Here is a 69,121-nt window from a genome sequence, read left to right on the forward strand (position 1 = left end):
TCTGACAAAGAACTTGAGGTACCCGTGGCTGGGAGGTAAGGAGGGGCAGAAAGTTGCAAGGTGGAGCCAGTTCATCACCCACCTTACTGCTTTGAGGTGAGTGATGTCTTGGGGGCAATAGCCAGCGCAGGTCCGTTAGATGATGCTCTGGCTCACTGCCCTTTATGAATGGGATTTGAGCTCAGATTCACTGCAATGTCTTTATGCTTTCTGAGACCACAGACTCTCAATGCAACCTGGGGCTGCTCCTGCAGAAAGGCCATGCTTTGAGCAGCAGAATTTGACAGCAGGTCTGCAGTGGTGGAATGGGGTGGGAGGGCACCGGGATAGCAAAGGCACCAGTAGGGCAGGACTGAGGGGCTTCCACAGAGGACAGGGTTGGAAGGGTGAAGAAGGATGGGGTCCTTCTTCCTTCTGTCCCTACAAGCCTGTCACTAATTATCTGGCCAACTAGCAGTCGGTAGCACAGGCTAAGCTGCTTGTTCTTCTCTCAGCTGGCAGTGCTGGCAAGTTCCTAGTGCCAAAAACCCTAAAGCGAGTTAGCAGTAAGGCAAGCGTAGAACCCACTACTCCTGAGTGCCCTAGGGGAACTGCTAACCTGTAGAAAAATATATTCTCCATATAAATGATTCAGGAAGTTATACAGAGTATGGCAGTGCTTCAGGAGGGCTTGTGGTGTCCCAGAGAGAGACACAGAAGCCGGTGGAGCCAGAAGAGCCTGTTCATGCCTGCCTTAGCATAGGGCACATGCAGGCATCTGGCCAGCCTTGCAAGAGCTCCTGTCCGCAGGACCTGCATCGCCGCCTGGAGCAGGCCCGCTACACACCGCAGCTGGAAGGGGCTGCCTTCCGCTACGGCTTCAACTCCATCTACCTGCAGAAGGTGGTGGCCTTCTGGAGGAACCAGTTTGACTGGCGCAAGCAAGTGGAAATCCTGAACAAATATCCCCATTTCCGAACCACCACTGAAGGTGAAGGAGTCTCTGTGGCTTGAGCAGGTCTCACTCTGAAATGCACAGCGAGAATGGGGGGCTTTAAGAGGTTACTATATTAAGACAACAGTACGCATAACAGCTTAATGAAGGATCAGTAGTGGAGGCTATGTTATTAATAACCCTCTATAGATTAAGGTCATTGCACAGTGGTGATAAGATTAGATCTGCTTGAAGATGGGCTTCATCTGGCTCTGAACCTGCACTAAATAACAATGAGGTTTTCTTCTGCTATTGCCTTGAAGCCACCTTTGAAAACTGTAAAATTTACCCAGGCCCTGAGGTTGGAATATCCACCACCACCACCCAGTTTAGCCAGACTTTAGATAAGTGATCTGCAGGTTAAACTTACATCCTGCGCTTACTTTTTCCATGTTTCTCTTTTTATCACCCACACATTTTGTAATTTAGTCATGTTTTTGCACGTGTCTTAGCTGCATTATGCTATTCATTGAAGTGCAGCTGTACTTATATACTGTAAGACCAATTTCTCAGGAGGTGGATGCTCAGTCTCCTGTGACCCCAGTAACTGGGACTGGGATCAATACCTCTGTCTGTAAGTAAAAGATGAGACACAGGTAAAATACCAGGCATGTCCTTTCAGCTAGGCATCTTCTTGCCATGGGTGGATTGTGTACCTTCTGCTGTGAATGCTAATCACAGTTTTGCCACCCTCCTTCTTCAGAGTTCGGAACAGAAACTGTGATGGAACTAAGGCTTTAATTTATCTGTCTGGATGTGTGGCAGGGATTGATATCCATTTTATCCACGTGAAGCCCTCCTATGTCCCTCACGGTCGAGCTGTTCAACCTCTGCTGATGGTCCACGGCTGGCCTGGCTCCTTCTACGAGTTCTACAAGACTATCGCTCTACTCACAGAGCCAGCTGAGCATGGCCTGAATGAGGGTGACATGGTGTTTGAGGTCATCTGCCCATCCATCCCAGGATATGGCTTCTCTGAGGCACCACACCAGAAAGGTGAGCGATGAAAAGGCGCTGTTGGAATTGCCAGGTTCTTGGAGCCTCAGTCATCCCTGGCCCTCACCAGGGAATGCAGTTTGTGAATGCAGATGCTTGGCTCTGCACTAACACCCATGTGGCTGAGGCTCTGGGGCTGCCTGTGGAGATCTGGAAGGTAATGGTAGCTGGAAACCAGGTCTGCTTTCCACTCTATCCACTTTCCACTGAATTTCCATCTTGTGTTCACTGTATTGCCAAGGAGCAAGGCAGAGCAGCATAGCACACTGTGCCTTTACACAGCAGCATACTCATGTGCCTCTGTCAGACCATGATCTTTGGCCAGGGGATGATACACCAAGACAAACAGGTTTCCTCTCTTTCTGTTTACCTACAGGCTTTGACAGCAAAGCAACTGCTCGGAAATTTCATAAGCTGATGAATAGATTGGGCTCCAAAGAATACTACCTACAGGGAGAAGACTGGGGATCTCTTATTACCACAAACATGGCCCAGATGCTGCCACAGTGAGTAGCAAAGGGAATCAGTGCAGAGAAGGTTTCTCCAGTTCTTACCCTACCTTCTGGCTCCACGGTCCGGGTCCTGCCTTCTGTTTGCCCTGCCTCTCATCGCCTTCTGCTTTGTTTTCTCCAGGGGTATCCCCACCCCTGTGCATTCAGTCATATTCATGCGCTTTGCATTGATAGTGGTATTTGCATTCTCACGCTTTCTAAATTTCATAGAATCATAGAAGCATTTAGGTTGGAAAAGACCTTTAAGATCATTGAGTCCAACCATAAACCTAACACTGCCAAGTCCACTGCTAAACCAGGTCCCTAAGTGCCACATCTACACACCTTTTAAATACCTCAACCACTTCCCTGGGCAGCCTGTTCCAATGCTTGACAACCCTTTCAGTGAAGAAATTTTTCCTAATATCCCATCTGAACCTCCCCTGGCACAACTTGAGGCCGTTTCCTCTCGTCCTATCACTTGTTACCTGGGAAAAAGTGACCAACACCCACCCTGTTACAACCTCCTTTCCTGTAGTTTTAGAGAGCAAGAAGGTCTCCCCCAAGCCCCCTTTCCTCCAGACTAACAAGCCCAGTTGCCTCAGCTGTTTCTCATAGGACTTGTTCTCTAGACCCTTCACCAGCTCCGTTGCTCTTCTTTGGACACATCTTTCTTGTAGTGAGAGGCCCAAAACCGAACACAGTATTCGAGGTGCAGCCACACCAGTGCTGGGTACAGCATCACTGCCCTTGTCCTGCTGGCCACGCAATTTCTGACACAAGCCAGGATGCTGTTGGCCTCCCTTATCTAGGGAAGAGTTGTACAGAGAAAAATGGAGTGCTGTTTGGCTTCTCTTTCACTAGGCATGGAAGTAAGCTCTGCTGCATTTTGATTTGAGACCTCAAGGATCATCATTCTAAATCAGGAAGGAGATAAATTTAAAATTGGCAGGGAGAAAAGGAAGGAGCTCAGCCTTTCAGCAGCTGATCAGTACCATGAAGTATAGGACTTTCCTGGATGGAGATGGCACCAGCTGTACCATTTTTAACTCTCCCAATTTTTTTTTGAAATCACGATAAATGTGAAGGGCTTATGTATTTGGCTTAGTGAAATGCTTCTATTACAGCTCCCGTCAGACTTATTTTCTAGAAAATTTGGAAACAGAAAACTGCTTGATTTAACCTTCTATTCATTAACTTGATTTCAGATCTGTGAATCTTATCTTCGCTGGCAGAGAAGGTTTGAGAAGGATGATAACCGTGATGCTTGGGGCTTATATACCATGGCTCATAGGCTTTACTAGGGAAGATGTTCGACATATGTATCCTTTCATCCAGAAGAATATACATGAACTATTGCGAGAGTCTGGATACTTACACATCCAAGCCACCAAACCAGACACTGCAGGTAATGAACCTTCTCTATATCACTATGAACTTTGTATACTGACTGCTTAAGGCATATAAAAACATAGTTGAACAAAAGCCAACCATGTTTGAGAAGCAATGAATTCTGGTGACTGAATGCAAGACATGGGGACAAGAGCTGTGTAAAAGGAAGTGAAAAGGAACCACTTAAAAAAAGATGGAGACTACAAATATCACTTTTCAAGGTCTTTTAAATGGCATACCACTTCTCTATGGCAAAGAACCCCTTTGCAAAAAGCCTCTTAAAGTAAAGCACAGGACCCTGAAATTGAAGCTTCTAGAAATAAATGTGGGTGAAAACAAGAAAAATACGATAAGCAAGTGCAATGTGAAACTTGCAGAAAGGTAGACACAGCCATAATACCTGAAGCCAGAAGCAGGATGTAGTGGGACCAGTAGATAAGGAGTCTGAAGAAAGGTATGGCCATCTCAGAAAAGTTAAATGATTTATTTGTATAATATTATCAAAGATGATGGGGTATTCCTTTATTGAAATAAACCCTCATCAGGAAAGACAGCAGAGCTCTCTCAGACTGGCATCAGGTATGGAGACCATAGAAGGAATAGCACCCCATCCTGGCATTTAACTGGAAAAGAGGAAACTCAAAGTGAAACGTCAGCTAATGCCTAGTCTGTTGCTTGAACTGATTGCAGTATCAGAGAAATAAAAGGAGACAAACCAGATACCAGGTTGGGGTTTTTTGGGTTTTCTTTTCAAAAGCCAAACAATGAAGACAGCCCCCAGAAAAACAAAGACCAGTATGTCTAGTGTCTGACCAGAAAACTAGCAGAAATGTTTTTAAAAGGAGAATTGATTTACAGGTGATAATATCACAGGGAAATCATGCTTCAAATATCAGAGCTCTGGCAGGATCAAGAAGCTGTGGATCTAGTAATGGAACATATTTAATTTCCAAAAAAAGTTTTGTTGAGGTTTTTGGGTATAACATTCTCATACTCAAGGAGATTCAAATACAAGCAAAGCTTTTCAGCAGAGTACAAACCACAAAATGTGTCGCTGCGGTGAAGCTCTGCCAGCTGACTGTGGCAATTACTAGAGTCAGGAGGTTTTTATAGAATTTCCCCAGGACTTTTTTCAAAAAGGCACTTAATTAATGTCCTCTAGGTTTGCAGTGTATGTTCCCACAGGGACTGCAGCTTTTTCCTCAGGAGCTAGTACATACACCACGGGTCTGGGCAAAGGAGGTCTTCAAGAACAACATCACTTACTCTTACATGCCACGTGGAGGGCATTTTGCTGCCTTTGAGGAACCAAAGCTTCTGGCACAAGACATCATGCACTTTGTCAGAAAGGTGGAACAGCTGTGAACATGCACTTTAGATACATATATAGAACAGAAGCAAGTTGTTCTGCCACCAGCAGAACCTTTACTTTGAGGGATCAAATAAATCCAATGTAATCACATAGAGAAAACAACATTTCATTTTGATAATCATTACAGTACTAAAATAGTTAATGACGCTCTAAAGCTTTTCTAAAGAATAAAAGAAAAAACCCCAAATTAAGCAGCTTGCCTTCTTTCACTCCCGGCACCATATCATTGCTGCACTCATAGTTCAAGTGTCACAGAATACATAAACAGTTTACTGCAGTAACACTGCACTCATCTGGGGAAGAGAGTAGAAAGAAACCGGCCCCTTGATCCTTTAGAACTAAGGCTTCTGTTTAAAAGCTTCTTTAAACACTTGAGTGCTAGCGTCTGAAATATGCATTACAAGCAGCTTTGGTGGAAGTGTAAAGGGTTTTGTTCTCCTGAGCACAAACACTCCTACGTTCAAGTTATATTTCATTCAAGAGACCAGGAATTACATATTCAAGTGGGCAGCTGCACACAAGGCAGCTTTCTTCATTCTAACAGTTTTTCCCCCTATGGGTAGCTTTAGCAGCTGCTACGCTATGTAAACAGATGTTTAATGGATAATAAGGCAGGGACAGCATTCCTAGTGTGCTCCAAGCTCAAAAATACCAACTTAATTTTCTCTTAGCTCTTTATCATTCCATTCCAAATGGTAAAGTTAAAATATGCACCAAGCGTAGCAGGTTACTTCAACCTTTACCCTCATTTCAAATGATTCTTATCACACCATTGCTGCGGGCATTTCGGGCGAGCGGGAGTCAGATTCAAATACTCACAGAGTTCAAGATCTGATCCGTTTATTGTACAAACCAGGTAGACTTTTATAAGGCATTCTATAAGCGTGCAATAATGTGGTTGGCTATTTTACAAGCGTATAATAATATGATTGGTTAACAATTGTTTACTGGGAAGATTTCTGTTTCTGCTTGTTCTGGCATGTAGGCTCCTTTCTGCGGTTTCCCAGCTCCTCTTATCACGTCCCGTTGGCCTTGGTTTTGAGCAAACATCTGCAATTTGCTCCTTTTTCTTCATCCCACTGTTCTGGCCGTAACCTCGTCTTATTTCTTCAGTATTTTTCCACTTGCTTCAGAGTTCAGTATAATCATTCAATACAGCAAGAGCCCCAACACACCATCGTGCAATTTTTGCTAGCAAGAAGCTGCAAGCAACCTTGCTACCAGTAGGCTCGAGTTTCTCTTCAAACGGGATAGAGCTGTTTGGAGCTGTTAAGCTCACTACATTACAGACACGTCTAAGTAGCTGACTGAAGGTTAAGTCCAGCAGACACCTAGCTTTGACACACTGTGCAAAGCTCTCAAGTGTTTCTCACCCTCCCTCCTTCTCCCATTCTGCACTAGACACCAGGCCAGAAGAAAGGGCTCGAGTTCTGCTCCCAAGTAATACGTTCTGACTTTGAACAGGAATTTGACAAGTAAAGATAGCGCTGAACTTGATCACACTCGCCTCACCGCCTCTTCACATTTCATAAACATTTAAGAGTCTAAGACTTAGAAGTAAAAGCAAGCAAGAAACTAACTTTTATTGTTGTTGTCTTAAGTGAGAACAAGCTAGCATATTGGGACAGGAGTCCTATGCAGGAGCGGGCTGGAAACTAATGAGAGAAACAACTAGGTATTGTGAAGGAGAATAGGAAAGATAAACATGGTTATCTAGTGTTTAATAGGTGTCTGCACGCTTGTAGAGATATATAGCTATGTAACTGCATGAATGATTCCTGCCCTGAGTCTGGTGGCGCATACAGCTGCGGTTTGTGTCCTGGCTCAGAGATGTAAATAGGGGCTTCTCTGTTTTGGTGAAAGTGTTTCTCTTTGCATAAAAAAAGAGGGAATGAAGGGAGTGACCCCAGAGGTATGTTCAGAGAAGGCATGCTATGTTTCGAACTTTTTGACTGAACCAGTTCTTGTTTGGTGTGCCCTTCCACCTATGTATAATGTTAATCCAAAAGAAGATGATATTGTTTACACTTTGAATGTCGATCATTGTCTTTCTGTTGATGCTAATGTAGTAGGAGGCTATGATTGGGAACGTATTGCAGCGGTTCTTCTCTTACCCGGAGTAACAGCAGGGAAAGCATTAAAGAGTTAAATCACCTTGTTTGGTATGCGGTTAAGCATGTGAGTCAAAATTGCCGCTGCTTTTTGTTGTTGGTTCAAGGACATGGCTGTGAGGATTTTGATGGTATGCGCTGCGTGGATTTTAGGCACCCCATTGCAGCAACATGTTATCAAAACCTGAGAAAAGGTCAGCCTTTTTGGCATCCATTCACTTAATTGGCAGTATTGTTTGTTTGCTATTACCTTGGTTGCTGTCATGTTTGCAAGGGCCCTGCAGAACATGGCAAACCTGGTACTAGCTGTTCAAAAACAAAAAGGGGAAATTGTAAAATTGTACGGAACAGAGACAGTGGGTTATTTTGACATTGATAATGTGTCTTAGTTGCTTTTTTATTTGTTCTATTACTTATACCTTGTTTTTACTCGTTCGGTTTCAAAGGTTCTTTTTGTGCAACAGGAAGGGGGAGATGCAGGAGCGGAGCGGGCTGGAAACTAGGACCATGTGTGGCAATCCGTTAGCTCAGGGGAATGTGCTCGAGCTTGTCTAGACAACGATTAACATGATGAGGCATGTTTACAGAGCACAGGGGAGTGGGGGACAGATGGCGTCAAGGATGGTGCCAAGGAAAGGTAACACCTTGTTGTTAATTGACGGCAGTTAACCACCAATCGGGGATTGCCTAGTATGCAAGGCTTAGCTTCAAGAACCAATCTGTTTCAAACGCGCAGCTTCTGAAAGTGTATAAAAACGCGTGCTTCTGTACAATAACTTGACATTTGCTTGCATCAAGCTGCATCCCATCTCTTCATTCGCCGCAGGGGCGTGTGGGCTAACAGCAATTTCATGGGTGAAAAAGAAGGAAAGCACTGAGTCCATAACACAAATTAGTAATAAGCTATTTCTTCTTGCAGCTCCCATCACCTTTGGCTAATAACAGAATGACAGTCCAGCAAAGTCTCATGTGAGGTGGAAAACAGGCTTCTTCACTCGTGAGTCCAGCACGGTCCTGAATAATGTCGGGGTGGTAACTCCATCTGTTCCCTCCACGATAGTCTGTCTGGTCCTTGGTATTTTTCTTCACGAGGTAACGAAAATGAACAGAAACAAATAACAAGTCACATGGTAACTGCTGGAGATCAACAGTTTTCTTTTGTTTATGTAACAGTCTCTCGCACTCTGCTTTGGTATCCCATGGGTTCCACTACTCGGGGCGGATTGCGAGGAAGAGATCCCACTCTTCTGTACCGGCGTGACCAAAAACACTCACAAAAGCACATGCTGATGGTTACTGTAGTCACGATGAGACCAAGGCTGAACAGCAAAACCGTACAGAGCGTGTCGTCTCCTGCTCCCATCTTTTCCAAAATGATAAGGATTGTTTGTGGCGAGACAAACAAATTGGTCCGTGACCCTCCTGGTCAAGATTCAGGCTAATGCCCTGACCCAAACTGCACAATGAAAACGCATGCGCAGCCTAACCTTAAAGGGGCATGAAAATTTACCCCTTTAAATGCCCACCTCTTGGCTCTTGATTCTTAACCCCCACAAACAAACCTTATATATGCTAAGAAATGTTGTATTGTGTTTTGTTATGTAATCCTGTTATGATAATGTTTTGAAATTAGCTTATGACATGTTTGAGTTTTGAGTTGTTAGCTAACGTTTGTTAGGGATTTGTAGTTCTTGTTAGTCATTTGTAGTTATTGCCTGTTACTGTTTATTGATAATGGTAAATGGGTTTAATGCTTAGATAAAGATTGTTAACCTCCTTTGTATAGTTGGCAGAATCTTTTCTCTATCTCTATCTATGCCACCCACGGAGCAGCAATGTTGAGCCACAGGGCGGTGTGAAGGACGTTATTGGGACATCGCTATCTGTCTCACCATTGCTGGCTGACCGCAAAACAACACAGAGACGGAGATACCCGAATCAGCCAGAAGAGGAGATCTCCGGGGAATGCCCTGCTTAAAACACCCCACTTCCGGACATTCATGTTGGGTTGTTTGCCAATGTCTAAATTGTGATAGGGATTGGTCCTGTGTTTCATTTAAGAGACAACCTTACTGTATGAAATGTCACAATGATTCGATACGTACCAGGGGACCAGAGGATCAAGTGGAAATTTGTAAATTATTTTGTGGATGGGAACTGTCAGTACCTGAACTTTGGGAAGTACATGAAACAGACTGGTACAGAGTTTTAAGACAGTGTACTATAAGATTCGCCTGGAAACGGACACAGCAACCAAACAGGTGGAAATATATTTAAGAGATAACTAACTCTTTAGACCTTGGAAATTATTGACAGGATAACAGCAAAATTCCCCTGAAGACTACCTGCTGCTGCCAAGAAGATATTGATATCCCGTTGTTCTCTGCAAAAGAGTGGACGAGGAAGGCAGAGAGGTACTGAACAGTGGGGAAATGAAAGCTAGTATCCTATTAATGGTATTGGTTACCATGACTTTAAAAAAAAAAAAAAAAAGAGCATTACCCTTCAATTGGACCTTAGGTTGATGGGAAGATTCAATAGAAGTTCGGTATAACGATATATTTGATCCCCAAAATTCCAAGTTAAATTGGAAGATTTAGTCTTTTATGAACTAGACCTACCCGGTCGACGAGAAAGAACAATAAAACCTTTTTATCTCTGCCCCAGTTCGAATCCAGGGAAAAGCTATTGCAATTTCCCTAATCACTATTACTGTGCATATTGGGGATGTGAAACCATAGCTTCAAACTGGGACGTAGGCATTAAAAATAGATTCTTAAATATAACATGGGGACCCAGAGGATGCAATCCACCAGCTCCTAGCTGGGATAGACACACAGAGGACCCCCATCTTGGCAGCTGTAAGCACGTTATGTACTAGAAATCCTGCAGCCTAATGACCACGGATGGCTATTAGGACGAACCTGGGGAATAAGATATTGGGAACCTGGAGCTGATAGAGGGGTCTTAATATTTATTCAGAAACATGAACTAAAAACGCCACAAGCAGCGGGACCCAACAGAGTTATTAAAGAGCAAAAAGGTAAAAAGGAAAAGAGAGTCATTAAGAGAGTTCAGCCAGCACAGCCATTGCCCTCTATCCATTTTCATGACAGTTAAAGCCTGTACACCTCTTTGTTCAGGAATGCTATTTTCTTACAGATTCTTCCATTCATGTAAAGGGGCTCTCAGCTGGGCAGTAGGCAGTAGGTACTATCACAAAATAAGAGATTCATAGGAGCAACGGCCACAAATACCTGACTTTCTAGTATAAAAATCTTGGGTTGTTGAGGCAGCATGGTGATGTTACAACAAAAGGCATAGAGAGAAGCGTAAAGGAAAGCTCTTAAAATCAGTCCAGTTTTAATGAAAACAGAATCCCATCAGGTTGCTTTGTCTTTCTAGCTTTCCTGTTCACTGGAACACTTGAAGCACACATCTCTGTGTTGTCCTCGTCAGTATTATAAGCTGTCCTTGTAAATGAAATTGTGCTATTCTACTCAGGGATGAATCTGAATTTCTCAGTTCATTTGGGTCTGAAAAGAGCTTACTAAGCTTACTCTGCCATTCGTGTCTCCCTTCTGTTGCTCTGCACAAAACAGGGTATGTATTAATGATGCTGGCCCTGATCCTGAATGTCCTTTTTGCTGATGGTGGGACCAGGGGGGAGACCTCGTGTATGCTGAAATAATCACCGAACCCCTTTGATCCACTTCAAAACTCCCAGGTCTTTTTTATCTGCTTGTGTTTGAACTAGGAGACATGACAAGTATATACCCACAATTAACACAGTCCATGAGGATTTAGATGGGGAATGCAATTCGTTTGCCTTTTAACTGTCCAATTTTGGACATTTTCATAAGGGAAGTGAGAGAATTACTTTCAGAGGACTGATAACAAGCAATCTGTAGAGTGACAGATGTCAGAAACAGACAGCACCATCCTAAAATGGAGTGGATACAGAGCACCTGCATCTATGTACACCTGTTCCTATACACATATTTCAGGAATGGGATTGCATCAATAGATAAAATAGATATCGCTATGAGACTCTGCATCTCAAAACTCCTTGCAAGTCTGCAGGAGGACTGACCAAAAGTCTAAAGATCAGATTCAAGGCTAAAAAAAATTTGCATGACAGTCAAAGACCAGCACTGATTTAAAAGAACTGCATGTGAGGAGGCCAGTAACAGAGGGAACACAACCTAGAGACAGCACTCCAAGTTTTACAGCCTGTTTCATGGCCACATGTAGGTGTGGCAGTTACCTGGAGGACACGTGCTCTCCTATCACAAAGAGTAAATGCCTCACAAGTTTGTGATCCTGATGGAGGAAAGGCTGTGCTACTGCCCCTTAGCCCCAGCTACCCTTATGCCTTGTCCTGTTTAATGGCTGCTTTGACTGTGTTTTGGAATTGTTAAATAGGTGAAAACATTGTCTGTTTGTTATTTCTGTTATTGCTGTTGTCATTTCATAGAATGCTAAAGGCTACTCTCAAAAATAAAGATGAGGTTTACCTTCCTATTTGATCCTTACAGTGATAAACAATTTTAGGTTGCCATAATTTCAGACAACCAAGCTTAAGAAATCCTAAATCAGTCTGTGCAGTGGGAGAGAGGGCACTTACTCAACCTCTCATGACAATGAAGCAACATTTGAGGACTTACGAATTGGATATGCCAAAAATTTCAGCCTTGAAAACCATTAAGTGACCTGTGGAAATGCAGGCCTCCTTAGGACAACAGAAATACCTCTGTTTCATTTTGCTTTCCAGTTCTAGTGGAAGCAAATCAGCTGTTCTGTAACATGCTGCTACCACCACAATCAGTTCTGGTGCTTAAACTGGAGTCCCACCGTTATAAATGCTGGTGAGCTGCTGGTCAGGCACTCTGCACAACACATTTTTCTTTGGATCTCTCTTGGTGATCTCACCAGTTAACAGCCTAAAAATTGTATGGTTCAGAAGACAGTGGTAAGTTCATGTTTTACCCTAGTAGCTTTGTGAGGAGAAGAATTCTGAATCCTGTTGGTGCTGGGAAGATTAAATTTAACCTCCCATTTTCTGGATTTTGTTGGGTGTGAAGGAGGAAGAAGAGTTTGAGTTTAGTAAACATGAAGAGACTCTTGATGAATGTTCTAGAAGCCAAAGAGCTGTTCTACATTTTTTTTACTTTACCATCAAATGAAGAAACATGGGGTTCTGCTCCCCATAATAACAACTCAAGCATCATATAGCTGTAGAGATGGCATTTGAAGTATTTAAGTAGAGTCTAAAAACTGAGGCAACAGAACAGGAGATAAACTGCAAGCACAAAGAAATCATTGGGACCATGCCCACGCATTTCAGAAGCGTTATCAGCCAAAGGCCAGCCTTAGAAAAGCCTTTAGGTACCTTATACATCTGTTGATGTACACGTAGGAAACATAAATAGAAATAAATTCCCTTCATCTTAGTAAATAAGCAAAGGTATTCTTCAGAAATGCTAAACCCATGTGTTTGTACGCAATGTTGAGGGCTAAGCTGACAATGCCCCAATAGCACTCCGAAGGTTATTTCTATAGATAACCCCTTTTCCAGTCATGCACGGAAACAGCCCAGGAAATTCAGCGCCTCTGCAAACAGTGAGAGTAGATCCCAGGCAATATACAGTATACTCTCATTCCAGGTAGCTGAGGTGTCTTTTATTTCACTATACCTATCTGTTCTCTTGTTACATAAGAAAATTGTAATGATAAACCTAAATGTTCCTGTGACCTTAAAGATGTAATAGCAACAACTCTTTGTTTTGACGGAGAAATGACTTCGTGGTTGTAACAAAGAAAACAAAAGTCTGTTCAGCTCATGCGTTGGTATGATAAAGCCTGCTGTACTCAGAGCCAGCTTAATGAACCTTGGACACAATCAGTCCTCACTTAATAGCAGGTCTCCCTTTAGTGTGTTGACAAGAGATGCAAAGTCAACAAGTTTAAATCTTCCCTGAGCAGTGGGTTTTGGTTCATAATTACCTGGTGAATGGAGCCTGGTGGCTGTTACCGCTGATCTCTTAGGGGGTGAGACAACAGGCCTGTTAGCATCCTGATCTTTTTGTACTTCTTTCTCCACACCTTTAGGGAAAAAAAAAAAAAAAGGTAGAAATAAACCTGTTTTATAATTCTGTTTGCAACTGTGCAGAACTATGTCACTAAGATACATACCAGAATGGCGAAATACCAGTATTTCATCCATGCACACCCTGGGCTTTGCACAGAATGATACTACACAGTACTTCTGTGTTGGATGTCAACCTGCCCCTTCTGCAAGCATGACTGTGTGCATGTGGCTGAGCTGACACGCACAGCACTAAAGAAGGTCAGAAGGTGCCTTACACACTATCTGGGTTCTCCAGCCACCTGCACGGTGGCAAATGCCATTAAGGCACAAACAGCTACATAGGTAGCCCATCCTTTCTGTTCTGAGCTCTGTGTTCTCTCTCTTTACCTTGCTGTGCATCCTCACCCTGGGCTGGAGGAGAAGCTGAGTAGGACTATGCAAAGCTGACTGAAGTTACCTGCAGGGCCCTGCTCTATCAGCTTCTTCCCCAGGTTGGGAAACGGCCTTTTCTGGTGGCCAGCTTTCCCAAGAGGGTCTCACACAGGCAAGAGACGGGCTTCTGCAGAACCAGAAGCAGGCAGGCTGTGTCGGGGCTGTGCTGGATGTGGCGTGCCAGACAGGAGAGGGGGTCTCTGCCTGTGCACTAACTCAGCCAGGGCCAGAGAGGTGCAGCACAGGCAACGCACAAAACCGACAACACGCTGTGCCAATGCAGGATACAACAGGGCCACATCATTTCCTTGATGTCCACAAGGCCGAACCAAAACCTGGTTCATGCTCATCTATGACCCAGGCATGTTCCAGGCTGTCTGCCCTCCCTCCTCTCCGCTCTGTGTGTGTAGCTCTCCACATTACTCTTGACCTCTGCATTGATCCCTTTTTTCTGCAGCCACTAATTCTTCCCACTGACAGCAGGATGCCCCAGAGCTCTTGGATTATGACCTCCAGAAACTTTGCGCTAGCCTTTCCTCTTCCTTTAGTTTTCCAGAGGGAGGCAACTGGGTGTCTGTTATTATCCCTCCCATGGCTGGAGCTCTCTGGTTAGGGGGCTCAGGGTGGTCTGTCAGTTGTCCAGGCTCTGCAGCCGCCGACTGCCTCTTGTACCAGGGAGATCCAGCTTCATCTGGAAGCCAGAGCGGCCACCCAGGCTCAGCTCACCCCTCCCGCCCACCCACGATTCTCATCAAAATAGCTGTGGGGACCATGCTGAGTGCAGGAACGTGAAAGACTGGCCCTGCTTGTTTTTCCATGGTGTGACAGTCAAGCCACGGGATTTCATGTGGAAAACGCTGAGGAAGTAAGAAGAAAGAGCAAGGAAAAGCAAATCTCCGAGACGGTAAGGGATTTTTCTGTATACTTTCCTTTTTTATCGTTAGTGTTTGTTGGGGGTTGCATTTTGGTCTGCAGGACTGTGTCACAGCCCCCGGACACACAGGAGAAACAGACACTTAAGGCAAACAATGTTTGCCTCATTAACTTGCCCTTCTCTTGAGTAAGTTCACAGACAGCTTGTAAGAAAATGTCAACGTCCCACAGAATCTGTAGTATCTGAAGCAGGAAAACACACTCCTATTTTCTTGCTGGTGCTTAAAGACGGTGACAGTCCAAAAACTAATGCTCTCTTCCATTTGGCTTAATGCATATGTGGTACGTCTCTTTCAATAGTGGAGAAAAGTGATAATTTTATAGGGAGATCAAAGCTTCAGGCACACTTACTGCATGACTAGTTTTCTGCTCTTTCCAAAGCCACAGCTAGTCACAGCTGCAGTACCAGATGCATCATTCACCCTGCCACTTCCGTCTGCATTGGGACCTGCAAGCAGTGAGCTGCAGACACAGCATTTGCCGAGCACCGAGCTTCATGTTTTCTAGCACCACATCTCAGCATTCCCTTGCAGAGTTCTGCGAAGAACACGTGCACACCCACCAGCCCCGAGCCCAGCCATCTGCAGGAGGATAGCACAAGAGGAAGTCTAAGACCCTCTCTGACTCCCTTCCACCACTCAGAGGCAAATCACACCATCAGTCTTCAGGGGCTGGTAAAGACTGAACTTTTCTTCATACCTTTACTTTGGTCCATCTCCATTTTCTCTGCTGTTTATAAATTTGACATGTTGAGGCTACTGCTCTCATTTGTCATTAATACCTTTCACAGTGAAGTGACTAAGAATATAAATTTCTTGTGTCTGCCACCTACTGCACTGTGCTTTACTACAGAGCAGGGCATAAAACAAGTTTATGGTGCCGTTTTATCACTAAGGACCAAGTGAAAGCAACCTGAGATGGGAGCTGTGAGAGAAAAGCAGAGCTTGTTTTATAAGGTATGGTTTATATTCTTACAGATTTGAGCATTACTTTTTCATGGCAATGAGACTTTGGGTTTCTTGTGTTTCCAAATTAAAAATACGATGCACAAATGGGCCATACACCAAAGTCCTCTGTAAATTTTGCTATGGCAAATGTCAAACAGGGACAATGGTAGGGAAAGTGTGTTTTCCTTTTGCTTTCAGGAGTAACAAGGGGCATATAAATACTTAACTACTTTTGGGTTTGGGACATTTTCAATAAGGAACACCTGGGGAACTAGTTCAGCTTCTTAACCTTAAGCACAAAGCAAGGAACAATTCCCCAGTTAGAGCTCAGGCAGAAGAAAACAGAGCAAAGAGGCAAAGCCGCCCAGCAAGCCCCACTGTTCCGCAGGGGGCAAGGTGAGGTCTGCGGAGAGCAGCAGGAGCCACAGGCAGGTGCAGGCAGTGGTGCCTGGCAGGGGCGGCTGCATGGGCGACATCGGCCCTGGAAGGTGGGAGATCAGCAGGGCGAAGGTGGAAATAGTATCTCGACAAGGACAGAGGAGTAGGATTAATAGCAAGAGTGGGAAATGAGGATAGCCACCCTCCTTCAGTTTACAACATCAGGAGAGCTCCCAAGGTCTGGTAGGGGCAGCAATGCAGCAACTGGGGAAGCGAGGAGGGGCTGCGTAGCAAGGGAAGAGCCAGCGCACCTGCTGGGAAGGGTACGGAGAGAGGGGCACATGCAGCTAGCAATTACTCAACTTCTCCTTCACAACTAGAAGGGTCCTGGTGGCCTCTCTGTGGCCCTCATTAGCAGGGAGGGATTTGGGAAGCACGCAGCTAGCAAAAGAAAGGACAGTCCGCAGGAGCAAACCGTTCCCGTTCTGCTGAGCTCAGCAGCCACAGGGAAATCTTAGCTGCTTCCAAAGCTTTCAGTGAGCAGGAGCGTGCTGCGGCTGGACTAAGGCTTCCAAACAGAAATGACCTTACGTGTTTAAAACCTGTGTCTCAGCCTGAACTTTCTTGGCCTCAATATACAGCTGACGGGTCTTTTTGTAACTTTGCTGACTGGGATATCATCAGTTAGGCACAACATCTGCTGTCACTTAAGAAGAGAAGCTGTTCCAAGTGTCCTGAGGGGAGCAGACCATAAGAAATGGCTGCACCGTGTCTAACCCTGTGTCCTGTCGCCAGTCGTGGCCACCAGCAGGTGCCTGGGGATGCAAAGCCTCCAGTGACACCTCCTGGTATGCACTCTTCCAAGAATGTGCCGCTTATGGACCTCTCCAGAGGGATTCAGGAAAATCTTTGCATTTAATAGCTCAACAGGATTTCCTGTCCAGGCTTTTACACAGTGTCCTCTTGAGATCGTGTAAATGGCCATCATTCATAGCATCCTACAGCAAGGCTTTCCACCAGTTTAACTACATATTGTATAAAGATTCACCCGGTTTTGTTCAGTGTGAACTTGCCTCCTGCGAGCTTCATTGGCTGAACCCTAATTGTCCCACAGGGAAAGAAAATAAACAATAAACTTCTCTGGCTATTTATGGTTTTATATGCCTCTGTCACATATTGGAGCTTTTCTGGGCTGAAGAGTCCTGGTCTGCACAGTCTTCCTTCACGTGGAAGATACTCCATACCCGTGATCTTTGCTGTTCTTCTATGAGCTTTTTCCCACTCTGTCTTTATGAGATGAGGCAAATAAAGAAACACATTTAATAACTGGGTGCAAAATACATCTAAACAGTTACTCAGTTTTGTTAGCAGCTTCTTCAGTCCTTGACAGTTGCTGCATCCTGAATAACTTCATACTATTTGTAAAGACTGATACCTCATCTGTCGTTGATACCTACTCCTAAGTTGCTCGTGAAGGCGAAAAACAGCCTTCTGACCACTTATTGAACGTTTACCCTTCTCTTCTGTTCCCTGTCTTTTACCCAGTTATTTAACCATGCAGCTGCCTTCCTCCTTATAATGTCTGAATTTCCGTAAGAGCCTTTGGTGAAGGACCTTGCCAAAAGCCTTCTGGAAAACCAGCAGTCAAGCCCGTATCAATATGCTTGTCAACTCCTAGAACCTGCAGGTTGGTGAGACAGGACTGCTCATCACAAAAGCCACACGACTCTGGCTCAGTATCTGATATAATGGTCCAAATCTGCATTAGATACAAATTAAACTTCTAATACAAAACCAAAAAGTCCCAGACATTTGATGTGCGAAAGGAAGAAGACAGAAACAGTGCAGTCAGTAATACTATTGGAGAAGAGTGCTTCAGCAGAGATGGTGTAAAATTATGGAGGATTAAGAAATATTTCAGAGGGAGATAGAAGCAGCAGTGATGAAATTTAACTTGAAGTAAATAAACACACATTAGCCTGAAATAATCCCATACTTCAATTACTGAGCACAATTACTGTGCTCTGAGTAGGCAGAACCTCTTCATAGGAGCAAACATAAATAGCAATATCAATTTCTGCCCCCCCTCCACCAGAAGTTAACAATACAGATAATGTATTTTTTAAATGAGCAGCGGAAAATCAAACATATGACATCTTTATATTCTTCAATGCTACTGTTGTATTTGAAATTATTTGCTAAAACAAAGATTTTAAGACAAAGGGACTAGCTGAAATGGTAGCAGGCAGCAGGAAAAACAAGCTTTTACTGTAATATTTAGCAGTGTGAATGGAGAGAAAGAAAAGGAAAGAAGCGGTGTGTTTTACAATTATTGGGAAATATATTTAACATGTGTAAGTAAACTGTGGGATTCACTGCTGCAGGAGGCAAAATGTCTGTGATGACCTTGAATGATTAAATGATACATCCCAAAATATTGTGAAGGAAATCATACGGGCAAGGCCACAAACAGGAGTCAGAAAAAGATATTCCACATTAATCTGTAATATTAGAGAACTGACTAACAACAATAGGAATTATTAGTCTTTGAAGAACTTTTCACTGGATGGATCAGGACATGGTGGGGGGGTGATTTTCCTTTTGAAGATTGCAAAGTAATAAATATGAAATGTAAAAAAGTTTCTAGTTTCCAAATGCTAACTTAATCCCCCCTAAATTATAGAAGCAGCTAAGCCAAGCAATGTGTGATCAGCCAGCTAGCTGTCTGCAATATTTATGGGTGTCATGGGAATAACAGTAAATGTCAGAACTGAATGTATGCTGTCATGGCCACTAATGCAAAGCCACAGCAACTTAATTTTTCCGGTCTTCTTTTTAGTGATACAAGGCTTAAAATGGTTTTAAATGCATTTAGAGAGTTCTTTGTTAAAAACCATATAAATGTCCAAATGCTGGCATGTTTAAAAGATTTTGGAATAACGTATTATGCTAAACTGTTTGAGAATGGCTATGCATCGTTGTAAGTATCAGTCTGGCTTATTCATCTCCCAGACACTGTGAATTTGGACAATGAAGCCAAATCCAGAATTCTCATTTTGTTGTACCTGCCCTGACTTCAGTGGAGGACCTTCTTGAGCATGATCACAGGATTAACTGAATATAGGAACTTAAGAACACATTCTGCGTGATGGTGAATGCCTTTAACTTGGATTGATTTCAGAGGAAATTAACTTTAGGAAGAGCTAAGAATCCTCTAGGGATGACCTCTTTAAAAAAAACAACCACCAAACCAGCCACGACCCCCTACTCCCCCAAATACAAAATCAGACAAAATTCCTGACAATACGGGTATAGAAGTCCTGATTCGGTCATTCTACAACCTTGGCAAAGAGTGGGCTACCAACTCTTCCTTGAAGATGATCATACTCTGATCTCATAGCCATTGATACATGAGAGTTTCAAAGATGTGTAAAGAGAGCAATGAATTTCACTGCAACAATGATGTAGCCAGGAGATAGCTTTTAAGGACCAGATTATATGAGCATGTAACAAAGCCACTGACTTCCCTATTGTCATATTTTGTTTGCCATTTTACATGTAGTCATATTACAATAACGATAATTTTTCATTTCTGTGATTGATCTGTGAGGAACAAAACTTTGGGTTTATCTTGCCTGAGGTAGTTCAGATATTTACCCACCTGGATCTGAAATATCTATGCTCTTACGATCCAGCCACTTGTCCTACATCTTGGGAACACTTCAAAATTTTGCCAAAGTATGTCAAAAAAGATGATCTGTGTGAATGGATAATTACAAGAGACAGTCATGTAAGGCTTGTCCTACCCTTAAAACTTTTTGTATCAGAAGATGCTTATCTAGCCAAACTGCTTTGCAACTCAGGCTGACCAGAACACACCCGTTGCTGCTGTAGCTCAGCTGACAGATAGTACTTTATTAAGATGCATTAGCTGGGTGGATTAGGACCACCGACTAAATTCCTGCGCTCTGCACCCAAAAATCATGATAGTAGTGCATGAATTTTTGGGAGCATGAATTTATAGAGCACTCATCTTGATAAACATCAAAGTCATAAACCTCTTTCCTCCACAGACAATGGAGTAGAGCCCTATGCTGGGAGCCCTCACCAGCATCTTCTGTTCTGGTTCTCAAATGCTGACTTAGGGGGGCTGCCTGTCCTTGGAGCGAGTGTGCCCTGGGCTTGGGGGGTGTCACCTCGGTACCCTTCCTGCCCGCCCCCCCACAGACGGCTCACCCACCAGACCCCAATTCACAGCACAGAAGGGTGCTGTCTGCATCCTGCTGACCCCACACCAGGGAACAGCAGGGAGTGAAATGAAACCGGTTTTATAGAGGGTGCAATTAAAGGAAGCAAGGGGCAGAAGTTCATCATCCCCCTTTAACAGGTGCTGAGTTTAGGTAAGCTGCTCTGATGACAGGACTGCTGTGCAGTTGGATAGCCACAGACTTCTGAACTTTGTGGAAGATAGGTCTTTTCTTTACATTTTGGTCACAAAGGATTTTTCTTCCCACTGAAAAAACACCTCAGTTACTTGTAATATTATTTAAATGCAGTCATTTTAGTACTGGCGAACACTGCAACAGACTGACAGCATGATAGTCTTAACAGGTCTATCCTGTAGAAATCTTTCTAATGTCTCAGAACACATTTTACAGTATTTCTTAGTGTAAAAATATCATCTTAAACCTCAGCTTTTAAAAAGGGGTGTTTTTTTGAAAGAAAAAAATTAAAAGAAAAAAAAAATCCTGCCACAAAAATAGAGAATTCTAACATGTTTTATGGCAACGGTTTTAAATTAAACTGTTTCAGAATTAAAAATCCATTAATAGTGGAACAAAACCTCCCAGCATAAAGACATCTATCTAGGGATTCAATTACTGAAACTGCTTGCAATCAACTTACTTCAGTGGAATATCCTTTTTTCAAGCTTACAAGAAAAAAAAAAATTGAAATAAATCAGAGAAGTCAACACCAAAGTTTCTCTACGTCACAAAGCAATAAGGCAATTTAATGTGGTATTAACACATGAAACAGAAGTTAACTATGCTTTTCAAAGATCACTTAAAACAGAACTGAGAAAAATGGGCTGATGATATGTTCTTAGGCTCCCGTTCTAAAATTGTCATGTTCCATAGTTTCAGATGAGTCAGCTGAGTAGGAAAGTTGGTTGTCTTGTACTATGCTCGTGCTTCCAGACCTAATCCCATCCATAATTAAAAATAGAGATTATTTGTCAAAATTTGTCAAATCTGAAAACAGTTTTGAGTTTCGCCTTATCTGACTTATTAGCAAAGCATCTAGGTCCTTCTTTCCTTCCTAATTAAGATGACATGGATAGAAATATTCAATGTTTACTTATGTTGATTCAGAACAAATTAAAATGTAGTAGTATGAGACTCTGCCTTAGCTGTGTTACAAGAGGTCTGGAGCTCAAAGATTTGTACTGCTATACATCAATAAGAAAATAATATCCATCCTTCTGCACTAGCTAATTATTTCTTTAACTAGAAAAAAAAATGTAAGAAAAATCACTTTTCTTCCAAAATGTTAATTCTCTAGGGAATGTTTTTCAACTGTTCTTTGTTACCTTCCTAACAAAACTGAAACTAATTACAGCAACACTTCTTACCACTCACAGATCTAACAAGCATATAATCATGGTAAGAACAGTTATTTTCCAGCTTTATAGTATATATGTACATTCCTCTTATGCATTTAGAGGTGGACTTTTTCAGCCCAGGAAGGGTGACTGTACGTAGCGTGTCTGGCCTTCTTCAAATTACAGGCTTGATAACGTAAACTGGTCACTTCCTCAACTAACTGGTAGCTGAACAAAAGCACACATTGATTTAAATTTTCCAGGTGATGAAAATTCCTCCACTTAACCTGGTAAGACCTTCCAGGGATTAAGTGCTGCCTTTACTAACAGTAGTATGTCCTTGGATGGTAGTCAGGGTCAGCACACCGCATGGAAATGCAGCTGTCCTTGCCCTGACATACAGTAGACAAGCTAACAATACCATTTTTGTTCAGCTCTGCAGAATCAGTTTGCAAAATGTGTAATTTACATCGTTCAGTTGGTAGGGGTTTTTACTATATATATATGTATAAGCAAGGGAAACACAGAAAAATAGGAGGTTATTACAAAAGGTTGGAATGGAGATTAAGCACTGGCAGGAGAAGAGGATTATGAATTTCTGGCAAAGGCCCACCTTCTCGTGTGTAAAATAGGGACATCTCTGGTGTCCTGCAGCAGGGAAGGAGGAAGAAAGCTAGCTGCAGAGAAAGGCACAGCTGTGAGAGAGGCAGACACCAGGGAGTAACTGCCATGGTACATGGCAAATAGGGGCGTGCGGGCTAACAGCAATTTGAGTTCACATGGGTGAAAAAGAAGGAAAGCACTGAGTCCATAACACAAATTAGTAATAAGCTATTTCTTCTTGCAGCTCCCATCACCTTTGGCTAATAACAATCTTTGACAGCAAAGTAACGATTAAAGTCCTCAGGACCAAATTTAACCCACTGACCATGAAGTGGCAAATGAATCCGCTCTTGTGGCTGAAGTCAAGAATGGCCAGTGGTACCAAAGGGACCGCTGTTTCTGTGTGTTAGTTCTAGGGAATCATGCTCTGCATTTCAGTTATGGACTACGTATTGCTGGCTCTGCCCTGAGTTACGGATGATACACTAAAAACCTCACCTGTCCCACCATCAGGTAGTCATGGTCTTCTGGCACTCTCGCTGCACAGGGGGAGAGAAACCCAGATTCATTTCACTGAAGTAATGCAAAAGACAACCTCAGGAATGCCGAGAAGAATTTTTTGTGAAGTGGACATTTTTCTGGATTTTTCAGATTTGCATTCAGTATGCTTTACTTAAGTTTTAGCTGTTTACACTGAGCAACATAATTCTTAATAAATTATTACCGAGGGGAAAAAAAATGCAAAGCCTCTTGGGAAGACGACAGCATGAGGTTACTAGAATCGCAGGCCGTTAATTCCTTGGGTAAAGCAACATCCTTCTGTGGTGCTGGATTTAGCTTTGATGACAACATTGACAAAATTTCTGCTTCTGGTTTAATTTGAAGTGTGAAACTCTGTTAGCCACCCCGCCCAAACACCATTTTCCTCACTTCAGCTATGCGGAAGAGCAGAGGGATATTACTTTCAGTTTAAAAATAGGAACGGTTTCCCATCAGTTTATTCAATTTTGCCCCCTTTCTGGAACTTACTGCGCTTTTACTTGCCTTGGTGGTTAGGGGCTGTGCTGTAAACCAAAGCAATAAGGACGACTTTAGGTAAAGAAGAGGTTTGGGTTTGTACCTTCTTGCTAAGAAATTTTACGACAACTCCAAGATAATGTACTTGAGGTCACGAAACACACAGGTGCTCAGTCTTCTCGCTACTGTCTTGCTTTGAGGGCAGCCAAGAGAGAGGAATGTCATTTTCTTCCGCCACTGCTGGTGACCTGTGGGCAAGATGCAAGCAGAGAGAGAGATCACCGCACTCTTCCTTCCCCGGCTCCCTGCTCTTCTTTGCCTGTTGGTTCGTAGCAGATTCCTGTTCTGCAGCGGTAAGGATGGTTCTGCTGGTTCCTGCAGTCTGCCTGCAGTCACAGCTGGCAGCACAAGGCTGAGGAGAGGGCAGATCTGCACCAGTGCAGCTCAGGCACCGCCTCAGAGCTGTGCCAGCGCACAGTGCAAGCACTCGCAGTGACAAAGGTGCCGCTTAAGAGTTCTGGCCTTTGTGAATATAGCTAATCTTGTTCTTTTTCTTTTTTCCTCTCTTTTTTCTTCACACACACGCACACCCCCACACCCTCCCTTAGCCAAGTAACATTGTGGTACCCAAAACATCCTGTGGCAATTCGTTCCCCGGTTTCCCTGTGATTAAGTACCTGATTTGATTTCTCCTATTTGAAAACCTCCATTAGTCGTGCTTGCCTCCTTTACACTAACTACAACTTTACTACCTATGTTTTTATACAATAACCGCCCCTCTGAAGATTCCTTCTTCAGTATTTCCTTCCGCTGAAGCTAGTTCTTACCCTCGCTGCTGATTTTCTCTGCCCCATTTTAACCCCACCTGATCTGTTCTGGTGTGGGGATCAGAACTGCACGGGTCTGGGGGGGTTTAGGGCAAACGTGACACAATTCCCGATTTGTTCCGCGCTCCTCATAAATTTGCTTTTCCTTTTGTGAACTGCCAGTGGTTTTTAAGCCGACACTTTGCAACACCTGCTCTGCCGGCAGCATTCCTCCCGGCGGGGTAAGCACCAGCCCGGTGCACCCCCGGCACATGGAGCAGCTCCCCAGCCCCCCGCTGCCCGCGTCCCCCTCTGTCCCCCCCGTCCGTCCCCTCCGTCCCCGCCGCCCGCACCCCGCGACAGCGCAGCGGCCCGGGCAGGTCCGGCTGCTCAGCAGAACCCGCCCCCGCCCCGCCCCTCCCTGGGATGCGAGGTGTCACGTGGCCCTGCGGCCCCGCCCCCTTTCCCGCGCGCGGTCCCGGTGCGGCGGGCAGCCATGGCGGGGCGCGGGGCTGCGGAACGCGTGCTCCCCGCTCTGCCCCGCCTGCAGCCGCTTTCCACGGCCCGGCGCCCGCCCGCGCCGTGGTTTGAGGACCTCCAGGCTGCCGCCGGGACGGCTCCGGGCTGGCGGCGGGGCCGCCCCGAGCGGCAACTTTCGGCCCCGGGCCTCAGCCGCCCGGTCGCTCACGGAAGCTAGGGGAGATGCTGGTGGCAGCGGAGCTGAGGGGCCGGCGGGGTGAGGGGACCGGCGGGGCGGAGGGGGTGGCCGAGGGGACCGGCGGGGCGGAGGGGGATGGCTGAGGGACGTGGCCCGGCTGAGGGGACTTGGGGAGCTGAATGGACGGCGGGAGCTGAGGGGGATGGCGGGGCTGAGGGGGGCGGCGGGGCTGAGGGCACCGGCGAGCTGAGGGGCGGCCGGGCTGCGGCCGTGCCGTGCCGAGGGACCGGGGCGCTGCGCGGACCAGCGCCGCGGCGGGGCTGAGGGCCGGGGGCCGCGCGCGGCGGGCGGCGCCTCGCAGGCGGGGCACGTGCCGTTCGGCGCGTGGCGGGGGGAGCGGAGGAGCGGGGCGGCGGTTGAGCGCGGCGTTGGCGCCACCTACCGACACGGACGCGTCGCAGCAGCCCGTCCCCGTCAGTGCCGACACCTTCCCCGCCAGGCTGCGGCGGCTGGTCGACAGCCCGCGCTGCCGCTCCGTTCGCTGGGGCGCCTCCGGCCGGGGGCTGGTCATCAACCGGCCGCGCTGTGAGTGCGAGCTGCTGGGCGCCGGGCCGGCCGTCGCCGCGCAGCCGGGTGGCCGTGGGGCAGCGGCAGCCGCCGGTTTCTTCAAGACCACGAACTTCAGCAGCTTCATGCGACAGCTCAGTCTCTATGGCTTCCGCAAGGTGGGGGTGTTGCCGGGGAGCGGTGTGCTGGGGCCGGGCCCAGAGGGTGGACAAGGCAACGGTGGCAACGGCACCGGGCCCCTGCATCGCTTCCGCAGCCCCCACTTTTGCTGCGACCGCCACGACCTCCTCGTCCACCTGAAGCGCCTGACGAAAGGCAACAAGGCGAAGATGGCAGCGGGCCTGGATGTGACCAGCCGCCCACCCAACCGCTTCCAGCGCTTGCTTGGCACGCCACTGGCCGGGCAACCGCTGCTTCCGCCCTCGACGCTCAGCAATGCCAACAGGCCTGGTGAGTCGGAGTGGGCCGTGTGGGGCCTTGGTGGGTTTTTGAGAAGCGCTGGGTGGCATGGGATTTGGAAATCAGCACTCCCCTGAGGGAGAAGGGTTACCTGTCCTTGCCGGTGGCATCTCAGTTCACCTGGTGTAGGGAAGCTGTCGTTGTTTATGCAGGTAGATCTGCTGCCAGTAAGCATGAGTAGCATGGTTCACATGTATTTCAGGCTGCCTGTAGACTATAGTACAGTCTCCATTGCGTACTACACTAAGAACACCCTTGCCCGATCTCTGTGGAGCTGGCACAGCTCTACCAGATGAACGTTACCGCTTCTTGCCCATCGGTAAGGATGCCCATCAGTAGGGGTGCTTAATAAGCTGTCATTAAATGTGTGCGAGACAGTGAGTCATGTGAAGTGATAATTAGAGCATCGTGTTAGTTTTGTGCAAAGGAGGCAAGACCTGGTAGTAAGATTTTTGTCGGTTGTCTCCTGAAAAAGAATTCACAAGCTATGCAGTTTTTAAAACGGATTGCATGAGTAGGTGAGAGCTAATTAGAAAATAATACTGCTGAAAAGCCCTAGAACGTGTTTTCTTTCTTTCTAACACTCTTTGAGAGGATCTGAGTTTTCCCAAGACAAGTCTGAGCCCTCAGGATTATTCCACACGTTTTGTATCGGCCCGAAAGCTTTGTAGCTGGCGCTGTGTAAGGCAGATGTGAATATCTTGCTTTGCAGTGCTCTTGGGCTGCTCTAACTGTGGGCTGCTGCCAGAAGAGCACTCCTGCTTCCCATTCCTTTGGTGGCGTGTTAACTGTCATCTTCCTTGCAGCTGATACAGCAACATGTTGGTTCAGCGCAACGATCGGAGAAGACTTCAACAGCCTTTTTGTGGCTGGCTCCTGGACCCGGGTGATGCACCCCGTGGGTGCAGAGCTGTAAGGCGCGGTGTAGGAGAAGCGGCAGGACTGTGCGACCAGGAGAAGGGGAGAAGCAGTTGACGGTACTGCTCTCTGCAGCACCGGCTGGCATTTAGAGCAGAGTAGGGTATCACCATGCTCGTGGTTACTGTGTCAGGGTAGGAACTGTCATCTAATTCAAGTGGTGTTTTCCGTGATGTGTGTGGAACTGCACGTGCAATACCAAGAAAACAAAATGAAGCATCGGAGAAGGGATGGAACTTATTTCAGTAGGGAGGCTAGGAAGCATTTAAATTAATGATTTGATGTGAACGTTGTTAACGCTAAGATGAGTCATTGCAGACTTCAATGACATGTGGTTTGTCTGATGTAATGCAGACCACTGGTAAAGGAAATTATTAGAAAGAGATGACCTGTTCATTTTTTGTCCTCTGTTTTGATGGCTGCAGTTTCAGAGTTTTTGCTCTAGGAGTCTCATTTTCTAGAAAGACAGAACAAGGAAAACACTGGGGTTTCTATGCAGTCAGGTTCTGACAGGCTGACAATGCACTGTTGCACTCTGTACTGACTATTCAGCGGCATGACTTTGCTGTAAATGTGAGGTGATTTGATAGATAAGAGATACTTGTGTTTGCAAAGCATCAGTCTGTTCCCAATGTCTTGCAGCATGTAACGCTGTGTTAAACATTCAGGAACAATTCCTGGACAGCAACGGGAGGTGGGTAACTTGGCATCCTGTGGTGTCTTGTGTATGTGTTAGAACTAGATAATCTTCATGTCCCTATCCAAAGGTAAAATATAAACAAAAGGATTTTCATACCCCTGTTCCTTCTCTGTTTATAAATGGTGAAAGTACTGAACAGGAAATAAACGGTCCTATACGTTAAGTCTTAGCAAATCTTCAGGGTCAGCTGGTATTTATTTAGTGATTCTTAATGGTTAAATGTGAACTTGCAGAATAATGACTGTATGTTACTGATTTCTTGAATTAGCTTCCGTCAGAGGAGTGCCAGAGGTAAATGTGAGGCTATTTTTAAAAAAAACACCTTTTGAGTGAGAATTGGAAACTACAGGTCTGAGAAAGCCTGGCTTCTAGATCAACCCTATTGATGTGAACCATCCTGAAACTTGTAATTCTCATGGCTAAATGCAATCCTGCAGGGGAGTCACAAATGCAGTAGTTCTTGGAGAAATCAATGAGCACAGGCGTTCGGGGTGTTACTGTCAGTGTTTCAAGAAAGCCACCGAAACAGAAATTGGGCTGTCATGGTATAAAAGCAAATACCATTTCATGAAACAGTAACTGTCTGAGAGAGGAAACTGTAAAATAATAGAGAAGAATAAAAGGACTATCTAGGAAATAGCAAAATGGCAAAGTCTGGGATATTTTAGTCTGCACTGAACTAGTTGAGCTGACTGAGGAAAAACTGGCTTTGAATTTTTTTTCTTGACCAAATAAATGACTTGTCATAAAGTACTTGCAAAGTCCTTTGGAGGATTTTGACATTGCCCTTCCCTTAGCTGTTTGTGAGCTGTCAGTAGTGGAGTTTGGTCAAATCTTGCTTTATGATGTCCCTTTTTTAAAATGTATTGTCTGATTTAACACACAGTACTTTCAAATTGCTTTTGTTTGGTTTAGTAAGTTACTACACTTTCCGATGTATGGCACATTTCTAAATATGGGTAACTCGTTACTGCCAGTTTAAGGAGGTTGAATGCTACGCAGACACCTCTGGGTTGGCGCTTCACTCGTGTGCCGCACAGCAGTTACTGCATGCTCGGGTCTAAGAGTACAGTCTCCTTTCTGGGTTAAGTATGCTGGAGCAAAGGCAGTCTTCCCAAATCATGTTGTAGAGCCTTGGCTCCTCATATTGCCTTTCTTTGCCTGTGAAAACTCCTTTCCTTAACACTTGCTTCGCTTTATTTTGTACCCACTGCAGGACTGCTGACTGTAGGACAGTTTCATCAACTTTACGGTCAAGGTGTTTTCCCTCCTTACTCCTACACGGCAACCTCGTGCCAAGCCCCCAGCACTTCACCAGCACAAAGATTAGGTCCGACTCCAGTCCCTTCCACTTGGATCCAGCAGGGACCACTTGGGTTGCTGCCAGGGCAAGGGGCTTCCCCAGCTTTTCCAGATAAAGGGGCTGCCTTTCCGGTACTCCAGACGCTTCCAACGGGAGCCACGTACACACTCCAGCCTGTGGCTTCTCTTCTGCCACTTCAGCAAGGGACTCAAAGCGTTGCCGCATCCATTGCAAATTGTAGCAGCTCTGCATCTTCAGTGCCGTACTCACAAACCTGCTGTCCAACAGGTATGGAAAAAAATTTCTGCATTTGCTTTTCAAAAAGAGATTTTAAAGTGAGACTTTCAAATATTTTTCTATAATACTCTGCCATGTGTATATCTCAAGTGAGAATTAGAAAGTGTCAAGTCTAAAAGGAAGATGGACCTTTAAAGCAAAAGGAGTTTCTGTTTGCTATTCGTGTCCTTCCTCCAGATTTTGCGTGTCCCCTGGTGATTTTCTGGATAGCCTTTCTGTTGAGGTGAAAGGGCGAGGAGAAAGACATTTGTCCAAAACTAGTCGGTGTGAGGCTAACTTTCATTTTTGTTTTTTCAATTAAGCAAAACTTGGACAATGATATTAAAGCACTGAGACCTTGTTAAGAAGTAGTATCCTAGGCCTTGGTCTCATGTTTTTCCAGGTTAAGGTTTTAAACCTTAAAGATCAGTCAGACGTATTGTGTAGAACAGGGGTCCTCAAACTTTCTAAACAGGGGGCCGGCGCGCGGATTAGGTGGCCGGAAGTCATCTGCGGCTGCTTGGTTTCCCCCTCCCACCCCCGGCAGGGTGGTGGTGGTGGTGTGGGGGTTCTGTAAATACGGGGGGGCGGATTGAGGACCCTGGGGGGCCATATCTGGCCCACGGGTCGTAGTTTGAGGACTCCTGGTGTAGAATATTTCATTCTGCTCGTACTGTTTTTGTATCTAAATTTTTTTTTCTTGCTTAGCTTCTTTATGTTGTATTTTTTTATGCACTGAAGACTAGAAAGTACAAAAGTCTTGGCTCCTTTCTTTTTTCGAAATTATTTCTGCCACAATTGTCAGTCTCACTTAATCACTTGATTACAAAGTAAATCAGTCTCGCTTCAGTGTTTTTATTCTTCAGAAGAGGAGTTGAAGCAAATTACTGTTCTTTTCCTTGCCCTTACCTTGAATTGGAAAAATCACATGATAGGTTATTTTCTGGGGAGTGGTGGTCTGTTTGTTGTTGTTTTGTGGTGTGTTTGTTTAATTTCCCTAAAACTTCTGAAATTCAGAACAGTGACCCTTTCCTTGAACAAACTAAAGCTCAGTTATTATTCTTTCCTTCTGCCTGCTCCTCCTTTGGCAGCCGCACCTTCACAAAGACAGCTATCTGTCCCTGTTTAGAAATCCTACACAGTGAAATCATTACATCTTTTGTGCATCTCTTCTGAGACCTCTGCTGAGAACATTTCAGGCAATAATCACTAGTTTCCATAACGTCATTTTTGTCAAGGAAGGGTTCGGAGGAGCTGGGCATTTCTTGTAGACACACTTAAATGTTTAAGAGACAGGCAACTTCTGCCACGTGCTCCTTGCCTTGTGCCCCTTATGCAGAGATTACTGTGGTGGCCAAAGTGTGGAGCCTGCCTTACCAGCTGCTAACTATTAAGTCTTCTCCCAGGAGCAGGTGTCCTGAGAATCACAGAATGGTTTGGGTTGGAAGGGACCTTAAAGATCAGCAAGTTCCCACCCCCCTGCCGTGGGCAGGGACACCTTCTATTAGTTCAGGTTGCTCCAAGCCTCATCCAGAATACTTGCTTCATTAGGGTGGGAGGTGGGAGGTGGTCCCCGCTTTGCGTTTCTATGGTTACAGAGCATAGGCTGAAACTCATCATGATGAATTGTAGTTGTCTCTGTCTCAGCTAAGGCCCCAGCCCTCTTCCGTAGTCAAGGGAAGGAAAGGGGCGTCTCGGGTGCGATTCACGTAGCTCGGTTTAGAGTTTGTCTTGGGGTAAGATTCCTGGTGTCCTGGAAGTGCCTGTTTTGAAGTACTGCCTGTAGGGGAGCTGAGGGAGACCAGCGTAGATTTAGACATGAATATGGAGATCTCTCTCGCTGGGTGACGCTCGTTGCTTTAAGTTTAAAGGATAACTTGGCTATGTTGCTCAGGTAGAATCTTCTGGGGTGGGAGGTGGGTGTGAGAATGCGGTGAAAACATACCAAATTTTGCAAGGTGTAATCAAAACTAAAATGCAGAAACTTAGGGAATCTGAGGCGTTTGAAAACTCCAGTGAATTAATTAGCGTTTCTGAGAGTGTAAGTGACATTTCACTGGAGTATGATAAATCTTTTAATTTTCACTGTCGCTCTAGGACTGTCTCAGCGGTTTTACTTCTGTGCCTGTGTATCTCTTAATCTCTCCGCTATCCTTTCTTCTGTATATTATAACATACAGCATGCTGAAAGCGTGTTTCTTCATATGTCCACATGAAAAAGTCTGGTTTCCTTCATCATGAGAGCACAGCAGCAAGATTAGTTTGTTTGGAAAGTGATAGTTAACCTTAAGATACGTATTTAGTAAGTGAGAGAACTGAAGAATGTATGTTCAATCTTATGCTTGACTCTCCATTTCACTTTTGAAGTCCCATTAAATGAAATCAAAGTAGAACTTTCTGAAAAGATTTCTTTTTATGTGTATTCAAACTTGTTTGTTAACTTGCGTGACAAAAAAATTCCCTGGTTTTTCATTATGATTCTTATTGAAAAGTCAGTAACATAAAATATGCTCGTCTAAGTCTCTTTTTCCCCACTAGCCTTAGACCATAATTAGTTTAAGGATTTAGTTCTGTTTACTTTCGGCTATCTGCAAAACCTTTGACAGTAGTAGAATCGGGTGAAAGAAATGCGTTGAAGCTTCATTATCTGAGAGTGTCTAATAATGAAAAATCAGTCATGGAGACCATGTGAGACATGTTAGTTATTGGTGCCACCTGACAGTGCAAGTCCAATCGTGCCTTTGGCATACATCTGTGCCTGTAGGGTTCATTTACATATGAAAACCTTTCTGGTGAGTGGTAGTTCAGGAGTAGTCATGATATTCTTCGGAATGACACACTCTGGGTTAAGATAATTCATTTTCTTTGTAAGTCTTAAAATTCACATGGTCACAAGTGTGTATGTGTGTATGAACACCTAGGCTCAGCTATGTGAATGCACTTTGTGGTGTATTGTGACAAGAAACTCAAGCAGCCAAATCAGGGAGGTGATATTAAGACAGAAAAGACTGATGATGAAGTTTCTGCATGTATGTGTGTGTTTTATCAATTTTACAATATATATTTTTAATATATCTATACATATCTTAAAATAAGTATTTTTAAGATTAAGAAATTGGTCTTAAAATGGCTTGGGAGGTAACAATAAATTTCTGGAATTTCGCTTACTGTGTGATTATTGAAATGTTTAATCGAAGTAAGCAATAGAACTGCACACCAGACACAAGTTCCGGCAGTCTGATAGCTGTGTTTGAATTCTTGCAGCCACACCAGAGCTGTTCAGCAGCAGCCCACACAGATCCTCTGGCTGGCTGTGCTGGTCCTGCTGCTTCAGCGTGCACCCACGACAGCTTTCTCCAGGTGAGCGTAGCCTACTGAAAGGAGGTGAAAGCGAAGGAGACTGTATGAATGAGCTGCAGGTTTATACACTTGTGAAATTAAGGATATAAATTTGAAAATTGATCTGCTTGATAAAGTGAAAGTGATGTGGTTTACAAATACCTATTTCAAAGAACCACTGAATGTTAAACGGGTAGTTTTGTAATTCAGGTTAGGTTTCAGGGTAGCAGCATAGTGGGTGTCCTCATCAGTGGAGTGTTTTTTTGCTTGACTTCACCAGAATCACTTTTAGTTAATGAGCCTGCATTTGTATTGGAAGAATGCTCTTGCCTGGACAAAAAGAGATTCTTTAATATTATGAAAAAACTGAGAAGCAGCTCCACTTCTTTGTCCCGGACAGCTTCCTGCAGTCCTGAGTTTCATTTGTTGAACGAGAAAAACTAAGGTGACTTTTTGGAATGGGCCCCGCCTCAGAGATCTCTTATTAAAGATAACTCCAGCACTTCCTGTAAATGCGTTATGTAATTCTAGTGGAAACTGCACCTTATTTGGAGGGCCTGGCTTATCAGATATCAGAAGATCTTTAGTAAGAATGCAAGGGCTTCCTTTTCTATTACAGCGTAACACATATACTTTTTTCCCCCCTCACAGAGGACAAGCGAAGCAAGTTATGCTTATGTGTGTTGAAAAAGGGTTGACCTACCCAAGCTTGATCATCCAGTTTCCTATCTTGCAAATATCAACCTTTGTCTTTTATTCATGAGTTTTTTTAAAAAATAAGCTTATCCAAGATGGGCGGCTTATGGCCTGGATAACTCCAGCTGCTTGCCAGCAAAGATCAGCCGCTGCTGGTCGGGGGGAATGCCTTCCTTGTCCTGGATCTTGGCCTTCACATTCTCAATGGTGTCACTGGGCTCGACCTCAAGGGTGATGGTCTTGCCAGTCAGGGTCTTCACAAAGATCTGCATGCCACCCCTCAGACGGAGCACAAGATGGAGGGATGTCCCTGTTCGGGCGCCACATTGACGAGCGAGGGGAAGCACGCAGCCGACTCAATATGAGTGATAGAGCAAGCTTCGATTTATTACGGCGCGATTATGTCATATATACAGTTCCAGTTAATTATGCCTACATCTGCTGATTGGCTAAGCTCTAAAGGGTTACATTTTCATACGTCCTCCTACTTGCGGTTTCTGCGGATAGCTAGCTACATATTTTTTTTTCCTCTCTTGTCTACGCGAATTCCTCAAAGTTATTTACAACATTAGGCACAAGGTCAGTGTTTTTCTCAGCTTCCTTATCAGCATGCCTCAGCATAGGAGGCCTGCTTCAGCTAACTTACGCTAACTTTGTTTCACAAAGATCTTTAAGGGAGTCATGGCCATGATCACACAGCCATTCTGCAACAGATAACACGTTAGTGTAAGGCTATAAATAGCCAACAGCCAGTCATGCCGTCGATATTGTAGTATTTATTTTTCGCGCAGTGCATCTTTGTCCTCTCACTTTGATCGTGAGCTGCTTTTTTCATCCAGGACGCGAGGATCCATCTGAGCGATGGGAAGTCACAATTAAATAGCTTATCTCGGAAGGCCGAGATCAATGGGATAGTAAATCATTCCAAAGGAGTTGTCAAAGGTGGTGTTGTGGCTAGATTGAAGGGTAACATACAGTGTCCAAAGGGTCTAGTAAAACTCAGTTGTTTGGAGAAGCAAGTCCGTGGGCAGTGTGTGGAGCCAGAAGAGCTTTAGGCCACTTGCTAGTGGTTGCTTTGTTTCCTGGAAACCCCCAGCAAAAAGCTGCCGAGCATCTGGGCAGAGACTGCGGGAAGGCGATCCTCTGTGTGAGAAGGCCAAAGGCGAGCAGTGCCCTGTATCAGTTCCACCAGGTCAGTAACCGGCTGTCTCTGAGCAGGGTAACACAGCTATCGTACCGCGTGGATCAACGGGACTTCTAGAGATTTCTGAGTCTTAGCATAGCATAGGTCATTTCTCCTGGAACGTGGTGACAGGCTGTGCAGGTGGTACAGAAGACAGCAGTTTGCCTGCGGTTCTTGCTGAGCTGTGGGGAATAATCAGTTTGCCTTTTGTGTGTTCTGGGGCATATACTTCCCCAAACTTCTGCTGGGGGATGTGGCAAGCTGCAGTATTGAGCATCCTGCCCGGCTGGCGTATTGATCATCCATCAGTAACCACTTGCACAAATCCTCAAAAGCGGTAAAATTCATCAGCCCTGGCTGACTAAGCATTTTTATTGTTCCTCACAAAAAATAGAACTATTGCATGGAATATTTCCTATCGTTCCACTCAATACCTTCCACCAGTTGCAGGAATTCAGTGCGATGCTGTTGAAGCGTGGTTTGCGGGGCGTTTTAGGCTGTTTGGTCCCGCTGTGTGCTGCTAGGTAGGAGTGGCAAAGCCTATACGAAACTGCCGGGCCAGTCCCGAAGACAGCGAACCGTATCGGCGCACTAGCAGTCAGCAAGCTGGTTACCAGCCCCGTTTCTGTTGGATCCAGACGGTGCTTTGTGGTCTCAGAAGGAAAAGCTGGCACTCTCGGACAAGGAAGCTTAAACCTTGTGCTGTTCTTACTGGGTCTTGCAGAGAGCATCACTTTTTAAGTTTAGGAGAGATTAAGACAGGTGGAGTTTCTGGGTCTTGGAGGCCAGCTGCTGGGCTTGTACAGTACGCACCTGAGCTGCTGAAAGTGTTAGGTGACCCTGCCTGGAACACGGGCAGACCAGGCCGGTAACTAACTGGTTGGTTGCCTGCAGTTTGCTCTCCAGGAAAAGCTGCAGAGAATTACTGCGTGGAATGGCAAGGGGGCAGAGGTGGTTATACCCAGACATGGTGGCTGATGATGGTGTATCTCACCAGGTTTCTGAAATCGGGGTTTCAGAGGTTTGTATTACACTCTCATCACGGTTGGTTACAAAACAGGGAGCTCGGGTACAACTTCTTACCCATTTTCCATTAGGGTTCTCTTAAGTGGGGTTTGGATTAGTGTGATGAATCGGTATCCTTGGGTAGGAATGAGTCTTTTGAGAGACCTCCTGCTATCTTCTGCAGCAGCAGTGCTGGCAGCTCACAACCATTAGCTCAATACTTCCCCACTGCTTTATCATAGATGTGAACTCAGGCTACATGTTGGATTTCAGCGATTATTTTTTTTTTCCTGCCCTCACCTCATTTTTATTTTTATTTTTTTAATAGCAGCCCTGCTGTTTGATTATTGCTATTACCATGGTTATTAAGCTGTCAGTATTTCCTTGTGGAACTGAAGCAAGAGGTAACAGGAAATGGAAGAAATAAACGTGCAAGAAAAAAGAAGAAAAACTTTCTATTTGTAGTAAGGAATGATAATCAGCTATGTTATTTCAAAAAGAAATCAAGTCTGAATTCCGATTGCCCAAGCACTCAAGCCAGATTTGTGTAGTGCTAGCAGTCCCTGAAAAGGTGTGGTTGTGCTTTAATTCCTGCTCACGCTATGCTAATCTTATAAGTGAAATGCCCATCTTCTCTTTCACCACTTTTGCTAAGTCAGACCATTTTTCCTCTTGAGCTTGCATGACCAGCAAGCTATTAGTCTTTCAAGCCCTGACTTCTCAATCTTTTATTGGTTTTCCTTGTTTCATTGCTCCCCCCCCCCCCCCATCCTCGTCTGTCATATCTTTTCCAGGTGAACTAAAAGGATTTAAATTGTACCTTTGTGTGGCTCCTTTCTCCTGTTGGAAATACATACGAGATCCTGTAGTGCATCCAAGAGGACAATATGTGCTATAACAGCTTCAAGCTGAGGTCCCCTAAGAAGAGGCAGAAAAAGATTCAGTATGGGTGGGTTGGTTGGTCGGTTTTTGGCAGGGATGATCTTATTCCTGGACGGTTTGGTAACCCAGATCTTAATTAAAATCCTGACTACTTACGACAGTAAACAAGCAATGCAACAGAAATGAAACACCTTGTTAACATTTTAAAAAAATAGAACTGAAAAAAAAATCAAATGAGAGGAATAATGTGTGAACCTATCTCATAAAAACATAAAGGTGGCTTAGCCTTTAATGAAAAGATTTTGCTTAACTTAACCTAAATTTCTCAAATTCCAGGTTTTATTTTCCCCTCTGTTTCCCCCCACCCTCCACAGTTTGTGGCTATCTGCAAACTGGCACATCTACACAAATCCACACTAGGACTTGACTTCACACACCCAGAAGACGGGATCTCATCTCTTTGTGGTATCTCCTTCAGGGAGAGACCAAGTCCTTCACTGGCATTTGATCTGATACGGCTTTCCTAGTAGGTGATCCTGCAGCTTCCTGTTTCTAATTTACTCGTCTCTGGAAGTAGCTTTTCATTAACCATGACCTCAGCTAGAAGGTCTAAGGATAGTCAGGCACTAAGGACTAATCCTTCATGCTGGATCTCTTCCAAAAGAAGGCTGTATTTTAAATAGACCTGAGTTTCTGTTCAACATCGTTGTATGACTTGTATTTGTCAGAAGAAATGACCCTTCTAGTGTCCTTTGATTGAGTCACCTCCAGAAGAAGTAGCAGTACAGACACTGGCTGTTAAAATGTCATCTATCATTTCACTTGGGTAGGACTTGATGCTTTTGAAAAACTCTGTCATTGTCTTTGTTCTGTTTCAAAGGTTATTCGATATATATGAATGCTACTAAAAAAATCATCACTGGATTGCTGATTGTGTCCTGTCGTCCTGTGATGTCATTACAGTGAAAAATTTTAGTAGTGTTCAGACCTGATCTGTGATGGCAAAGGCAGTCTCTGTAGGTTCTACAAGAAGGGTTTCTGACCTGAAATTCTGTCGGGTTTTTACGCAGATTGATGCAGACTTCGAGTTGTGCCTCTGTGGGACCCTGTCATGACCGGAGAGTCCAGATGTGAGGCTGTGACAGGCAGGGCAGTTTTACAGTATTTGCTGTCATCGGTATTTGAACTCCCACTCCTCCTGGGACTGGGGCATCCCTGGGGGGCACCCCTTGTGTAGATGTGCCTATGGACAGTCGCTTGAGGAGGAAAATGATGTTATTGGTTAAGAAGCGGTGAGTTCCTCAAGTTGTGTTGTCCATATGCACATTTACAGCATATGGACCTTTTTCTTTTGCTTAAAAATGTTGTGGTTTATACTGGGTTTATACACAACAGGAATGCTTGAGTTTTAGAAGGAACTGAAGGCGGGTGGATTTTCTCTCTCATTTTCTATTACATATGTGGCACGTGAAGAGGGTGGTTCTAGTGTACCCCCACAGGTCCTACTAAGACCAGAAGTCTCTGATTTGAATGCTTGGGTATATTTAACACCTGCGGTGCAAAGGGTGTGCAGACAATGCATCTGCAGGCATACACCAGCTCCTCTCCAGGATAGACCATGAATAGAAGAAAGGAAGTGTGCCAAGAGTAAGGTGGTTAATGAAAACCAAGACAAAGCAGTAGCTTTTTTTTTTTCTTCTTCTGGTTAAACTTGCTATTTTAACTGAGAATAACAGACAATCTTTCAAGCTTTTGGATAAATGGATAAACAGAATCAATACACATCCTGTCGTGGTAATTTTTTATACAAAAGTTCACTGTATTTTGTTTTTTCCAGAATCCTCCAATGCAGTCATCTTATGAAGCTGAACTGATGCCATCTGACTGGCTATGTAATATATCTGAAGAAAACAAGAAGGCAGAAGTCGGTCTTGAAGCCACGTTTCAGGTTGCCGCTGAGGTGCATTCATCATGCAAAGCTGAAAAGGTGGGAGTGGCACCTGTAGAGAGCCAGAGTTCAATCCTGGAGCTTAATGGAAATCAGGCAGTGCCTGTTAATAGTTACACACCTTTTTCAACTGAGGAAAGCCAGCTGGAACGTCTCACTCCTGTAACTTCAGACACGTCATTTCTGGTGGCAGCAGATGGAGCACTGAATTTGTCTCCATTACAGCCTTCTGACATTCTTTGTGCTGCCGATCCCACTCTGTCTATAGAAACTGCTGCTGCTGCTAAAATACTACAAGAACTTCTGACCACACAGGAAGCAGATGAAGAACGGAGCAAAGAACCAGATCACCGCCCAGCTGAGTTCTCCCTCATGATTTTTCAGGAAGAATTGTTCAGTCCAGAGCAGGTAAGGGGTAAAGGGAGGTAAACCAACATCTTTCTTGAGCTAACTATATTTGATAGTAATGCTAGGGTCTGGACCGATAGCTTTTCAATATTCTTGCCTGCTTAAGAACCGAAGGCTTCTTTAATTAAGCTGTTAATGGACAGTGAAGGGTTTGCTTGGTAAAGCAAGATACAAAAAGAAGACGGAATGAAAAAGTATCCCATGTTAATGAGCATGACATGTGTCAGCCTGTTGGCCAAGTTAGGGTGTTCATTTGCATGGGAAACATGTGTAGTGCAGGTGTATTCGTGGTGATGAAGTGGATGCTTTTTTGGGTTGTAACATACCGTCTTTTAATCTCCAACAAAGAAGAGTATTTTGAGAATTGCCACTGGAGGCAGATTTTTGCTTAAATTTAGATAAACGCTTAGATTGTTTCTGATAAATAGTTATTAAGTTCTGTTTTCAGTGGAAAGTATAGTCTTTTGACATTTGAATGGTATAAAGCATCTTCATTGGCTTATACCTTGTGGTGTACAACAAGTTGTAATTGTACTTCAGTCTACCTGGAGCTGGTCTTCCCTGTAGGTAAAGTTGTAAGTCTCATGAGGAGTGAGGGGCATTCTAGATGTTACTCTGTTAAGGCAGCAAATGCATGCTCTGCTTTTTTTTGGTTTTGTTTTGAAAACAAAGTAAGCTCAGGAGATTGACTGCATCTGTTTCTGCTGCATGAGACCTACCTTGCATGTAGGCACTCAAAATCTCATTTTTGTGTATGCATTGAAGCTACTGTCTTATTGTTCTGTCGGTAGCTTGACGCCTTCACTGAAGTTTCTAGATCGGAAATCATCAGCTGGTGCAAACCTCCCGTTGTTGCTTTCAGCCAGCGTTATAAAGATTAGTCATCTTCCTCTTGGGTATCTTTCTAGAAAGGGATGTGTATCCTGATCAAGCCTCTGCATAGCTCAAGCCTAGACTAGACTGTTCTGCTCCGTACTGTGTAGGGAAGAGCACATCCCTGTGCTAGTGCATAGAGTTGGCAGTACTCCTTAATTGGTGCCCACTCAATATATTAAGCGTTGACCGCACTTTAAATGTTGTCAGTTTCGAGAATTTTTGGACTGCATTTTTAGAATGATAGGTTGTCCCTTGTTGAAGGCCTTTGGAGTCCATGACCTGAAATTCCTTGTCAAGAACTGGGGGAATTAAGCGCATGAACCACGTAGTTGTTTGGGAGGGAGGTTTTGTATATTTGTGAGAATCCTGATGTTGGTCCTGGACCGTAACTGGTTAAATAACTGGCCTCATTTTTTGAGCAATTGAAAAGCAATTCAGGGACTGTTCAGCGTTTTGTTTGACAGATTCCCTCTTTCTGTTAGAACTACTCTTTAACTAGTCTCCTCCTCCCAAACTCAGGAGAGGGAAGGTTAACTTAACACCCTGCTTGTCCAGAGCCTGCGGTCATGGCAGGTGCCGAACTCTCCAGAGGAGGCTTCTGTGCCTGTACTCCTCACATCAGGCTCCAGCACAGTTTTCTTCCTCATCCCTGAGTCTGGAAGCACTCAGGCTTTCAGCGGCTGTTGGTACCATGTGTTTTAGAGCAAGCTTGTGACAGAATAGTGGGCGTGCACAGAAGACCGCTCTGTTCCTCTCTATACGAGCAGAGGGGGAGCAAATTCCTCCACTGTTCGTACAAGAGCATCAGAACAGCTCTGCTGGGTCAGATCAAAGGTTTGTCTTGCCCAGTGTCAAGTCTCAAAACAACAGCTGTAATCTGATGTGTAGGGAAGAGCAAGAACAAGGCCCGCAAACAGAGCAGGGCATTCCTGCTTATACTTTCCAGCTACTTTCAGCCCGAGGACTTGCGATGATGCTGTGTACTTCATCTTGGGTTTCTGCTCTGTGGACTGAAGTCAGCCCTTGAAACTGTCGGTTTTAGCCTACGGGACCTTTTGACCAAGCTGGTACTTTGCTCACGGGCTATTCCTGCACGAAGAGCTTCCTTTTGTGCGTGGCTGTTAGTAGTTTCATGTGATGCTTCCCCATTTCCGTCTCAGAAGGGACATTCAGCTGTCATCCCTGGCTGCTTACTGCATGTCACTTGTGACTTTCCGCATCGCTTATCACAGCCGCCTCAGTAGTCGCCTTTCCTGACTGTACAGCCCTGCTGTAGCTTCCTCTGCGTGGCAGCTGCTCTGCACCTCTGGTTAGCATTGGAATTGTTCTCAACTTGTTCTAGTACATCCTCTTCTGAAATGAAGAGAACATTTTTACAGTGACACAAAGATGTTTGCTGTTTTGTTTTCTGTTTCGTTCAGGTATTTCCCAGCATTTAATTACTCTTGTGACCAGCACTGAGCCTTGAACTGTCTTCCTCATAGAAGTAACAGTTTAGTAGAAACCTGCTTTATTCTGCTTTCCCGATTTCCTAAAAGACAGCAAATTAAAGAGCAGTTCTTTACATGAAAAGAGTTAGTACATTCAACAGTTCAGATCCAGTGTTGCCCTCTCAGCCTCAGTGAATTTCTGTCCTAGACTTTTACAGGCTTTGGCCTTTAATGGGCATATTTTATTCCACTCCTACTCCTAAGAAATGTTTTATTTGCTTCTTAAAGTGGAAATAGAACATGTCTGTAATGCTTGATCAAGAGGAATTTGCCTCTATTTCGTTCAGTCTCCTTGGCCGCATACCTATGTGAAGGCTGAAACGCTTGCTTTCTTTGGGGAAGGTGAATCCAGCAAACCCCGTTCATGCGAGTTGCTAGTTTTAGTACCTCAGCTTCCCATCATGGTTCCAGCTGGGTATAGGTATAGTCCAGTCAGTGTCTCGTAAGTCGTGTAAGTAGTGAGTGAGATGAAGCAGTTTTGGCGTTTTTCAGTAACTGAGGTGAAAAGGCAAAACTTTCACGTCTGTCAGCTTTGGTAGCTTTGATTCTCCGCCAAACAATGTTTCGGACTCTGAAGCTGCAGAAGTATCAGACCTGAGTGGAGGGTCTGTCCACAGGTGCGGTGAATCCGTGGTCAGAAACATGTTCGCTTAAAAGACCAAACAATAAAAAAAAGGGATAGCTTGGGAACCAGACTTGTGTGGGCTAGGCTGATGCTGTTAGGATGAAAATGGTATTATTACCTATTACATTAGATTACTGAAGAGTTGGTGTGTAAGATTCTATAAACACAGTGATAAAAAGGAATCTGAAAGGGGTGCTGTGCAGTGTGACTGCTCTTCAGTTTCCACACACGCAGCTGTAAGGGTTAAAATTGGACACAGCATTGGAAGTACAGGTTCACCAGTGAGGGGGAATGAAATTTCCCCAGTTTGCTGGCCACGCTCGTCCTGGTGTAGCCCAAGGTGTCATTAGCCTTACTGGGCACTGCAGCACCCCCAGGTCCTTTGCAGAACTGCTAGTTAGAGTGTCTAGACTTCTTTCACCACGTCGGCTAGTAACAGTTTCTTGATAATGGTTATCCCAATATGCATGTTACTTGTTTTTTCTTTATCAAACACTGCAATTTGGTTTTTACATCCCCCACCTGGTATTGCTCTTCATTATTCTCTTCTTTCTGCAAATCTCATTATTTAAAATTGTTTCTAGAGCAGTTGTTCGCTGGAATATCCAGTTTAGAACGCTTACTTGAGAAATCTTCCCTTCTCTCACTGCTTGATTAAGGCTGCTCACTAATTTTCCTGGAAATTTATTATTATGTAAATGTCACCAGGAATAAAGAGGTCATCATCACTCGTGAGACTTGGATTCTAGCTGGTGTAGGTAGTGACCTACAGCCTGCCTGCCGCCTTTGTTTTTGTGCCTGGGAAGGAGTTGTGGTTCGGACATCAGACAAAAGGCACTGCTAGCCACGTGTTTTTCACGTGGCCTTGTTAATAGTACTGAAGCAGTACATCCAGACAGCGCATTTCAAAGATGGAAAAAAGAGTCAAGTGGGTGTCCAGCAAGTGCAGGAGGTGTGTTGGAGGGAACTAGTTCTCCCTGGAGTACTCCATTACTGTATTTGCACAGGTCTTTTTGAATGATATTATACAACTTTGTCAAGGAATGTACGTGTGTTTCTATTGATATGTATACACATAGCAGGTTATATACTCAGCATTGAGTAATGACAGACTCAAGGTGGCGAGCGTGATTTTTGGAAAGACTGTCTTATTACCAAGTGTGACCTCTTGTCTTCTGTAAACTCACACATAATGGTTTTCAAAAGCTTTTTTCCTCTTAACAGAAGGAAACATTGCAGACTCTGAGCAGTCATTCATCTTTAGGTCATTGATGGATAAGATATTTGCAGAGGAGACGAATATTCTAGAACAGGTGATACTGAGAAAATTTTTCTGTCTAAAGCTAAATTCCAGGTGCTTAACTTTGGGCCTGTACTGCCTCAGTGAAATAGAAACAGAACTTGGTTGTTTGGCCCTTTTCTCTCTCTCTTTTTTTTTTTTTTTTTTTTTTTTTTTTAAGCTACAGATTTTTGCCACATGATCATGGAAATGTACCCGTCTGCCCAATGGCTGCCTGCAAAACACATGCAGAGCAGCAGCAGAGGGCTCTAAAAAGCAAGCAACACATTATAACTTAAGGTCTTAATGACTGGATGGGGTGGGGTGAGATTCCCAACCAGAAACGTGTGGTTTCCATGTGGTTCTGCATCACACAGCTCTGCGAAGTTGTTTGAGCTAGATCTGTCGTCATTATTACACGTGCTGGTAACAAGGAGCGCACCTGTATTTCTTCTAGCTTATTTCTTCTAGCTAGTTTAATAACTGAGGGCAAAGCTCAGACTGTGGGGACATGTACCCTGACTTTGTGTATTCTAGTTTTCTGATCTCATATTTTGCTTAATATGATATTTTGCAAGAGGTTGTTTCAATTTAGCAACCTTAATTCTGAGTTAAAAACGCTTACTATGTCAACTGTCTAGGCAGTGTTCAACACCTGTTGGATGCCCTTTTGGAGTGGAGAAGAATAGCCTTTATTTTGTTTTATTGGTTTTATATTAGTTTTATTACAAGATAACATTGAGTGATCTTTGGTTTTATTTCTTTTGTTGTTGTGTTGTGTGTTTTTTTTAAGGAGAATACTAGTGTTAAAAGTGAATCCAGGACAGCGGAGACAGAAGAGAGACAATTCACTTCAGGAGCTGAGCCTGTGAATGAATCTGTAGGACAGACAGATTCATCTGTAAAATCTTTCTCCAGGAAAAGACGCGGTTCAGACACAGGCAACTCTCTCGGTAAGAAAGATTCTATATTTTCTCAGAGATTACGGCGACAGCTACTCTGAAACTAACTATTACAGAAAGGGGAGAGTAGAAGAATTTAGTTGTTGTCTGCCGTGTAAGTACCTCATTGTTCCTTCAGTTAAAATATTAAACTTGTACAACCTCTAGCGAGAACGGCTCCCACCAGGGCAGCGTGCCCCCTGGGCTTTGCCGGGGATGTGCAAGAAGAGTTCGTTGCATGTGGCAAACTGACAGGGGGCAGGAGGCGATGAAGAGGTCCACCAGGCAGCTCGCTTTCCAAATGCAGACGTTCATCTCCCCCCCGAGCTCTCCCCATGGCCAACCCCATGGATCCCACACAATTCAGCCACCCGCCCCATCTCCCTGAGGGGAGCAGGTTTGCAGGCGCTTGCCTGACCTGCAGCTGCTCCATCTGCCTCTCCAAGGCCGCCACTTTCATCTCCCAGCTCTTCCTCAGCTGCTCCTCTTGCCGCAGCACCTCTGACTTCTCAGACAGCTCGTTCATCAGCTTGCCGCACCACTCCTGTAACCTGGCCACCTCAGCGTTTTGCCTGCACCAACAGAAGCAGCGTTATTCCAGCCCGCAGGCCAGTCAAGCATCCCTGGCATTACCCAGGGGGAACACATCCTCCTGGTGGGCCTGGTAACAGGGCTTGAAACATCTCAGCGGTTGTGTTGGCCTGTTTCTCGGACACGCCTGGTCCTTCAGGGATGGGGTGGAAGGAGCCGATACATCAATTTCAAAAGCTCCGTTTCCATCCATACTAATGAAGGTATTCCAGCATGCTAGTAATCAATCAAATGTACTTGGTAGTAACATTAGAAGAGGCAATCGGGTCACCAAGCAGGTAAGCCCTGCCTTAGCTTAGGCATTTGGATGGTTTTCTCTGACGTGTGTCAGAGCAGACATCTGGCTACATGCCAAATAGCAATGCAGAAATACCGGGGAGAACGTTTTCACTCCATCCGTGCTCAGACTGTTCCCCTTTTCGCTGCAGGCTCTCTCAGGAGCGCACCTCTCCTTTCTAGGGCTACCCTGGGTATGGCGGGTGAGGAAGCTACACGCAGGCAGGCTCCAATGGCTGACTCGGCTCCCGCTGGCTCTGGAGAGGTGGGTGAAAGAATCAGAGTGAGCATCTGGGCTGTAGAGACCAGAAAGGCTTTGCTGCTCCAAGGAATCAACAATGGATTCTTTTTTTGGAGATCAGGGAGCCCAACCCAAGCCGTCTGGTGTGGAGAAAAGCTGAATTTCTTCAGGATTTCTTTCTTTCTTTTTTTTTTTTTTTTTTTTTTTTTAACTTCCACCTGTGCAGCACAGCCTCCCTGGCTAGTTGCAGTCCACTGGCCAGCTGTCGTGTGAAGGCTGGCACTGCTGCACAACGATCCTGTCTGTCTTGCAGGCTGCAAGATTTTGGCCCAGTGCAGCAGGAGGAACTGAAGGGGGTCGGCGCTCTCTGGCTACAAGCCAGGCCGACTGAGCATGAAATCTCTGAATGCTGCAGCAAGATGTTTACTCCTTGGTTAACGGTGTCTGACAGGCTGAACAGAACTTTGCTTCTCCACGTGGAGATGCAATGCCTTTTGAAATGAGTAATGACAACCACATCTCTAGATCAAGCGCATTGTTAATTCCTACTGTTGCACAGGGTGTTTGAGATCGTGTCTTTCAACAGACACAGGCTTGAACGTCCTCTGCCACAGCAGCAGCTCTAGAAGGAAGCTAATGGTTTCTAGCCTGTATGGTGCAGATGTGCTGCTCTGCATGGCACAGCTGTGGTGTCACAGACACTGCAAAACCTGCTCTTGTCCTGCGCACAGTTCTAGTGCCTCTAAAATTCAGTCAGACGGTGTAAGTTTTAGCCAGAGCTCACTTGAGCTGCATCACAGGGCATTTCACTTGTGAAGTTCTCATCTCTCACTAGTATCTCAAAAAACCCAGCCATCCACAACCAAAACCCAAAGGCCAATCCAGCATCCAGCTGCTTTGGGAGGTGGCGGGAGCAGCTGACGGGGCTGGAGAGCATTTGCCAGCAGTCAGTGATGCCCTTGCCCTAAGCTGGAGTGGCGAATTTTGATCTAAGTCTGACGCGGTGGCACTGTGAGGTCAGCAGCTCTGTTGGTACCAGCGCATTGTTGGGGTTGCCAGGTGAGGAATGCAGGGCGCTCAGCTCCGCCCCGGTCAGCTCCGGGGCACAGTGGTCTGGCCCTAAAGCCAGCAGAAGGACGTGGGTACATGTTCTCTGGACCCTCGTTTCTGTTTCCTGCCAGGAAGAGGAAATCCATCCCTTTTCACCCTGCAGGTTAGGAGTAATCCCTCTGTCCCGATGGGGACCATCCCAAAGTGATGCTGCGCTGTCAGGAGGGAGGGGGCTGGCACCAGCTGTGCTGGGATGGAGCCGGCTGAGGCCGCTGAAATCCCAAACGACTGGGACGGGCCGGGATAGCGATGCCTGTAGTATCAGCTGGGATCTCGCGCGGTGCCCTGGTGTAGAAAGTTGGTCCTGCCGGGGGCAGGCTGGTTCCAGCTGGCGTTGGCAGCCTGCCCGCCTGCCGGCTCTCTGCTGCTTTGTCTGGGATGCTTGGCGAGGCGGGCAGGGAGAGCTGGGCTGCTGGTTGAAACAGCCCTCAACAACCCCCCTGGGGGTTGGAGGCGACGTTTTCATTGCCCTGTCACCCCCTCGCTGCACCAGTGCGGATTCGGCTGGGAGTGAGTTCGCCGCTGTCGGCTGTGAGAAAGGGAAAGGCTCTGAGGTCGCTCCCTGTGAGCACTGAGGTTTTGAAAAGATGCTGATCTCCTTAGTTTTATTCTTATTTTTGCCTCCTCCCTTTCCAGCCACTCCCTCCGTCCCCAGCCCACAACCTCTTAAAGAGGAAATTCAATGATGTTGACAGTTAAGGGCGGGGATGGGAACTTCTGATAGCTGAGGGCTTGATGCACTGATCACGAGAAAGCGCAGCCTGGCACCTCCTGGGGAGTGCCCCTGCGCAGATGAACTGCCTGGCTGCAGCATCGGGGGGGTGGGGGGGTGGGTGGGTGGGTGGTGTGAGCCACGTGGAGGTGGTGCCCATGGGGGAAACGCACGAGTGGGACAGCGGGGAAGAGCCTGGCTTCCAGACTCGGGACGGGGTTCGGTTAGCGATTAAGAAGAGTGGAGGCAGCAGCATCTTCCTCCGCGGGGGCTGCACCCTGCCTGCCAGGTCTCAGACCAGGCAGTACAGTCTCCCTTGCGGCTCCGTGTGTTATGGGTGGAGAACCTGAGCGTGGAGAGGAGGGTGGGAACGGATGCCCGCCAGTTAACAGCAGAGGTGGAAAGAGAAGCACCACATCCAGTGCTCCCTTTGCAAGTTTCGTTTCTTCCTGTGGGCATCTGCTGGGGAGATGAGATGGTTAATGACCATGCTTTTGCTTTTTTTTGGCTTGAACTTAGGCCTTTTCCTGGTGTTTGCGTTGCAAGGAGATGGTAGCGTCTTGGTTCTCTGTGTGGCGTCTGTAGCATCATTGCTGGGGTGGTTCTCGTCACTGGAGGCTGGGAGCAGCGACCCAGTGGGATGTGGTCACTGCGTGTCCTCCCTGCCAGGCTGGGCAGAGGCCAGCAGTGCCGCAGGGTGCGGGTGGCAAAGGGAGGCGGCCAGGGCTGCTGCAAAGCTGGGGAAAGCTCTCCCGTGCATGCTTTCCCCTTCCAGGGGGGTGTTCTATTCCAGAGCTGAGACCCTGGATGCACTTCCACCTGCGCCTGGGCGCAGAGATAAGGCCAGGTGGCCCAGGGAGAGCCCAGGTCTTGGCCAAACTGCACCAGGCAGTCTGGAAACGGGCTCTCTTACTGCCGCAGGGCTGCAGGGATTGCCCAGGGTCGTGCAAAAGCGTCCCATTGGACAAGGCATGGGCACTTTGCTCGTGGCTGTCTCTGATTGCATCCCTGGTTTTTTCTTCCCCCTCTTTGGTTCTTCTGGAGCTTGCTGCAGCCAGCGCAAGCAGCCCCTGCGGTGTGGCTGGAGCACCGTGCGCAGGCAGCGCAGCGGAGGAGCGCAAACCTGGGAGGGGGCGGGGGGTGTCAGCAGGTTGCCCACACAACACAGATGGACATGGGAAACTCGCTGCTCACAGAGAGGCTGTTGCGCCTCTTTGTTTTCCCCACTAACTGTTGTTGTGGTGTCTTGCAGGCACAGAAGAATAAGGCAGGATGGATGTCTATGACCCTCAGATGCTGAATCTTGTGCTCTTTGGAGGTCTGATGGTGGTATCAGCCATCGGGATCTTCCTGGTGTTCACCTTCATGGAGAAGGTCCTCCGTCCTTCTGAGGAAGCCTTGGCCAAGCAAGGCAAAGGGCTTAAGAAGACTCAGCAGAAGGAAAAAGAGAAAAAGAAGAAAGAGGAAGCTGTTGAGAAAAAAGGAAAAGGAAAGAAAAATCAAGAGAAACCTAATGGACAGGTCCCAGAGGCGCACCAAAGTGCTCCAGTGGTCAGCTCTGTCACCCTAAAGAAAAGCAATGTTCTTCCAGCCCATGAGGAGCAGAAGCATAATGGACCTGTCAAGAAGGTGGCTGCATCCAAGAAGAAGAGCGAGCCAGGTAAGGCCAAGTTCCTCTGCATATATCCCCGTCGGGTAAGCCGGCAGAGGGATCGGAGAAGGGCTGGAGTCATCTCGTTCCCTTAGCAAAGAGCTGGAACGAACCTGCCTGGTGAAAGGCAGGAGACGACCTTGCTGCTCTGCATCACTGGCACCGCTGCGTGGAGCGACAGTCCCCCAGCGAGGCTGTGTCACAATGGAGCCCAGCTTCTGATGCCCACCACGTCTCTGCTCCCTGGCTTTAGCAAAGCGTGCCCAGCTCCGTCTGGAATCGATCAGTGTGATGGAGGGCGGTGGCAGGGCGGCAGGAGCAGTAGCAGAGCCAGGCAGAGGTGGCAGCTGGCTCAGGGAACGCTTGTCTGTGGTGAGCGCCGTCCCCAGCGCTCGTCACGTTGCTTTCAGTTAGAGAGGTATCAAACTTGGCTGTGGACATCTGGGCGGTTGCTGGCGTGAAATGGCAGTTATGGGGTTGAAGTCAACTGAGGCGATGCTACTCAGCCCTGCCGTTGGCTCGAGCGCTCCCAACCCCTCCTCTCTCCTCCCCAGCACCTGCGGACTCGGATGGGCCCCTCTACCTGCCCTACAAGACGCTCGTGTCCACGGTCAGCAGCACGGTGTTCGGCGAGGGGGAGGCCCAGCGGCTCATCGAGATCCTGACGGAGAAAGCGGGCATCGTCCAGGACACCTGGCACGCGGTAGGGCTGCCAGCAGCGTCGCGTCCACCAGGGCTGGGCCAAGCCTCCGGGGGTGCGGAGGGGTGAAGGCAGCCCGTTTTCGGGCAGGCTGTCCCCCGAGGGGCAGCCTTAGGGACAGGAGCTGAATTTTCCCTGGGGCAGAGGGCAGGACCCTGTGCGTGTGGGGTGGAGGGGTTGGATGCGGAGGTGGTGGTCCCCGCTGATGTGCCACCCTGCGCCGGCAGGCCAAGCAGAAGGGTGACCCTGTCACTGTCCTGAAACGCCAGCTGGAGGAGAAGGAGAAGCAGCTCGCCACCAAGCAGGAGGCTGCAGCCGCTGCCAGAAACAAGGTGGAGGAGCTGAGCCAGGTAAGTGCCGCGCAGCCCTCCCGGCACCCCTGGCACGGGCTCTGCGCCTCACGGCTCGCCGTGTGCCTCCCTGTCCCCGCGTCTTACCCGCCCTTGGAGGTGAAGCCCAGGGGTTCTCTGGGCCCTTCATCCATTTGCTGTTTTCTCCCCCAAAAGGGGAGGAGATGCCCACCTGAGCTCCTCTCCTGGGCCTGATCCAGCCCGGGGAGGCACGTGCCCTGTTGGGCAGCCGCAGCTGGAGGGGGCTAAAGCCGTGCCCGTAAGAGACTGCAGCTTTCTGCTGCTTTCCGGAGGACAGTAAAGCCCTTCTCATCTCTTGGCAGAGCCCCTGAGCTGAGAAGGTGTTGATCAGTCCCTTTTTAAGGAGCCTGGTGCTCTTTACAGCCCCCTTGCCTGGCTCAGCCCCTTGCCTCCACCTCTCGTTGGGTGTTGAAGTCAGAAGGGACCCCCGGCGCGTCGTGCTCAGCACCTCCTGCCCCGCAGCCGCCAGGACCCTGCTGCAGCAGGTCCATCTGCCTGCAGGCAGGAGAGGAGAGGGCGAAGCCACCCTGTGCACTGAGTGCTGTGCTAAGCCCCGGCCTGTGCAGGCAGCCCAGGGCAGCGGCACGGCATCACCCAGCCGGCCAAGAGAGCACCCCTGCCTTGGCAGGGGGCGGAGGGGGGGTGTGTTTGGTTTGTGGGGGTGTTTTCTTTTTTTTGTTTTCCTGCTTTGCCCCAAACTTGATGTGATGATATTGATCCTGGGGCCGGGGAGGGGAATAAAATTCCAGGCTGTCACTCCTGTCTCTTAGCTGGCCCAGTGTGGAACAACAGTGGCATCCAGTGGCCACTGAGCCCAAAGCTTAATGCAGGAGGAAATGTAAGTGCGGAAGGGTGTAGCTGGGCCTGGGGGCAGCGCCGAAAGGGTTACACTTCTTAAAGTCTTCTGAGCCAGGAGGCCACTTGTTTCGAGTCCCCTTAAAGCAGGGGAGTTCCTGCGCTGAAACTGACCGGGTGGCTTCTCTCCTCGAAGGAGCTGGCGGCCGAGCGGGCCAAGGCGACGGCCGTGGAGGGCAAGCTGAAGGAGCAGCTGCTGGCCCGCGAGCAGGAGATGGCAGCGGTGCAGGCACGCGTGCAGGCCAGCTACCAGGACCATGTCAGCGAAACGCAGCAGCTGCAGGGCAAGGTGAGCCCCACGCGGTGCTCTGCAGCTTCCTCCGCTGGCTGCCGGCTGGCCCTCGGTGGCAGCTGCCTGGTCTTTTGGAGAAGACCGAGGTGGGCGAGGGGGCCAGAGCCTCGGGGAGGGGCGAGAGCCCCGCAGTGCTCCTGAGCCGTGGTGCTCACGCTAGAAGAGGGATGTGGGAGCATCCTCACGGGATGCAGCAGCCGCAGGGGCTGTCAGCAGCAGCAGACACCTCGCTGTGGCTTCCTTGCCAGTCCCTCTTGCCCATGGAGTGGGCTCCTCAGGGGAGAGCTGAGGGGCTGGCAGCAGCGGCATCAACCCCTGTTGGTCTCTCCCTAGATCCGCACCCTGCAGGAGCAGCTGGAGAATGGCCCCGACACGCAGCTGGCTCGCCTGCAGCAGGAGAACTCCATCCTGAGCGATGCCTTCTGCCAGATCAGAAGTCAGATGGAGAGCAAGTAAGACTAGGGGTGGGGGTGGGGGCAGAGCCTGGGGCCGCCCTCTGGCAAGCCCTGGGGGGGGCTGTCCATCATGATTGGCCACCCCCTTTCTGGAGGGTGCTTCTACAGACGCCCCAGCTAGCTGGAGGTAGAGGAGGGAGTGAGGAAGAGATTGCCAAATGGCTTCTGTGGGCCTGGCAGGGGAAACAAGGATGCTTTTCCCAAGTGGAAGGGCAGGGGAAGCCCTCTCTGCTTTGGAGTCACCTGTGCTGATGCTAGCGGAGGGGGCAGAGGGGACCAGAAGGCACTGCAGCATTGCTCCACACTTCGGAGAGCTTGTGCTCACCAACTTCAGAAGAAATGTCGCTGGCTCTTTGATGGGAGCGGTGCTGCAAGAACCGAGACCTGCCTGGTGCATACAGAACAACCAGGAGCTAGGGAGAAGAATTTGGCGCTCCTTTTTGTAGAAAGTCTGAAATGGCTGGTGATTAACAGTGGTCAGTTAATTACAGAGCAGACGCCAGCTGCTTAGAGTGCTTTCTCCTGTGTCTGGGAACACAGATCCTTGCGTCTTCTACTTCATGAGAAAGAAATGTCTCCTGTGATGGAAACGGAGCTTTTGAAATTGATGTATCGGCTCCTTCCACCCCATCCCTGAAGGACCAGGCGTGTCCGAGAAACAGGCCAACACAACCGCTGAGATGTTTCAAGCCCTGTTACCAGGCCCACCAGGAGGATGTGTTCCCCCTGGGTAATGCCAGGGATGCTTGACTGGCCTGCGGGCTGGAATAACGCTGCTTCTGTTGGTGCAGGCAAAACGCTGAGGTGGCCAGGTTACAGGAGTGGTGCGGCAAGCTGATGAACGAGCTGTCTGAGAAGTCAGAGGTGCTGCGGCAAGAGGAGCAGCTGAGGAAGAGCTGGGAGATGAAAGTGGCGGCCTTGGAGAGGCAGATGGAGCAGCTGCAGGTCAGGCAAGCGCCTGCAAACCTGCTCCCGCCGGGTGTGAGGGTGGGGGGGGAAGCCTAGGTGGTGCACCGTGCTGGGTGGTAGCCTCAGGTGAGAGAGGAAACCCAGTGGCCCCTGCCAGCGGGTGCTCACGAGGACGTGGGTGCTCCCTCTCGACTCTGAAGCCCTTGGTGCAGGAGGTAGAGCTTGTGGCTTTGTTATTGTCACCGGGGTGTGGCTGGATTTGGGGGTTTAGGGGTGTTTAAAGGACACCTCCCAGGTAGAGCCTCTGAGCACGCCGCTGGAGCAGTGGCGCATCGCTGGCTTGTGGCCGCCGAGGCAGCTCAGTGGAGACCTGAGGTGACCCGAGATGTTTTGGAGGGGGGAGTGTCGCCAGACGGCCAAGGGAGACTCAGGCAGACGCCTTCTTTTGACTCCCATGTAGGAAAAACTAGGAAAAAAAAAAAAAAGAAAGAACCGGGGCCAGGCAGCAAGCGAACTACAGGAGCGACTGAAGGTTACCCAGGACCAACTGGCCAAAGGGAGACTGAAGAAGTGTAAAGAACAGCTTCAGGAAACGGTACTTGTGGTGGCCGCAGCCATCCCTCCCCTTGGTGCTGGTGGAGGGCAGGGGGAAGCGCGTGTCAGGCAGTGGTTGAAAACCGGAGACAAGGTGGCACTTGCTGCCAGAAACCATCTGGGTGGCTTTTGGGAAGCTCTGGGAGCACAGGAGATGGTGGCCATGGTTCTCCCTTCTCAAAAGGCAGGACCTGGCCCATCTGTGAAACGCTTTGATGCTTGAGCTGCCACGAGGATAAGGTTGAGAGCCAGTTGAGTAACCCACCTCTCTTTTCCTTCTCCAGGGGGAAGAGGACAGTTTGAAGGAAGGGACTTCAGTCTGACGAGTCTGTGACCTAGACCTTACCGTCACCTTACCAAAATGCCTTACACATTCCTAAAACGAAAACTAAAAATATATGCCTGATTTACTGTAGAAAAAAGTTGCAAGCCATTCGTGACCTAAAACCTAGTTTTGAAACTTAAAAAAAACCCCAGACACAAAAACCCAACCAGTAAACACTGCAGGCATATGTTTGTAAGAAAATCGTCATACTGTTTTGTACAACTACCGTTTGTTCCCAAGGGCACCGCACCGACCACATCGGGGCAGGCAGAACCCACAAATCTGTGAAAAGGGAAGACTCTGTTTGTACATCAACTGGTGATTTTTTTTTTCCTTTCTTTTTTACTTTTTTTGTTTTGGTTTGGGTTTTTTTGTTTGTTGGAGTGGAAGAAGTGTGAAAGTGAGACCCAGCATGGAAGGAAGCCTCTCTTTGATGGGTGGCTCTTGGCGCGTATCCTTTTGTGTATTTCTGGGTGTCGATGCATTTACAGTGATGTAGTGAAAAGAGCTTATTCTTGCTTCATTTTCCGGGTTATTATTTACTAATTTTTTATTAAGTTTGCAAGCCAGCCAGGTGTTTGGGGTCACTGAAGAAGGACCCTGCTGTGGCCGGGAGCAGATCCTTTACTCCCCCGCCTTGCTTGCTGTGCTGCAAACAGCCATCCCCTCTGTTTTTTCTCCAAGATACGCAAAGGAGAGAAGCCTTCCCTTCCAGCCACGAGTGTTCTCACACTGGCGGTGCACCCCGAGGTCCCCTGCCACGGGGTCAGGCTGAGCGTGGGGACAGGGCAGAGCAGCGTGAGCGTGGGGACAGGGCGCAGCAGCACAGCCTCGCCAGCCCAGCGCAGGCTGCTCCTGCTCTCTTAAGCCTCAGCGCACCCCAGAAATTCCGTCCCTGCGGGTGCTGCGTGGTGGTGGTCCTTGGGCACTGCCAGGCTCTTCAGCCTTCTCTCTCCCCTTCTTGTGGCTTTCCTGTTGAAACTCCACACAAACCCACCCTTTTTCCCCCGAGTTTTCTTCTTTTTAAATAATTTTTCTTTTTTTATTTCAAGTTGGTTTATTGGGAAATGGCAGAGACCACGTCACAGCTTGGTGCCTGCCTCCTCACAATAAAGCTGCTGAGCCCGGCGCTGACATCAGCGGGATTTGAGGAGCTGGTGGGGGGAAAAGGCCCCCAGAGTACTTGGTACCTCTGGGGGGTGTGAAGAACCAAGGCCAGGAAGGGGGATGAAGGCCAGACCCGCCTCCCTTTTGTTCCCAGAGAAGTCTGCGTGTGCTCAGCCTCTATATTAGACACACCAGAGATTCCACGCAGGCAGGACTGGGTAGACACGTGTCCTGTCCCCCCAGCACTGCAGCTTTGGGGGTCACGATGGAGAAGGGATGTGCAAATCACACTTGGGCTCTGGGGTATGTGCGTGACCTGTCTCTGATCAGGCAAGAAAAAGGGGTCCTGCTGAATTCTGGCTGAGGGAATGGCAAGCTGAGAGCCCACCCCCCACCCCCACTGCCTGGTGATTAACAGTGGTCAATTAATTACAGAGCAGACTCCAGCTGCTTAGAGCGCTTTCTCCTGTGTCTGGGAACACAGATCCTTGCGTCTTCTACTTCATGAGAAAGGAATGCCTCCTGTTGTTGTGTTGTGTGTTTTTTTAAGGAGAATACTAGTGTTCTAATGAACTAATAAAGCACGAAGGCCAAGCAAATGGGCCAGAGGACCTGCCCCGAGCTTGCACTGCTGAGAAGCCAGGAGGCTCCCTGGTCGTAGCTTTTGAAGCAAGTCCCGTGTAGATGTCATGCAGTGCCACAACTCTACAGGCATTCCATGTTTTAATAGATCAGTTACGTAAAGCAACCATTCTAGGCAAGGGTTTCACTAACTGCAGGGAAGCTGTTGGTAGAATAAAGCACATTTTGGAGATGTAGCTCGTATGTACAAATGACCCTCAACAAATCAAATCTAAGGATTTCTCTTGGTTTATTAATATTTGCATTGGTTGTCCAGCAGCCCAATACTGTCCCCAATGGATTAACGCTAAAGGTCTCCAAAAATGTTGGTCCAACGCTGCAAAGTGTCAATGTGTCATGGGATGAAAGGGGGGTGGGGGTGGGGTGGGGGTGTGAGAACAAACTGGTTCCTGTTCTTAATTTTCCGAGTTGTAAAAAGCAAAATTCAGTCAGTCTTTTTGAGGCTGCTGGTCAAATGGCCAAACTCAGAAACAGTTTCCCCTGTAACCACTTTATACAGAACTGAAAACCTGTAGTGAAAGTTAGGCTAAAACAACCTGTTGGCACAAAAACTGGGTTACATTCTTAGTGCTTGCAGTTGCAGAGCAGTACTAATAAAGGCCAATCCTGAAGTGAAACAGACATAAAATAGACACATTTTTCTGGAGAAATAGTCCTAATCCACTCTTGTAAACTCACGGTGCAGTAATAATATTTAAAGGTTCACTTGTTCTAGAGGTTCAGTGTTCTTGTTATGAAGTGCCTTGAGTTCTCCTTCAGCCTGAGGGATTCCATCAACTACTTTTCTGTTGACATAGTTTAATTTAGAACTACCTTCGTTTCTCTAATACACACTTACTAGCGGGTCAGATGCTTCTGAGGCTTCTACAAATGCCGATACTTCTATCAGAGCGCTCCAGTTCTATGGGTAGTACAGTGAAAAGAAACCACATCTCAAAAAGTGGTATTCTCAGCCCCAGTCTTTGGTCACTTGGTCCGTTTGTTCATAATCACTATTGATCTAACGTGGTAGAACCAATCAGCCTGACTAATATGGCTTGATCTGGGCTTTTTGTCTGTTAGCTTCTTTAATTCTGCAGAAATGCATGGAAATACCACCTAGACAGTCTGACCTGAAACTGAAATGCCTTTTGTATGGGGGGTAGAAAGCATTCCTGTGCCAGCTCCAGAGATCTTAAAAGGCTTCCACGTTTCACCGGTGGTTGCTTAAAGCTGTTTCCTTTGTGCAGTGTGTACATGGGAGTTGCACAGAGTTGTCCTGTATGTCTGTAGAGAAGAAGAAGAAAGAAAAAACCAAACCAAACCCCTTAGCCTCCCGTGCGTTACTGGGATATGTTCTGTGCGTGCCAAATTCAAACAGCCTAAATAAATGGGCTTTCCCTCCCCTGGGTCAGCGAGTGACTCCTCTGCAGCCTGCGGACTAGCCCTCCTGCAGCGGGGCCAGCGCTGCCGGCTGAGCGTGCCAGTGCCCCGCGTCAGCCGGGGGCTCGGGAGGCTGGTACGCGCCTGCTGCAGCTGCCGCACGGGGAGAAGGGATGGGGGTACGGGGCGGGGGGAGCAGGCTGGAAGTAAGAGCTGGCGGAGGTGGATGGAGTGGGGCGCGGGGAAGCAGGTTCACCTGCCTGCTGAGTGACGGCCAGCCTGCCGCGGGCTCTAGCTCCCTGGCAGCGCCTGCTCTCGGCCCGGGGGGCTTCAGACCCAAACGCCCACGCCTTGGGGAGCTTCCTGGGAAACTTGTTGCAGTCCGAGCAGGAGAAACCCTGCACATGTCAGTCACTTCCCCCGAGAGAACTGGGGGGGCTTTCTCTGGCCGGCCGCTGGAGCCCAGGCGCTTCCAGGCCGCCCCCTCCCCTGAGCTCTGGGCAGCTGTGTGGGGACAGAGCGGCACTGTCCCCACCGCTCCCGGCACAGCAGCGGGCTGCGCTGGCTCAGCCGCAGGGCCAGGGAAATGGTGGTCCGTGACCTCTCGCAGCATGTGCCCGCTCTGGCCACACTGCGCGGTTCAAACCTTGAATTCAAAGGCAGGCGGCGACGGACTGCTCTGACTTGGCACCCACACAGGTCACAGCGTTGGGAGCACAAGGGTTTCCGATGCAAAGAGACCCACCAGAGCGAAGCTTTGTGACTTCCAAGAAAAGCAAAGCGGCCTGGTTTGAGCTGGGGCTTTTCGCTTGTGTTTCAGTCAGCGCTGAGCTCACCCAAAAGCGGCTCGTCGTCGTCCTCATCAAGGGCTCCTCCTTGCCGAGGTGTCTGCAGGACTGGTCTCTGTCCCAAGTCCAGGTTGAGAAGGAAATGTGGTGACACAGCGGGACTGGTGCTGCCTGACAAACAACGGGAACTCTGAATAGCGAATGCTGTACCACTTATCTAAAGGATGACGCACCTACGTTTAGTTAAAAGTCGGGAGATGTCCGAGGACCCTTACTGCCACATGACGGATGCACAGACTGCTAAGGCCTTGGGTTGGTTATCTTCAGAAGGGACATTCTGTCTTAGATTCCTGTTGTACATGCAACGTGGCGAAGACAAAGACTTTAAACATGGCCCCTGAGGAATAGAGTCTGCGCAGAGACAACTCCTCAAGGACATTGTGCAGGCATGAGATATGTAAATGAATTCTCAGAATTGTAATGAATATGTAAACCATTTCTTGGAAAACTCATGAATAGGTCTGAGTAGCTTGTATAAAGGGGGGACTGAAAAGTCACCTCGGGGTGCATGACTTTGGTGGCGCGATCCCCCATGCACCCAGCGCTGCCGAATAAAGACAACCTCCGCCCGCCTGCATACTGCTGACTGATTCTTCAAATCACCCTCTCCTGACAAAGGGCATATTAACTTAATGAAAAGGAAAACACCAACTGCACGGAGATCACTAAAATCACCTAGAAAAGGGAGTAGTAGCAAACCCCAAGTTCCTACTTTTCTTTTCTAGGTGGCCATTTCCTACAAAAATAACTGCTTTTTCCAGTCTGCTTTTCTTTCTGGTTTCAAAGATGCATTTTGCCTCAGTATTGACAAGGAAATCACAGGAATTTGGATGGGTTTTTTTTTTCTTTTCTTTTTTCCTTTTCTTTTTTTTAGAGCAGGCCATAAATTTGAACCTCCATCATGAGCTTAGTGTTTTCTAAGAAGAAATTTTCTTCACTTTTTGAAAAGCAGTGGACTGTTCACTATGGCTTTCACCACTGAGGAAACTACTTCAACTACCACAGTATCAGAAAACCTAAGACACTTACATAGTACTACAAATAAGAGCTAGAGATTATTTCCTTAGCTTACCCTTTCACTGGCATTTTAATAATTTTGAGCTCTCCCCAGATGAAAAAATCTTTTTGTCTTTTTCTTCTATCGTGTTTTCATTCTCCATTTTCAAACAGTCATTCTTCCTTACAGTAATCTTTTGTTTCATTTGCCGATTAGTGATGTTATTTAATTTATCCACACATTCCTGTTTTGCCACCGCCTGCACTTTTGAACATCTTTCTTTGCCTTTTCCTTCTCAACCTATAAAAACAAAGTTAAGCTTCACGTATTTCTAGAAGACAGAAACACCACATCCAAGATTGATTAATTCAGGGTTTACCTCTGAAATAATAGAAAATGAAATCTTTTTTGTAATTCATAGAGAAGCATTTTCACAAAATTACACTACAAAGTGTATTATGCCATTGAAAGTACTTTGAATTCACTCATCATGAAGGACATAACAAAAATACAGCCCTTAGAAAGAAAACAATAGTGTCTCTTAAAACAGGAACAAGAAAAAAGTGAAAACATTACTGATGGACAAAGCGTTAGGAGGACTGCACAATGTTCGTTGTAACACCACCAGAAAAAAATCAAGTGGAACTGTGCTGGGCTACTGCTGCCTGAACAAGGGGAGGAAAGAAAAAAAGATCCCAAACCCACAAACACAACTGGTTTCACAGGAAAGAGGAATTTTAGTGAAAGGCAATGAAGACATGTTATCGATTTGTTAATAAGTTAAGATTGATTGACTTTATTTGATTGATTAATTGATTTTATAAAATCATTTAATAAAATTAAAATATAGAAGGATAAGAAAAAAAATCTTATAAGAAACTTATAGCTGCACAGTAAAAGTTGTTATGGGATCTTCCGTACGTCCTGTACCAAGGCTAGAAGAAGGGGCTGGAACCATTGTTAAAACTTAGGTAATAACTTTAGGGTTGAAAGGTTTCTTTGTATTTAACCAGTCTTCTGTACGCAGAGGTGTACTGAAATGTCAGAATATGAGATGAACGGGAACTGGGGAGAGTCGACTGGAACAGCTTGTGGTTACCTGCCAAGAAACCGTGAACTTCAGTAAAAGGTAATTCCGGCAGGGGGAGATCGCGACCACCGACTCATACACCACCTACCCAAATCGTACCCCAGACCCATTTCTAGACCTTTCTAAGCTCTACTGCGCAGAATCGGATATAGGAGGAGAGTATGTTAATGATTTACGCGAAATGTTATGATTATGCATGAATATTTAATGAATATGTATGAATAAGTTCTATATATGGAATCTGATTTTGGGACCTGGCGTGCGTTGATTGTGAGAGGACTCGCTCACGCACCCGGCCGTCAATAAAGAAGTGTCTGCTTATCTACATCACATTGGTGTCGATAAGTTCTTCAGTCTGAGATTTCGGTAACAGTTTTGGCGACCCAGATGGGACCTCGCTGAAGGAGACCGGCGGAGTCGGGGACCTGATCGGTTCCAGCCGGCACCGAGGATTTCTCGGGGACACCCATCGATCCCCGATCCGTAAGGCTCTTCGCGACGTTCCCTGGATTTTTGGGTAAGACACTTCTTTTTTTAATTGTAGTAAGTAAGTGCACTAGGGGAAGTGGGTAGGAGTCCCACTATAATAATTGTATGGGAAAGAGTGGGAGGAAGTCCCACCAGTGGGTTGGAGCCCCACTGAGTAAGTCTGCCTGTCAGACGCGGTGAAAGAGCTGCGCAGGGTAGGACTAGGAGTCTGCCCGTAAGACATAAGCGAAAGCTATTGCAGGGTTGGACTAAAAGGATCCTTGTGGAAGTGGAAGCCTAGGCGTCTGCCCGTAAGACATAAGCGAAAGCTATTGCAGGGTTGGACAAAAGTGGAGACAAGAGAAACTATACGCTATAGTGTTCTCTAAGGTAGTGCCTCTAACAAGAAGTTAGAAGTTTTTGGTGTTCTTTGTTGTTTTGTGAGTTTGTGTACTAAGAAGAAAATTAAGAGGTATAATATTGTGTTATATGTTTGTTTAAAGTAACTGTGGGAAAGTGTGAGTGTGGCTGTAAGGGTGAGACGTATAATTGAGAACGAAAGCGAGTGGGAGTGTGGATCCGCGGATCGGAGTGACAGAGTTGAATAATTGTGTATTGTACTGTGAGTAATTACACCATGGCAACTAAGTTAACTCGGTTGTTTAAAAGTAAAAGCATGGGTAATCTTGCTGTAAATGACAAAATCCCGAAAAATTCTTTGTTGGGATGTTTATTGGCACATTGGGGAAATTTACAGGATGATCTGCAAAAGAGCCAGATGATTGAGTATTGTAATAATTTGAGTATTGTAATAATTGGTGGCCTTTGTATATATTGGATGATCAGGAAAAGTGGCCCACGAATGGGACACTGAATTGTAACACTATTTTGCAGTTAATGCTGTATTGTAAAAGAGAAGGGAAATGGAATAAAATGCCAAATGTGGATTTGTTTTTTTTACTTAAGACAAAGAAAGGATTGGCAGGATGAATGTAAGCTAACTATTAGAGATAATTTAGTAATGGCTATAACTTCTGATAATAAGAAAGTGGAAGAGAAAAAAAAGTGTTGTTCAAATTGTGAGGTTGGGAGTGGATACAGAAGCGACATTTTTTTTTATTAAATATCTGTAAAGGAAAAATTGGAACAAAACCAGGCCATTCCTGCAACCCCTGGATTTGAAATTTGGAAATAAGATAATTACACATGAATATTTGTATGGACCAAAATGTCCGATATCCTTCTTAGGAAGAGATTTGTTATCCAAATTAAATGCACAAATTGTTTTTGATGAAGGAGAACTTTTCTTGAAAATACCCGAGTCAAAAACGGGAGAAATCCTGATGATACAAGAAAAGGTAAAGGAACAAGAAATTCCACCGGAGGTGGATTTGGCAGTGATCCCTACTGTATGGGAGACAGATATTCCTCGTAAATCGAAACTAGCAGAACATGTTAAAATAGATTTGAAGGAAGGCGCAGGAACAGTGAGAATTAAACAATATCCAATCAAACCGGAAGTGAGACAGGAATTGAAGAAATGGATTGATACATTTTTGGAGTATAAAATTTTGGAAGAATGTGAATCTGAGTATAATACTCCTATTTTACCAGTCAGAAAACCTTCGGGTGAATATAGACTGGTACGAGACTTGAGAGCAGTAAATCAAATAGTTGAGGATATTTATCCTGTGGTAGCAAACCCTTATACACTGTTAACAGCATTGAGGGAGAATTATCAGTGGTTTACAGTGCTTGATTTAAAAGATGCTTTCTTCTGTATACCTTTGGAAAAGAAAAGCAGAAAACTGTTTGCTTTTGAATGGGAAAATCCTCAAACCGGGCAAAAGATGCAGCTGACATGGACTAGATTACCCCAAGGATTTAAAAACAGTCCAACTATTTTTGGAAATCATTTAGCAAAGGAACTTGAAATCTGGAAACAGGACAAACCAAGACCTGGGCATTTACTCCTACAATATGTGGATGACATTGATAGCTACAGAAGAAAGACCTACCTGTATACAGGTGACTATTGACCTCTTGAATTTCCTGGGACTAAATGGGTATAAGGTATCCAGGAAGAAAGCCCAGACAGCCTGCCAGACTGTGATATATCTGGGCTTTGAGATTTCAAAAGGACAACGACAATTAGGAAAAAATCGCAAAGAAGCTATTTGTGGTATACCTGAGCCGAGAAATATTCATGAACTCAGAGCATTTTGGGGAATGACTGGGTGGTGTCGCCTTTGGATCATGAACTATGGGCTAATAGCTAAACCGCTGTACGAGGCCCAAAAGAACCCTCCCTTTGTATGGGGCCCACAACAACAAAAGGCTTTTGTAGAGTTGAAACGTGCCTTAATGTCTGCACCTGCCTTGGGACTGCCGGATCCAACCAAAGATTTCCAGCTGTTTGTACATGAAAGGCAACACCTTGCACCGGGCGTGTTAACCCAGAGGATAGGAAGCTGGAAACGACCAGACGGATATTTCTCTAAACAACTGGACACAGTGAGTAAAGGGTGGCCAAACTGCCTGCGAGCAGTGGCCGCAACAGTGATGCTCATACAAGAAGCTCGGAAATTGACTTTGGGAAGAACAATAACAGTCTATGTGCCACACATGGTGATAACTGTCCTAGAACAGAAGGGGGGACACTGGCTGTCCCCCAGCCGAATGATGAAATACCAGGTGGTATTGACTGAACAGGATGATGTGATTCTAAAGACAACTAACCTGGTAAATCCTGCAGTGTTTTTAAGTTCCATACAGGAAGAAGGACGACTGGAACATGATTGCTTGGCTACCATCGAGTATGTTTATTCCAGTCGTGAGGATCTGAAGGATGTGCCATTGGAGAGACCAGACTGGGAACTGTATACTGATGGAAGCAGCTTTATGGAACAAGGAGTCCGATACGCCGGATATGCGGTAACAACAGAGACTACAGTCATAGAAGCAGGAGCATTGGCGGGTACCACATCAGCCCAAAAGGCGGAACTCATCGCTTTAATTCGAGCCTTAGAATTAAGCAACGACAAGAGAGTAAATATCTGGACTGATTCAAAATATGCCTTTGGGGTAGTGCATGTCCATGGAGCTTTGTGGAAAGAGAGGGGGTTATTGTCCTCTCAAGGATCAAACATTAAGCATCAAACAGAAATTTTACGATTATTGCAAGCAGTTCAAAAGCCAGATCAAGTAGCAATCATGCACTGTAAGGCACACCAGACTGGCAATACAAAAATAATAGCTGGGAATAATTTAGTTGATAAAACAGCAAAAAAGGTAGCAAAGAAACAAGCATTGCAAATGGCAATAATTCCTTCTAAAACAGTAACCCTTCCTAGGGAAAAACCGAGATATTCAGAGGAAGATGACAAATTGAGTCAGTTATTAAATGCTAAGAAAAACTTAGCGGGATGGTGGGTAACTCCTAACGGACAAGTAGTAATTCCACCTCCTGTGATGAGAGAGAGAATTCAAATGAGACACCAAGAATGTCACTGGGGAGCAGAAGCCTTAGTAACATCTTTGGGAAAACAAGTAATATCAGTTAAGATGTTTGGAATAGCTAATACGGTAACTGCAAAGTGTGAAGTAAGTTTGAAAACCAATCCAGTGATTAAGAAAAAGGTTCAAATGGGCAGACTGAAATCCGGTACAGAACCTGGAGATTACTGGCAAGTAGATTTTTCAGAGCTGCCTAGACAAAATGGGTACCAGTACATCCTGGTAAGGGTTGATACTTTTACAGGATGGCCAGAAGCCCTTCCCTGTCGCACCACACAAGCAAAAGAGGTTGTGAAGTGGTTGTTACAAGAAATAATTCTGAGATTTGGAGTTCCTATTGGAATTTCCTCTGACAGAGGTCCACACTTTGTTGCTGAAGTAGTCCAAAGTGTTAGCAAAGTATTGGGTATTAATTGGGATTTACATTCATCTTGGAGGCCACAATCTAGTGGGAAAGTGGAAAGGATGAATCAAACATTAAAACGACAAATAAGTAGAATTTGTCAAGAAACCAGTCTAAAGTGGCCTCAGGCACTTCCATTGGCATTATTATGAAACAGGGTACAGCCAAAGACACAGGAGGCATTCCTTTCTCATGAAGTAGAAGACGCAAGGATCTGTGTTCCCAGACACAGGAGAAAGCACTCTAAGCAGCTGGAGTCTGCTCTGTAATTAATTGACCACTGTTAATCACCAGGCAGTGGGGGTGGGGGTGGGGGGTGGGCTCTCAGCTTGCCCTTCCCTCAGCCAGAATTCAGCAGGACCCCTTTTTCTTGCCTGATCAGAGACAGGTCACGCACATACCCCAGAGCCCAAGTGTGATTTGCACATCCCTTCTCCATCGTGACCCCCAAAGCTGCAGTGCTGGGGGGACAGGACACGTGTCTACCCAGTCCTGCCTGCGTGGAATCTCTGGTGTGTCTAATATAGAGGCTGAGCACACGCAGACTTCTCTGGGAACAAAAGGGAGGCGGGTCTGGCCTTCATCCCCCTTCCTGGCCTTGGTTCTTCACACCCCCCAGAGGTACCAAGTACTCTGGGGGCCTTTTCCCCCCACCAGCTCCTCAAATCCCACTGATGTCAGCGCCGGGCTCAGCAGCTTTATTGTGAGGAGGCAGGCACCAAGCTGTGACGTGGTCTCTGCCATTTCCCAATAAACCAACTTGAAATAAAAAAAGAAAAATTATTTAAAAAGAAGAAAACTCGGGGGAAAAAGGGTGGGTTTGTGTGGAGTTTCAACAGGAAAGCCACAAGAAGGGGAGAGAGAAGGCTGAAGAGCCTGGCAGTGCCCAAGGACCACCACCACGCAGCACCCGCAGGGACGGAATTTCTGGGGTGCGCTGAGGCTTAAGAGAGCAGGAGCAGCCTGCGCTGGGCTGGCGAGGCTGTGCTGCTGCGCCCTGTCCCCACGCTCACGCTGCTCTGCCCTGTCCCCACGCTCAGCCTGACCCCGTGGCAGGGGACCTCGGGGTGCACCGCCAGTGTGAGAACACTCGTGGCTGGAAGGGAAGGCTTCTCTCCTTTGCGTATCTTGGAGAAAAAACAGAGGGGATGGCTGTTTGCAGCACAGCAAGCAAGGCGGGGGAGTAAAGGATCTGCTCCCGGCCACAGCAGGGTCCTTCTTCAGTGACCCCAAACACCTGGCTGGCTTGCAAACTTAATAAAAAATTAGTAAATAATAACCCGGAAAATGAAGCAAGAATAAGCTCTTTTCACTACATCACTGTAAATGCATCGACACCCAGAAATACACAAAAGGATACGCGCCAAGAGCCACCCATCAAAGAGAGGCTTCCTTCCATGCTGGGTCTCACTTTCACACTTCTTCCACTCCAACAAACAAAAAAACCCAAACCAAAACAAAAAAAGTAAAAAAGAAAGGAAAAAAAAAATCACCAGTTGATGTACAAACAGAGTCTTCCCTTTTCACAGATTTGTGGGTTCTGCCTGCCCCGATGTGGTCGGTGCGGTGCCCTTGGGAACAAACGGTAGTTGTACAAAACAGTATGACGATTTTCTTACAAACATATGCCTGCAGTGTTTACTGGTTGGGTTTTTGTGTCTGGGGTTTTTTTTAAGTTTCAAAACTAGGTTTTAGGTCACGAATGGCTTGCAACTTTTTTCTACAGTAAATCAGGCATATATTTTTAGTTTTCGTTTTAGGAATGTGTAAGGCATTTTGGTAAGGTGACGGTAAGGTCTAGGTCACAGACTCGTCAGACTGAAGTCCCTTCCTTCAAACTGTCCTCTTCCCCCTGGAGAAGGAAAAGAGAGGTGGGTTACTCAACTGGCTCTCAACCTTATCCTCGTGGCAGCTCAAGCATCAAAGCGTTTCACAGATGGGCCAGGTCCTGCCTTTTGAGAAGGGAGAACCATGGCCACCATCTCCTGTGCTCCCAGAGCTTCCCAAAAGCCACCCAGATGGTTTCTGGCAGCAAGTGCCACCTTGTCTCCGGTTTTCAACCACTGCCTGACACGCGCTTCCCCCTGCCCTCCACCAGCACCAAGGGGAGGGATGGCTGCGGCCACCACAAGTACCGTTTCCTGAAGCTGTTCTTTACACTTCTTCAGTCTCCCTTTGGCCAGTTGGTCCTGGGTAACCTTCAGTCGCTCCTGTAGTTCGCTTGCTGCCTGGCCCCGGTTCTTTCTTTTTTTTTTTTTTCCTAGTTTTTCCTACATGGGAGTCAAAAGAAGGCGTCTGCCTGAGTCTCCCTTGGCCGTCTGGCGACACTCCCCCCTCCAAAACATCTCGGGTCACCTCAGGTCTCCACTGAGCTGCCTCGGCGGCCACAAGCCAGCGATGCGCCACTGCTCCAGCGGCGTGCTCAGAGGCTCTACCTGGGAGGTGTCCTTTAAACACCCCTAAAAACCCCAAATCCAGCCACACCCCGGTGACAATAACAAAGCCACAAGCTCTACCTCCTGCACCAAGGGCTTCAGAGTCGAGAGGGAGCACCCACGTCCTCGTGAGCACCCGCTGGCAGGGGCCACTGGGTTTCCTCTCTCACCTGAGGCTACCACCCAGCACGGTGCACCACCTAGGCTTCCCCCCCCACCCTCACACCCGGCGGGAGCAGGTTTGCAGGCGCTTGCCTGACCTGCAGCTGCTCCATCTGCCTCTCCAAGGCCGCCACTTTCATCTCCCAGCTCTTCCTCAGCTGCTCCTCTTGCCGCAGCACCTCTGACTTCTCAGACAGCTCGTTCATCAGCTTGCCGCACCACTCCTGTAACCTGGCCACCTCAGCGTTTTGCCTGCACCAACAGAAGCAGCGTTATTCCAGCCCGCAGGCCAGTCAAGCATCCCTGGCGTTACCCAGGGGGAACACATCCTCCTGTGGGCCTGGTAACAGGGCTTGAAACATCTCAGCGGTTGTGTTGGCCTGTTTCTCGGACACGCCTGGTCCTTCAGGGATGGGGTGGAAGGAGCCGATACATCAATTTCAAAAGCTCCGTTTCCATCACAGGAGACATTTCTTTCTCATGAAGTAGAAGACGCAAGGATCTGTGTTCCCAGACACAGGAGAAAGCACTCTAAGCAGCTGGCGTCTGCTCTGTAATTAACTGACCACTGTTAATCACCAGCCATTTCAGACTTTCTACAAAAAGGAGCGCCAAATTCTTCTCCCTAGCTCCTGGTTGTTCTGTATGCACCAGGCAGGTCTCGGTTCTTGCAGCACCGCTCCCATCAAAGAGCCAGCGACATTTCTTCTGAAGTTGGTGAGCACAAGCTCTCCGAAGTGTGGAGCAATGCTGCAGTGCCTTCTGGTCCCCTCTGCCCCCTCCGCTAGCATCAGCACAGGTGACTCCAAAGCAGAGAGGGCTTCCCCTGCCCTTCCACTTGGGAAAAGCATCCTTGTTTCCCCTGCCAGGCCCACAGAAGCCATTTGGCAATCTCTTCCTCACTCCCTCCTCTACCTCCAGCTAGCTGGGGCGTCTGTAGAAGCACCCTCCAGAAAGGGGGTGGCCAATCATGATGGACAGCCCCCCCCAGGGCTTGCCAGAGGGCGGCCCCAGGCTCTGCCCCCACCCCCACCCCTAGTCTTACTTGCTCTCCATCTGACTTCTGATCTGGCAGAAGGCATCGCTCAGGATGGAGTTCTCCTGCTGCAGGCGAGCCAGCTGCGTGTCGGGGCCATTCTCCAGCTGCTCCTGCAGGGTGCGGATCTAGGGAGAGACCAACAGGGGTTGATGCCGCTGCTGCCAGCCCCTCAGCTCTCCCCTGAGGAGCCCACTCCATGGGCAAGAGGGACTGGCAAGGAAGCCACAGCGAGGTGTCTGCTGCTGCTGACAGCCCCTGCGGCTGCTGCATCCCGTGAGGATGCTCCCACATCCCTCTTCTAGCGTGAGCACCACGGCTCAGGAGCACTGCGGGGCTCTCGCCCCTCCCCGAGGCTCTGGCCCCCTCGCCCACCTCGGTCTTCTCCAAAAGACCAGGCAGCTGCCACCGAGGGCCAGCCGGCAGCCAGCGGAGGAAGCTGCAGAGCACCGCGTGGGGCTCACCTTGCCCTGCAGCTGCTGCGTTTCGCTGACATGGTCCTGGTAGCTGGCCTGCACGCGTGCCTGCACCGCTGCCATCTCCTGCTCGCGGGCCAGCAGCTGCTCCTTCAGCTTGCCCTCCACGGCCGTCGCCTTGGCCCGCTCGGCCGCCAGCTCCTTCGAGGAGAGAAGCCACCCGGTCAGTTTCAGCGCAGGAACTCCCCTGCTTTAAGGGGACTCGAAACAAGTGGCCTCCTGGCTCAGAAGACTTTAAGAAGTGTAACCCTTTCGGCGCTGCCCCCAGGCCCAGCTACACCCTTCCGCACTTACATTTCCTCCTGCATTAAGCTTTGGGCTCAGTGGCCACTGAATGCCACTGTTGTTCCACACTGGGCCAGCTAAGAGACAGGAGTGACAGCCTGGAATTTTATTCCCCTCCCCGGCCCCAGGATCAATATCATCACATCAAGTTTGGGGCAAAGCAGGAAAACAAAAAAAAGAAAACACCCCCACAAACCAAACACACCCCCCCTCCGCCCCCTGCCAAGGCAGGGGTGCTCTCTTGGCCGGCTGGGTGATGCCGTGCCGCTGCCCTGGGCTGCCTGCACAGGCCGGGGCTTAGCACAGCACTCAGTGCACAGGGTGGCTTCGCCCTCTCCTCTCCTGCCTGCAGGCAGATGGACCTGCTGCAGCAGGGTCCTGGCGGCTGCGGGGCAGGAGGTGCTGAGCACGACGCGCCGGGGGTCCCTTCTGACTTCAACACCCAACGAGAGGTGGAGGCAAGGGGCTGAGCCAGGCAAGGGGGCTGTAAAGAGCACCAGGCTCCTTAAAAAGGGACTGATCAACACCTTCTCAGCTCAGGGGCTCTGCCAAGAGATGAGAAGGGCTTTACTGTCCTCCGGAAAGCAGCAGAAAGCTGCAGTCTCTTACGGGCACGGCTTTAGCCCCCTCCAGCTGCGGCTGCCCAACAGGGCACGTGCCTCCCCGGGCTGGATCAGGCCCAGGAGAGGAGCTCAGGTGGGCATCTCCTCCCCTTTTGGGGGAGAAAACAGCAAATGGATGAAGGGCCCAGAGAACCCCTGGGCTTCACCTCCAAGGGCGGGTAAGACGCGGGGACAGGGAGGCACACGGCGAGCCGTGAGGCGCAGAGCCCGTGCCAGGGGTGCCGGGAGGGCTGCGCGGCACTTACCTGGCTCAGCTCCTCCACCTTGTTTCTGGCAGCGGCTGCAGCCTCCTGCTTGGTGGCGAGCTGCTTCTCCTTCTCCTCCAGCTGGCGTTTCAGGACAGTGACAGGGTCACCCTTCTGCTTGGCCTGCCGGCGCAGGGTGGCACATCAGCGGGGACCACCACCTCCGCATCCAACCCCTCCACCCCACACGCACAGGGTCCTGCCCTCTGCCCCAGGGAAAATTCAGCTCCTGTCCCTAAGGCTGCCCCTCGGGGGACAGCCTGCCCGAAAACGGGCTGCCTTCACCCCTCCGCACCCCCGGAGGCTTGGCCCAGCCCTGGTGGACGCGACGCTGCTGGCAGCCCTACCGCGTGCCAGGTGTCCTGGACGATGCCCGCTTTCTCCGTCAGGATCTCGATGAGCCGCTGGGCCTCCCCCTCGCCGAACACCGTGCTGCTGACCGTGGACACGAGCGTCTTGTAGGGCAGGTAGAGGGGCCCATCCGAGTCCGCAGGTGCTGGGGAGGAGAGAGGAGGGGTTGGGAGCGCTCGAGCCAACGGCAGGGCTGAGTAGCATCGCCTCAGTTGACTTCAACCCCATAACTGCCATTTCACGCCAGCAACCGCCCAGATGTCCACAGCCAAGTTTGATACCTCTCTAACTGAAAG

At 47.4% G+C, this 69,121-nt stretch overlaps 5 protein-coding genes across 5 annotated transcripts in view; 4 read left to right on the forward strand and 1 right to left on the reverse strand.

The window, feature by feature from the left end:
• The window catches only part of LOC129735182 (epoxide hydrolase 1-like), a 5,391-nt gene extending 2,549 nt beyond the window's left edge, over nt 1-2,842 (forward strand). Inside the window, exons 3-6 of the mRNA XM_055700541.1 lie at nt 1-18; nt 790-970; nt 1,739-1,969; nt 2,346-2,842. The exon at nt 1-18 is cut by the window's left edge and continues 196 nt beyond it. Coding sequence (XP_055556516.1) covers nt 1-18; nt 790-970; nt 1,739-1,969; nt 2,346-2,479 — 564 coding nt within the window. The 3' untranslated portion in view covers nt 2,480-2,842. The remainder of the gene's footprint in view (nt 19-789; nt 971-1,738; nt 1,970-2,345) is intronic.
• A 22,652-nt stretch (nt 2,843-25,494) lies between these two features.
• LOC129735170 (heat shock factor protein 5-like) lies at nt 25,495-29,433 on the forward strand. The gene is made up of 3 exons (XM_055700530.1): nt 25,495-25,819; nt 28,663-29,037; nt 29,429-29,433. The coding sequence occupies exons 1-3, from the start codon at nt 25,495-25,497 to the stop codon at nt 29,431-29,433; spliced, it is 705 nt and encodes a 234-aa protein (XP_055556505.1).
• A 2,871-nt stretch (nt 29,434-32,304) lies between these two features.
• LOC129735181 (heat shock factor protein 5-like) lies at nt 32,305-44,317 on the forward strand. Its single transcript, XM_055700540.1, has 3 exons — nt 32,305-32,385; nt 37,968-38,486; nt 43,550-44,317. Exons 2-3 carry the CDS (start codon nt 37,977-37,979, stop codon nt 43,757-43,759), a joined length of 720 nt encoding a protein of 239 aa, XP_055556515.1. The 5' UTR covers nt 32,305-32,385; nt 37,968-37,976; the 3' UTR covers nt 43,760-44,317.
• A 427-nt stretch (nt 44,318-44,744) lies between these two features.
• On the forward strand, nt 44,745-52,921 carry LOC129735180 (ribosome-binding protein 1-like). The gene is made up of 9 exons (XM_055700539.1): nt 44,745-44,829; nt 47,880-48,287; nt 48,833-48,981; nt 49,206-49,328; nt 50,341-50,493; nt 50,830-50,948; nt 51,743-51,896; nt 52,321-52,455; nt 52,739-52,921. Exons 2-9 carry the CDS (start codon nt 47,900-47,902, stop codon nt 52,775-52,777), a joined length of 1,260 nt encoding a protein of 419 aa, XP_055556514.1. The 5' UTR covers nt 44,745-44,829; nt 47,880-47,899; the 3' UTR covers nt 52,778-52,921.
• An 11,960-nt stretch (nt 52,922-64,881) lies between these two features.
• Nucleotides 64,882-69,121, reverse strand: part of LOC106631276 (ribosome-binding protein 1-like) — an 8,426-nt gene continuing 4,186 nt past the window's right edge. Inside the window, exons 3-9 of the mRNA XM_055700538.1 lie at nt 68,822-68,970; nt 68,475-68,597; nt 67,310-67,462; nt 66,855-66,973; nt 65,908-66,061; nt 65,348-65,482; nt 64,882-65,064 (exon numbers count right to left, since the gene is read on the reverse strand). Coding sequence (XP_055556513.1) covers nt 65,026-65,064; nt 65,348-65,482; nt 65,908-66,061; nt 66,855-66,973; nt 67,310-67,462; nt 68,475-68,597; nt 68,822-68,970 — 872 coding nt within the window. The 3' untranslated portion in view covers nt 64,882-65,025. The remainder of the gene's footprint in view (nt 65,065-65,347; nt 65,483-65,907; nt 66,062-66,854; nt 66,974-67,309; nt 67,463-68,474; nt 68,598-68,821; nt 68,971-69,121) is intronic.

This window comes from Falco cherrug, unplaced genomic scaffold, assembly GCF_023634085.1.
Source record: "Falco cherrug isolate bFalChe1 unplaced genomic scaffold, bFalChe1.pri scaffold_44, whole genome shotgun sequence".
Lineage (NCBI taxonomy): Eukaryota > Metazoa > Chordata > Aves > Falconiformes > Falconidae > Falco > Falco cherrug.

Bases quoted from the DNA above. Each gene is read 5' to 3' on its own strand.
- LOC129735170 (XM_055700530.1), top strand. From the start codon at position 25,495: ATGCGACAGCTCAGTCTCTATGGCTTCCGCAAGGTGGGGGTGTTGCCG. The intron at 25,820-28,662 runs GTGAGTCGGAGT...TACCCACTGCAG, and splicing joins CAGCAATGCCAACAGGCCTG to GACTGCTGACTGTAGGACAG.
- LOC129735181 (XM_055700540.1), top strand. From the start codon at position 37,977: ATGCAGTCATCTTATGAAGCTGAACTGATGCCATCTGACTGGCTATGT. The intron at 38,487-43,549 runs GTAAGGGGTAAA...GTTTTTTTTAAG, and splicing joins AATTGTTCAGTCCAGAGCAG to GAGAATACTAGTGTTAAAAG.
- LOC129735180 (XM_055700539.1), top strand. From the start codon at position 47,900: ATGGATGTCTATGACCCTCAGATGCTGAATCTTGTGCTCTTTGGAGGT. The intron at 48,288-48,832 runs GTAAGGCCAAGT...TCTCCTCCCCAG, and splicing joins CAAGAAGAAGAGCGAGCCAG to CACCTGCGGACTCGGATGGG. The intron at 52,456-52,738 runs GTACTTGTGGTG...TTCCTTCTCCAG, and splicing joins AAGAACAGCTTCAGGAAACG to GGGGAAGAGGACAGTTTGAA.